This window comes from Lolium rigidum, chromosome 4 (genome assembly GCF_022539505.1).
Source record: "Lolium rigidum isolate FL_2022 chromosome 4, APGP_CSIRO_Lrig_0.1, whole genome shotgun sequence".
NCBI lineage: Eukaryota > Viridiplantae > Streptophyta > Magnoliopsida > Poales > Poaceae > Lolium > Lolium rigidum.
The window spans coordinates 49,496,708-49,556,868 of NC_061511.1; the positions used below are offsets into that span (position 1 = coordinate 49,496,708).

The window sequence follows — 60,161 nt, forward strand, 5'->3', positions numbered from 1 at the left end:
ACACATGCCTCCACCTGAAGCTGCTCCACCGTCTCCACTACGCCACTGATGAATCCTGGCCGCGTTGGGTCTGGTCCTGCCTCGCAGGCATGCATGTCGGCTCCGTCGGACGCTCCCACTGGTCCTTGTTGCTACTTCTGCTCCCTCTGTACCAGAGTATCTCCAGGGTCCTGCTCGGCAATGGGCACCGTGTGGCTTTCTGGCTCAATAGCTAGCTCCCTACTGGTGCTATGTCTGTCCGGTGGCCGCAGCTTTTCTCCCACTTCACCGCTCCCCACGCGACAGTGTGTCGGGTGCTTGATGTCGGCCTGGACTCCTTCCTGGTTCCGCGTCTGTCCACCTCCGCCGCGGCGCAGCGGGCGCAGCTCCTCCAGGTCGTTGCAGCCACCGCGCTCTCCGCCCACCCCGACAAACACTCGATGCCGCTATGTGCTAGGCCCGACGGCGGCCTCGAAACCTCCGCCTTGTACAAGCTGTGCACCCTCGGTGGCGAGGCTAACACCCACGCCAACTTCATCTGGCAGTCGAAAGTAAAAGTTTTCGCCTGGCTGCTCATCCACGGACGCATCCAAAGCCGCTCCAACCTCCTCCGCAAGGGGATCCTGGTTACTGCAGGCAGCGGGTGCCCCATCTGCTCCGCCTCCCTCGAGACCCCGAGACACATCTTGTTTGCCTGCGAGTTTGCTCACTGCTTCTGGAGCTCGATGGCACCACCGGTCGACGCTGATCTCGACGTCTCCAACTCCGCTGGCTGCACCCTCCCGGCCGTCGTCTCTAATTCCACCTCAACCACGCTTCGCCACCTCTATCTTTGGCAACTTTGGAAACACATGAAAGAGGTTGTCTTCCAGGGCCTCCCCCCATCGCTCTCCCGTCTGCGCAAAAACTACAGAGACGATGCGGTCCTTTGGCGTGCTCGGCTGCCCCTGGCTCAGCATTGCGACGTGGACATCTGGCTTACCGTCTTCCTTCATGAACGACCGTAGTTTGTTTCTTCAGTTTTCTGTTCTCTGAGCTCGCCCCCTTCGCGTTGGGTGTAGTCTCCCCTAAACCCCATGTACTGCTGCTGCATGACAAAAACGGGGATTTCACCCCGATCTTATGATGAAATGAAAAAATTCAGGCGAGAGCTTTGCTCTCCCCGGTGAACACTCAAAAAAAATACATGCATAAGTTTGAAAGATAGTATAGCATTGATCTTAACTTCCATAAGGTTGTGTTGTCAAAACATTGGTGACCACACACTATGGACTTGTTTCATGTTCACATAGAGTTTGATCTTCATCTTCTATGTCATCATCTTCAATTGTTATATCCGTTAGGACTAGTGCCTCATACTCTCCTTCATTCATTGTCCTTCTTGCATTCAAAGTATTTGTGACCTTGAGCTCCACACTTGAAGAAAGTGACATTGCAATTGCCGGTTGATGCCTTGGAGGATGCCATGGAAGCCGTCGGTTGCTTCGCGCGGCTTTAGTGAAGGTGTTTGAGGAAATGGCCGCAAGAACATTCTTTTCGAATTTTTGAATGAAATTTGGTGAGTTGCAATCATATATTATTTTCAGTAGATTGGTGGTGATGGTGGTCAAATTTGAATGGTTTTGCAAAAATCCAAATTGCACATGATCTTACATATGCTTCAATGTCTCTACTTTGCATGATCACCATTTGAATTTGAAAGAGACTTTGCATGGGTGGTTTTGGGCAAATTTGTTCACCTTGATGTTGTCTTGGATGAGGTGCAAAGAATTGGCAATGTTTAGTTTAGAAATCTTCCAAAACAGGGGCTCAAAGAGGGCATCAGGTTAAGATTTGCCAAATCGACCATTAGTGCATGTGAGTTGTTTTTGATTTCAAATTTGATTCAATTTGAGTTTCTTTGATTCCAAAGGTGCTAATAAGTGTTTAGTATCCATTTACAACTAATGGTGCAAGCCAAAATGGTCTAGGTTTAGTATTTGCAAAAATGGCCTAACCCATATGTGAGTGTGTGTTGGATTTTCTCATTTTTTTCTTCTTTTATTTTTCTTATATTTGATTGATCAAGTGATCATTGGTTAGGGTTTTAGCACACTTGCAAACACACAAGCAATCATCATGGAAAAATGCACACTTAACACAAAAGTAAATATGAGTTTTATGCATAGCACTATATGGAGATAAAAGTTTTTGTTGGTTCTCAAATTTGCAGTTTGGAAACTCTCTTTATTACTTTATTGAATTTTTGGGATGTTACAAGGTTCCTCGTATACCATCTCGTAATATCCTTCTGGTGCTCCGTCGGTGGCCTCCACTTCATTGTCATAGTCTAGCAAGGGTGTCGAAACAAAGTGAGTACATAGGTACTCAGCAAGTTCAAAAGAGAAAATGTGTTCGATGCACTAGCTACGACCATTGACCACACAATCTCAGGTCAATGCATGTTTCGTAAACATTTCTTCAAAAAGGTTTATTTTATTTTTAAAACTATGCCCGCCAGTCTTCACAGGTTGAACAGAACTTCACGGAGTTCCTTTCCTGCCGTGTTCGTAGTTCCTTTCCCGGAACAAGGAGTGACAGCCATAATTTGATACACTCTGCAGAGGTGCGTTACTTTTCCCATAAGAGAACTTATCCTTGATACCAACCGAGACGCGTTTCTCGTCCGCACTTTCTTGGTGTGGGGCCAGGTGTAAGATCCAAGCCAATCACTGCCTTCTCCGCGACCCTGCATACCCACCCTTTTGTCCATCCGTACATCCCCGGTAGACATATACCGATCATACGGCTTTACCCCCTATGTACTATGGATTATCCCTCATAGACGGTAGAGCCTCTCATCCACACATGTGGGGTTTTAAAAGGATTTCCCAACCTACGGCGGTGTTATCCCAACACCCAACCATGCCCTATCAAGTCTGTTGATATGCAAGAGGGAAAAGATACATCTAACTTCCCCAGAGCCATTATAGATCTCATGGTTAACGCGAATTGTACGGCACTAGAATCCCTAAACGACATTGGTGATTAGTCCCAGATTAATAGAACCCTTGCAATGGAACCTCCACCATATCAACACATACCATGGTTCCATTGCCCACCATATAGTCATATTCATAATTGGAAAAGTAACATTTGATTTTCAATGCAGGAATGATAAGTATAGTACTTTTGCGGGTAAATTGATATAAAATAATCAAGATGACATGAGCAAGCGTTAACTTGCCTGGTGACTGCGAGATAGTGCAGTTCGATGTGTTGGATGGAACCTGGACCTCGGGTTCTGTAAAGAAGCATCATTGTCCATTAAGGACAATGTTATAAAATCCAAATGATGCATGCATGGGTGTATTATTTCATGTTGAAACCCTTACCCCAGATTTAAGATTTTAGGGTTGAGTTAAGTATTTGTGCTTTTGGCAGTAATTTATAAATTCTTTAAATCCTTTAACATTGTTTTCTTTTCTAAAAAGAAAAGGATTTAAGAGTAATAGAAGTTTTCCTTTGGAAAATATTTATTTCAAATAAAGGATTTGAAATAATAAAGTTTTCCTTTTTTGGAAATAAAAGGAAATTTGGAATATTGAGATATTTCCTTTTTGGAAAATCTTAAATCTTTAAAAGAAAAGACTTGGAATAATAGAATTTATTTTGAAAACATTTTAATAACAAATATTTGAATCCATTTGGAATTTCCTTGATTTTTAAATCCAAGGAAAATTGCAAATTTAAAATTCTAAGTTCATTATTAAATTCAAAAATTTCAAAATTTGAACTTTTGTTGTAAATTCTATTTCTTATTTTATTCTTGCTAAGAATAATTTTAGTTCATCGATCCCATTTTCTTGGATTTTTAGAGGTATTTTTTCATTATTTAGAATTTGGTAGAATTCACAGGTTATTTAAAAAAAAGACTAAAATGCCCCTCTGGCCCAATTGGGCCAGACCATTAAGGCAGCCCGTTTGGCCAGCCACCTAGGCCTGCCCAAAACGGTTTGGTGGGAACCGAACACGTCGGCCCACCCTCACTCGCCTCTCTCTCTCTCACTCGCTCGCAAACCCTAGCCCTCCCGCAACACCGAGGCGATGTCGCCGCCGCCATGGCCGCCACCTTGCTCCGGCCAACTCTGGCGGTGCTAGGGCTCGCTGTGGGTCTCAATAGACACAGCGCGCGATGGCGCACCTTCTCATCTGCGTCGATCTGACTCCTTCTTCCTCCTCTGCGATCTCCGTCGATCTGCATCACATGGGCGGTCGTCGCCTCCCACACTGGCGGTGTGTGGTCTGGCACTGGCCTGGCCGCGGTTTGGTGCCGTCGTGGCCGGCCATGCCACCGTGCCGCCATGATTGCCTCCATGATCTTTGCCAGGTAACCTCCTCCTCTGCTTCTGCTACCTCCTCTACTCCATCCTCCTCTTCTACTCGAGCTGTGCATATTGCTCCCTATGTGTATGATGCCGATGCGGTGCTGCTGTGCTTGCTGCCTAAGTCTACTGATGCCCTGATCTAGCCTATCCTTGCTTACTGTTGCTATGCTATTGCCTAAGTAGTTCTTGCTGGTTCCCTGCCCTAGGCTTATCCTATTGGTTCATGTCCATGTGCTGTTTAATGGCTTACTAGTCCTTGTTCATCTGCTTACAGGTACTTGTTCATCCTATTCTGTCCAGTGAGACTTCTATGCTATGCCATTGCTTGCTAATGGTCTTGCTGTTGACCCTGGTTAGCACTGCTGACACTTGTGGTGTCAGTGATGCTCACCTATGTCTTGTGTATGATTCAGTTGATCCAATTCTTGGATCACTGCATGCTTGTGATGCTCTGCTATGCCTAGGGCTTGATCTAATTGATCCATTTGCTCAATCAGATGCTAGTGGCTAGCTACTGGTTTAATCCTTGGCTATGTAAGTGGCTTACTAGCTACTGATGTGACATGTGCTTGCTCTAGCTGATGTTGTTCAAGTGTGTGTGCTGCTGTTGCCTATCAGTGATACTATTGCATTGTTCATGCATGGATTACTTTGTATGTGTGCTTGGGTGGATTATTTATGGATGAACTGCTTATGCAGTGTTGATTAAATACATTGTTGTGCATGATTTGATATCTCCATGATCAATTTGGAGTTATATGAAGTCTGAATCCATTTCTGGATGATGATGACTTATAGTTTTGGCTTAAATGGATGGATTAGTGGTTGATGTGACCACAATAGCTTTGTTACTGCTTGGTTGCTCACACAGCTTGCCTAGTTCTTGTTGGCTACTCATCTCTGCTTGCACGGTATCATACATGATATGAATGCCACTCTGCTTTCCTGTGAATAAATATAGGGTTAACTGATGGTTTGCTTGGCTAGGATCTCACTAGGTAGTTCTTGGTAGCTTCTAGTACCTGTAGATCCTCTACTGGTGCTATCTGTGCATCTATGCTTGTTTATTTGCACTGGAATAGTATCTAGATGATCTAGGGCTACTAACTGCTCCAATTCTGCCAGTGATCCTTGGTCAACACCAAGTGATGACAACCCCATGAGCATCTGCTCATCTCATGCCTTGTGTCATGCAATAATATGGATTGGATCCACTGGATCTTCTCCAGGTACTTGCTATACCTTGTTCCAGCTCCTAGATGGTTATGCTCAGCTACTGTTGAGCTGTTGCTTGATGTTTCTAGTTACTTGTCCTGCTCCTCCTAGCTCCTGATGATCTTGCGTAAGTTCCCATGCCTCTGTTGGGTTTTGGTTGGTTGATTTGGATGAATAGATGGTTTTAGTGGTTGGTTTTGCTTTTCTTGAGCAAGAACAGGGATGAACTATGCACTGTTCATTGCTTGTGCTGGGTGAATGTTTATCTGGTCGACTGGTGAGTTGTTTCTGGTGGTTCTACTCCTTTTATACCATCAGATGGTTCTTCTCTGGCTGTGACACACAAGCCTGTCAAGGCTTGGTGACTAAGACATAGTCTTGGCTTGCTGTTGGGTGCACATCAGCTATGTGAGCTATGTGTTCCTTTGATGAAACTTGAGCCCATCATTGGCTCAGGTTTGGTCTGCTGGTGCCTATCTTGGTTCTGGCCAAGTTTTGGAAATTGACAAGTGTCCTGGACACTTGGTTTTAACACCCTGCCTAGTTCTTTTCTTATTTGCAGGTTGGAATGCTCAAGATGATCCAAGGACAATTCCTTTTCAAGACATTTAGTTTAGGTTTTAGTATATGATTAAATTCTTATAATCTTATTTTTATTTTATTTATTATTCATCCAATTCTTGTATGATGAATATTGTAAAGACAATGTATGTGTGTGTATGATCAATAAAGCTCAAGTATTCCTTATGAGCTTATTTGTAAATGTATCATTTACTTATGAATTATTTGTGTATAAATATTGTGATTTGAATTATGTAAATATATATGATATGATTTGAATTATGATGTGATTTGAACTATGAATTCATCATTCATTTATATTCTTGTTTATCTATTACTTTTTTTTAATCCAAATATGAATTGTCAATTCAAATCATCTCCCAAAATCAACAAGTTACAAAAGAGATCATGTCAAAATTCTTAACCTCACATTGCCTAACCCTAATTGCAATGAGAGAGAACCTCGATCCCTCTTAGGTTTTTATGCAATAAGGCGCGAAAATTTCCCTCGTTTTGCAATAAAATGCGCATCCCAATTTTAAATCTACCCTTCGTTGTTCCTATGTTATGGGTTATTACATCTTTGATCTTTGGGGTGGCAAGCTCCATTTTTCCTATCGGTATTTACGCTTCTCACTATCCCCTTGTCAGAAGAATCTTGATCGGAAGTAATCCAATGGTTTTAAGACTCCTCTAGAAAGTTGGAACCTCATGTACAACAACATATTACTTAGTACTGAATTGATAAAGACTAATCTTCCTATTTGGCACAGTAATCTGCCTTTCTAGCTACTTAATCTAACTTTTAATCATTCCTCCACCATTTTCCAATCGACTCTAGAAAGTCTCGGATAATGAATCGGAATTCCCAAATATCTAATTGGATTTTCCCGCAGCTAAATAATTCAGCATATTGGGTTGTGAAGCCGCAACTTGCGACGAGATCTGGAAGTCTCCAATGCAAACAAGGGCTTGGTTAAAGTCATCAATGAAGGAGTCCTAAACATATCGTAGTACAGAGAAGGTGAAACTACTTGGTAACAAAGTTATGGCTAATGTGTATAATAGAAACAAGATGAACATCCTGCTAAATCAGACAAGCAATACACATCAAATGTGGGCATCACAAAACCCTAGCAAGATCATGCTAAATCGGCCCATTTGGGACAAACAAGTATGGAAAAAGTGGCCAACACAAACCCTACCAACATCATGATAAATCGCCATATTTAGGACTAACCCTACCACAAATATCAAACCCTAGGCAGATCTGACAACTCCTAAACAAGATCTAACCATAACCGAGCAACCGGGGCGAGGGATTCCTTACAGTCATCACCGAAAGTGAAGAAGTGTTGCAGGAGAAAGAAGATGAAGCCGAGATGCAGTCGCCGACTGGAGATCTGTGCGCCGATTACCTTCCTGCCGACGGGAGATGGACCATGAAACTGGGGGTGGGGAGTGGAGGATTCGAACTGGTGGTGAGGGAGGTGGTAGGAATAGAGAAGGGGGCGCGCCAGGAGGTGATGAAATCCTTCCCGCCCCCATCACCGCTGCGCGCCACAGCTCGCGCCATCTCCCTTCCTATCTCTGCTCGTGCAGCGAAAGATTCGCTTTTGCATCAGCTTCGTGCGAGTTGTGAGTAGCTTGCTGGGAAAATCCGATTCGTATGTCTTCCAAGTGCAACAACGACGCGGGAAGCTGAGAAAACCAAACGGCCCAAAGATTGCAGCCAGGCTACCAAACGTGGCCTTGAGCTTTCTCTGTCCCGGTCCTCCGACTGCTCCCTTTCGCCCCGCCCTCGCCCAATCCGGCGAGGCTCCGCCCCCCGTCGCCGTCGCCGTCGCCGTCGCTTTCACACTCCGCAGCCGCCTGCTCACCGGTTGGCGTCCTCCCGCGCCTCCGCCCCTCTCCCCGCCTGCCGCTGGGCAGAGTGCGGCGGCCATCGGGCTCCTCCGGCCACGCGCTGAGTGGCCCGAGTCCTAGCTACGGTGGCGCCAAACTCCCGGCCGACGCTCCCCTGTCGCGCCCAGATTGATCCGGTTGTTCTGTCCGAGCTACGTACGGATCTCCGATCAATTTGCCCCCCTATCCGTGATTTCCATATCACATAGTTGCGCCCTGGCAAGTCGATCAAGATTCTGCTGATCCTAGCGCAACCGATTCAGTCTGACCGGGTTGCTCCCAAGATCTAATCCAGAGTCGCTGCTATTCTAGATTTTCTTCAACTGCTGAGCCGACGCGACGGAGACGGAGACGGCGGTGGAGACACCGATCCAGGCGACGACTTCTCGATCCATCTGTTCGTAGAGATATTTCGTGTTTCCTCTAAAACAAATCGATTCTTTGCAGAAGCCATAATTGTTTTTGCAAATCCAAGTAATTTCCTAGCGCAAGTTCGACCGATCTACGAATTCCTCGAGCTATGTCTGAGCTGGCTCTCTCTCACGAGGAGGACAAGGAAGAGGAAGAGGGGGAAGACGGTGATCTGGAGGACACCCCCCTAGACCCCTCTGATGGTACGAATTCTCTCAAACTCATATCTATTTTACTTTTCTCATCTTCTAACAACAACAAGTACTATCAGCCTGTACATGCTCAACTCGTTAACTAATCTAATATTCATATCAGTGCTACGATTTGTTCAAAGTGTCTGCAACGTTGAACCTGCCAAGAGGTTAAACTTGATGAGAGATGCCTTAGGTGTTCCACCCAAACCCCGCGACTGGCCCAACATCAGCGTGCTCCCTGAGTCGTCTAGACATCGAAGACATGTGGGTGACCTTTACTGGCACCAGACTTACCAAATGAACCAACTCTCCGAGAGTAAGTTCGCTACGTTTTAATATGCTTCTGTCTACATGCTTGTTATACTAATCGTGCTGCTCATTTCCTTTGAATTAATAGCTTGTTTGCCGCCTATGAGGTATACTCAATGTTGTGACCAATCCACAGTTGGGCAGCAACGGTGCTTTCACAAGCCGTGCCCTATGCTCCAAATCTTCTCTACCAGGGTGCAGCTGGCAGATTACCCTGGTCCAACCGAGGTGTACGGTTGCATCGCGGTCCGAGACTCCGAGGATTATCGCCGCATTTATCTTTTCAACCGATCCCGAGATGACCCGCTCACCATCAATTCGGTAAGTACGTACTTTCTATGCTCTTCAAGCATTTGTCTGCAACTGTTAAGCTGTGTTTATATCAAGGCAGCTATATGACACAACCTTTCTGTCTAAGTTGCTCAGTCACCCCACCATTACACTACATCATGGGATTCAAAAACGAATTGTGGTCATTTGTTGCTGGACACCACACTGACTGATATTAATTTTAAGAGATAGAGAAGTTGGGGTCAGGAGAAGGATTAGTGGCAGGATGGACATCTCGTTACCTCGTTTATGGTTTTGAACTAATGAGCTTGCTCTTTTCCATGATGAATACCACATATACATATGTAGTGTCATGTAGGTAATTTTGCCTTAAATGCTGGATGAAGAAGTTCTATCAATAAATGTTGGTATGTTGAGTGCTAACTCTGGAATCAAATAAGTTTCAGGCTAGCGATTATCTGCGACTTTTGAGCCCGAAAAGAGGCATGTCCATGCAATTTGACTGCCTTGTTGAAGTCGATATCAGAACAAAGGCATTGTCGGGTGATGCAGATGACAAAATTTTAGTTGACGGGTGTTTTGACCTAATCGAGGGACGGGCTACTTTCGACGTGCTCTCTAGAAGCGTGCTGGAAGGTGAACATGGTGCTATTGTTTTTGATCTGATCATGTTTCGGAGAAGCGTCGAGGCAACCATTCATATGAACTTCTTGGAAGTGCCCGGAGATGGGTTTGATATAAAGATGTGCGGGTTCACTGCCATTTGGAAGAATCTGTATGCTTTCATAGACTGCGAACAATGCGAGTGTGATAGCTTCGTCTCCTCGACCGGGAAATTCACACAGTATTTTGTAGCGGCTGTGCAGATGGATGATACACTGTTTATCGATTTTATGGAGGGGAATATGCCAATCTCATTTGAAGCAGCTATTCATGGCACCGAGGAAAAAGTATATTACTTTCGTAATGGTGCTGTGGTGTCTGTGAAGGTGTCTTGGTCGACAGCCCACTATTAAGGAATATAATTAGAGTTTAATTAAAGTACACTTTGTAGTAAAAAGTGCCGGGGAGGGAGCACTATTTTACAACGTGTTGAATGAAGTTTCCGTTTTTAGAAGACTTGTTGCCAAGTAATTTATCAGTGTTTTACCTTTTTTTTTTCTGCCATACTGTAAGTGGTAAAAAAATCTAGTTCCCACTAAGAAGTGGAGGTACAGAACCATTCTGAAACATCTTTAGTGAAAACAACTCAAATATAAGTTTACGATTCACCGTTGGTTCTAACATGGGGAAAGTTAAGTCATCCGCTTAAACATCTATAAAAACCTTGAGAAATCCGAGGGCCGGACTCTTGATTCCAACATGTTTCCGAGTATTTTGTTTATGACTTTTGAATTTTTTATTTGTTACACATGAATTGCAAATTGTTATTTCTGATTTTATATACTATGCAAAGTTAAACAAAATGTGGGTCCCACCAAGACACAGTTCACGTTCAGCCGCTCACCACCAAGAGAGGGAACCTGAAGTATGGTTTTTATTTACTTTATTTCTTCAAGTTTATTCCCTTCAATCCAAATTAATCAAAGTTCTAGGCTTTCCCCCCAGTCTTGAAAGATACAGTAGTATAATACAATGCACTCATAGAGAAGGAAAAAAAAAGAAACATTTTGCATCCATATATAGAAGCAACTCGCCAAGAAAGGGCAAGGATGTTAATATATACTGTTCATATATACATAATCCATGTTGGCACATGGAACTGATAAAAAGTACACTTTGCAGGCAGGTAACTATAGGAACTTGGACAACAGAAATTGTGCTTATTGATGTACTCCCTCCCATCCATGCATTTTGCATCCATATATTTTTCTCGATAGAGATTTTCCTTCGGTGTGCCCAGCTTCTTCTCCAGGTCCCCCCGAGATGCCATTGCAGCTCCACGCCACCGTCCGTCATCGCTGCCGCCATCACGGGAGGTCGCCGCCGCCTTCTCCTCCCCCTCTCTCGATTTGGAACTTGGAGACGGAGCATCCTTGGTTGATTGGCTTTCTCCTTGACACTCCTCCTGATCTCCGCCCCTCTCTCAACCAGGTACTCCGCCGTGCCTTCTATGGCACACTCCATCAAAATTGAGGCACCCTCCTCTCAGCAGGAAGCCATGCTGCTCCTTGGCGGACGGGCCAAATCCCCATCGAGTTCATCGAGAAGCTCCTCGACCGTGCGCTGGTTCGCTACGCCCCGTGGTCGGCCTCCTCGAGGATATCCTCACCATGGCGTGCACCTGTGAGGGTGTGCCGTTTCATGACGACGATGGCGAGCTGCTCAATGGCGGATCCCTCAAGACGTGCCGTTCTCGACGGGCCTCCTGGACAACTGCACCATCAAATCTCCTGGGCGGACGCTTGGGGATTCGACTGCGCCGGTGATGGAGATGGGACAGGACCCGACGCGGATGGAGGTCCCTGATGTCGCGCTTGATGTCCACCATGGAGCGGCTGCAGGAGAGCACGGCGGGGGAGCAGCGGAGTTCATGCTCACGGGTTGGTTCGCCCTTACCTGGTGGTTGTGATGCTTTCCGTCAGCGATTGGTGCAGGTTCCATGTGGTGGATTGGTGGCACTAGACAGTCGCCGTCCACAGCGACAGGTACCTCCACGAGCTGTAACCTCTCTCTCTCTCTCTCTTTCCTCATATGTGTGTGTATGGTCTTAATGCTTCCGTTCGATTTACTTATCCATACATTTTAGTCAATGTGGAGGTCGCCCAATTAAATGGTTGTTCTTGCAGAAGCCAGGTTCTAGCAAGTAGTATATGGTATTTTGTTATTTCCAAGTATATAGTTACAAGTTACAACTAGGCGGTGTATTGCACTTTTCTTTCTGAAATCTGCGCTTTACTGTTCATCTGCCACTGGACATGATATGTTTGAACGTTAAGTTTTTGCCTCTTGCATGTTCTTTGACAAGTAATAGAGTATACCTGACCTGTCACTCTACATTTGCATTGCAGTGTACTGAGAGTCGGCAGTTTGGATGGTATGCATTGTCAGCTATGAACGTATAGCCTAATAGCTGCAGCATGGTTATGAAATTTAAGTACTCTACCAAAAAGGGGACTACGGGCTTCAACATCAGTAAATTAATTAGGAAATAACACTTCCAAGATCATCTACTGCCACCAAGTTCATGTAGATCAAATGTTCATAGCCATCAGCAGGTAAACACCGTGAACATCAAACATATTTGATTTCAATACTAATTACGAATATTTATGACAAATATTGCTTCCAAAAACTTCAAGGTGCATGAATTTAGAGGCTGGAGGTGATGGAAAATCACAGCTGAGATTTATAGTGTTGCGATGCTAATTTAGAGATCTTGGCAAGCAAGATGTATGCAAATTATTCCGTCGTCTCCTCAACAGCTTCTGGATGTTCAAAAATACAAAGCTACTGGCTGGCTTTGAATACTACTTCCGAACCTAGCCAAAGAGAAGCAGGAGGTGTGTTCTAATATCAAGTATTATTTAGACGACATATCTCTGATTCCATAAAAGAAATTTCTGTGTCGTAGCTGAAATCAGATGGTTGCTCTTAGCTATAAGATCTATAATTTGTGCAGGCATAATTAGATGGATTTTCCTGAAACCAAGCATGTCTGGAACTTTCAAATTGGTTGCTAATTTCTACAGAAATTACACCTTTAAGAAGTTTCCATGATTTTGGGCTAGCAAAAAGGGCCTGTTATAGTGATTTTCCTAATATGGAGGATGTATCGCTAGATTATATGGGAGCTTGAGGGGGAGTACACACACATTTCGTGGTTTTGGTTTCCGTTATCTCATTTTTTTTCATTCTTTCGCTTTCATTTGCTTGGGTGGCAGAATAATTCATTGAATAACATAAACAAATCCAAACCCTGTGAGTGCTAATAGATTGTTCTATTTTCAGGTTGTCTTGCTGTTAACACTAATTGCTGCAAGAAAATGGCAACTTATTTTTGCCTCTAATTTAGTGTGATCGGTTCACCGACACCACTCATGACGCCACTCCTAAGTTGAGAATATACGAGAGCTCATTGTGTCTTCAGCTGATCAGAACAACAATCAACTAAAGCATTGTTTTCTTCCAGAGAACTCCATGGTTTGTTTTGCTATTATTTCTTAGATCATGTTCAGCTCTTTCCATGGTTCCAAGGCGATGCATATCAGTTGAAGAACAAGCGTGTTGCTCAAGTTTAATGTTGCACGCAAGGTAATGATATGCGCTCACTTCTTAGGAATGCCTACCGGAGATTTTACATTTTTAGAGCAGGTGTGGTATTTACCGATTAAACCTTATTGTTTTTTCGGTAATATGTTTCACCGCTATTATAGAACTCTATGAACAGATACCTTTTTAATGATAGAGTGTAGAGAAGTACTTCTAATGATCATATTGGAAAACAAGTTAACTGATTATTCATTGTTCTGGTTTATAACAGAGTCACGTGTTAATTGATTTGTTACTGCTTTAATTGGTATCTCATAATCATATACTCTATTGCAGAGCCATGTGAACTAACACCTGGATGAAACTCTTGCAGGCAAGGGGTCACGAAGACTTGAATCTTCTAGGTTCACTTAATGGCTAGAACAAAATCGTCATCTGATGCCTTCACCACCATCCGAGTCATGACTAGAATCTTAGAAACCCTCTTCACCGCCTCATTGGGCTATCTATGGATTGTGTGTCAGTGGAGCAATTGGTCTAATGCACATCTATGGATAGCCACTATTGTCTGTCAAGATAAACACAATGGCCAAGTAAGTGAACAGTGACAGTTCTAGATGATTCATTAGTTTATGTATGTACGAAGATATCGAAAACAGTGAGTTGACGTTCCGTATTGTTATATCTCATTTTTCTCTATTCTAACAAAGGGTACTTAAAATGTAGCTATCCATCAACAATTTAGAGCCTATCCAGTGAAATTATTTATGTGTCAATATATCATGATTTACCAGTAGCTTGAATGCCAATATTCGCGACTGTAGACTGAGCATGACATATCATGTTTATTTTTTTATTTCATTCTATCCATCTCCTTGCAACTTTCGATGATATTGTTGTCGAGGTTTTGAAGGCAGGTGAAAGTGAGGTGGCTTAGCAGGTACCACAAGCGTTTGCCTATTTTTTGTTGCTATTGCACTATAATTGACGTACATATCTTGGTTACTGAGGTTAGATCTCTTGACAGTTATTTTCTTAACTTCTCTTGCTGGTACTATTGCCCCATAGTTGTATTTATACCAGATTCATATGAGTAGTATGAATATGTTCTTTGGTTTGTTGTTAAATTCTCTTACCTTTTGTTGTATCTCCCTGCTTACTCTATAAATATGAAAGGATGCGCAACTTCTGGTTTACACAACGACTATAAAGAAGCAAATGACTGAATATCAGGCCCTGTAATTTTGATTTTGAGAACTTATATGTGTTTGTGCTCTGGTCCAGGTCTCCTTAAATAAATACAATACATCATTACTGTCCAATTTCCTTAATTGAATTTAATGTTCAACGAGTTATGTTGAATGTACCCTTTATCTGATCTTAGGACTCAACATTTCGGTTTTCTAATCCCTTTCAAAATAGTCATTAGTAAGAGAAGTCAATATGACCACTGTTACACTACTACCGCTGAAAACAAAAATATTCATCTTTGCACATTAGCAATAACATAGGCAGTCCACCTACCATGGAAATGTTTGGCTTACTTTTTTTCTCTCCTATTTTATGCGAATTGTTCTCTTGCAGTGGGAGTCAGTTGTATTTGGTACGTAGTATATGTTTCAGCTATGTTCATGTTGGGTTTCTTTCAAAATTTCAGTTATGCCCTTTGTCCATACGAAATCATTTTTTGAAATGTAACCGCCTTCATGCAGGATGTGGAAAATGGCAATGCCCTTTGAGACCAGAGGAAAACAATGGAATCAATAGTAATACCCTTGCTATCAACTAATATTGGCCTGTTAATTCTTCGTGGACGTAGGGCATTTATGTAGCCATATGAAAGATAACAGTTGCAAACAATGCATACTTTTTTTGTAGTAGGTTCATATATGTTGCGCTCTTCGTGGCTTGGTACACATTAAGCTGCATGCCTATAAGCAAATATGCTATATTTTTTTTTTCTTTGGAATGTGCACTACCGTTTGTTTGCATCTACTCATGTTATCTTTAAGAAAACAAAAGAAAACATATATAATAGTCCATCCATATGGTGTTGTATAACTTTTACATTTGTACTGAATAATAGATATCCATATCTGCAATGATAACTGGAATGTATACTAATTTTTTTATCAGTGCGAACCGAGTTAAATTATTTTGCTCTGTTCTGTCTACAAGAACTATCTTCTATTTTGTGTCACCACTATCGATGCCACAAACTTCCGCCTCCCAGTTACAATATAAAGCTATTTACCATATACATGCTAAATTGTTAGCAAAGGCTAGCATACATCTACGGGCGCGGCGGGCCGACGCGCCTATGCTTCCTAGTACGTCAGATACAGATAGGGAGAGGAATTCCCTTCAATAAAATAGAGAGGTAGACGATGTACCGTCCTTGAGGGTAAGCATGTCAGCTAAATTGTCCTCAAGAGGGAGAAAGTCATCGTATTTGGTCATATTTGATAACGGCCGTGCCAAAAATCTGCAATTTTCATGACGGCAACTTCGATTAGTCTCCACAGCAAGACATAGATAGATGGGCGAAGACAAAATCGGGAAGAGTAATCAAGAACACGTAAGCTCGAGGATAACTTATAAGTAGACTGCCGTACCAAGTAATAGCGCATGCTGTGGCCCCGTCATCCCTAGTAAAGATAAATTTCGGAATGATGTTCGAAAATGATACAAGACTAGCGCAGGAAATGAGTTTGGCGAAGGAGTTAGAGAAAGCTAGGTTCCATTGGGCCGAAGTGATCAAATCTTTTCTAGGAGCGGGCTGCCCTGACATGTTGCTCCAGGTCAAGGCCTAATGCATTTATATGACGACCATGCATTTGGTTAGATCGTTGTCATGGGCACAACTTCTTAGGTGATTTTTTTCCTTTTGAGGGGAGGCTTCTTAGGTGATTGGATACATTCTTATCTTCGTTAGAATCTCTACGCTGAACTGTTGCTCGGAGCCAATATTGCCGTACCTCTGCCTGACAAAAGAAAGATTTAACAAAGTCCCTAGCATGTTGAGTTATACTTTTTTTTCTGAACTACCGATATGGCTTAATACAATACAGAGGATGGATACGCATCTAACTAATATGTTCAATCGAATGGGACTTCTCCAAAAGCGTACCTACTATGCAATTGGTTGGTAAAAACAAAATATTTGTGTATTCGTACTGCAAACATGTACTATCCAAGTAATTCATAGCCATTTAAACCACTGGAGATAATTTTCTTTGTTCACGATTACATCACTCGCCCTCGCTGATTTTTGGCAGCTCTCTCTATGCGTCCTCGGCTAAGAATAGAATCAATGCAACAGTTGACTAACTCAAAGTTCACTTACATTGCAGTCAAGTCATCGGGGGAGCTCCAACCGGGTGAGCTTGTAAGGAGTCAGTGATTTTATTTTGCAAATGGGCCTATCTTCTATATATAAGGCCAACTTACTTTTGTTTAACAATTCGGGTCAGTGAACTGCCATAACATAGGCATGAGGTTAGACTTGAATAGTTCCTAACAGTACCGTTCGGTCCACTATTGAGGGAAGATTGATACTTCCCCAGGATATGTTTGAACAATGGAATCGAATATGGTCTTTGAAAGTAGAAACCATTTCATTTTCTACCATCACTACAACTGCAAAACTATCATTACATGTTTAGAATACTTTGAACGAAAAAAGGCCCTCGTGAGTCTTCTACTCGAGGACCCCAACCGCCACCTCTTCCCATTCTCTAAATCTCCGTGCCGCTTCCTAGGGCCCTATTTGATGAGGATGCGTGGATGCCCATAACGTGGGTCAGTAATGCTACATCTACGGAATGATTTCTATGTAATTGTTGTTACGGGCAGAGGTGGCTATCAGCCGGATGGGTCACGATCCACAATCACAGAGGGTCAGGGGAATTACACAAATCAGTATTCTCCACGCCTGCTCGTAAGGATCATCAGTAAGATCAATTCCGTAAGTTCAGCATTTCCGAAAGTGGGTGGTACGGATCTTCGCGGCAACTCCACCTTAGCACGTCATGGCGTTCTGGAACTTTGTGCCATTCTCACCCCTATGCAAAATGCTTTCTAGCAAAACTTTGAGAATCAAATGAGGAGGGTCTGATCTACCTATCTACTCAAGAAAATCGAAAACCTCCAACCTTCTGTGGATTTGGAAACCCAAGATCTCGTCTTGTGGGGATCGTTGTATGGAGTTCATCTATTTGCTAGATTTGGTTCATGCTATCTCTTGATAGTATTGGGAGCCTCCACTTTTTTCTGGAGTTGTGCCACAACCTTTTGTGAAGGTTAGCCGTCTCGACCGGCCTTACTTAGTGGATATGTGGATACGCCTTTGCGGTGTGCTCACCGAGTAATAGGATGATGCCTTTATGGTGATTGGCACCTTTGTGGTGCCACAACCCCTCAATGTAGACATACTTCTCTTGGGAAGGAACTACGGGAAACATCTCGCGCGCCTTCTCCACCGACTCCGGTTCTCTCGTTAACTTTACCTCGTTCCGCTTTTACTTGTTGTTTTCTTATCTCTGTCTGCATCGAATTGTATAGGTTCACTTCTACTTTCAAGTTATTACCTTTACTTTACAAGCACCGCCATAAAATTGAAAAAAATCCTAGAATTTGTGTATCTCCTATTCATCCCTCCTCTAATCACTTATTTGCCCACCGCTCCCTCCTCCCGTGTCGACCGCGTGGCGGTGGGTAAGGAGGGCAACCGCCCCAACACAAGACCTCCCTCCCGTGTCACCCCTAGCAGCTGCCACCGCCAACGCTGGCGGTGAAGGTGGCACCGGTCGCCAAAGGAGGAGGGCTAGGAGGCGCATCAGGTGGATCCTCTTCGCACGGAGGTGAAGCTTCGTGGGTGCATGGTGGTGGCGCTCTCAGCGACGTATGCGTGCGTTGGGAAGGCAACGGTATGCGGTGGCCTGGACCGTGGATATGTCGTGGATATGCGTGGGTTGGGCAGGCAACGATATGCGCGCGCGCTGATCATCGGTGACCGGTCGGGCGAGCCCAATCTGGGAAGCATGCTGGCTTGATCTAGGTCTCAAGACACGTAGCTCGTCGGCCCCAGGGGTGATAGCTTCTGTGTAGTGATGGTGGGCACCGCGTTGCTCATATGTCGCTGGTGCGCATGTCGTTTCCTACCGCGGTGGAGGTTCTGAACCTCTTGTGTCATCGCTAGGCGGCGGATGGTGGTGTGGGGGCTATTCATCCGTATCAACGAATATAGGTGGTTGTTCTAGGGTTCCTCTCGCGTCAAGATGAAGATCTAATGGATGCTTGTTCTCCTTGATCTGGTGAGAGTTTCAAGTTCCGGAAGGGTCCGCTAGCGAACTCCCTTGGGCAACTCATGCCTGGAGATTGCTTGATTGGATGGGATTTAGTCGTGCATTCCTATGTTTTTTCCGACTGTTTGGTTTCGGGAGGTATCGACGTGAAGCTTTACTACCTATTGCAATTATGGGACACGTCTTTTTGTTTCAATGGTGAAGTCATAAGAGGAGAATGAAAGGACACATATATGTCGCCTAGAGGGGGTGAATAGCCGGTTTAAAACTTTTACGAGATGGGCTTAACAAATGCGGAATAAAACTAGTGTTTACTTTGTCAAGCCCAAAGCCTATAAACTATGGTTCACGTATGTGCACAACAACTTATGCTAAGAAATATAAGCAAATATGTGATAACAAGATATATAACTTCAAGCACGATAGCTATCACAAAGTAAAGTGCATAAGTAAAGAGCTCGGGTATAGAGATAACCGAGGCATGCGGGAGACGATGATTTATCCCGAAGTTCACACTCTTGCGAGTACTAATCTCCGTTGGAGAGGGGCGGTGGCTTAATGCTCCCGAACGCCACAAATGACCTCACCTTGAGGTGTGGTTGCTCGATGCACACCAACGCCACAAAGGCCTCACCCCAAGATGTGGTAGTCACACCACACACCGAGCGCCACGAAGGCGCCTTGCTGGCGTAGAGTTGACGTGGGAGATAGAAATCTTTGTGGTGTAACTTCTCTTCAGATCCCCGGCAACGGCGCCAGAAAACGGTCTTGATGCGCGTAGATGTACACGTCCGTTGGGAACCCCAAGAGGAAGGTATGATGCGCACAGTGACAAGTTTTCCCTCAGAAGGAAACCAAGGTTATCGAACCAGTAGGAGCCAAGAAGCACGTGAAGGTAGTTGGTGGAGGAATGTAGTGCGGCGCAACACCAATGAAACCGGCGCCAACGTGGAACCTGCACAACACAATCAAAGTACTTTGTCCCAACATAACAGTGAGGTTGTCAATCTCACCGGCTTGCTGAAAACAAAGGATTAAGCGTATCGAGTGGAAGATGGTGTTTGTTTGCAAAGAACAGTAAAAGCAGTAGAATGTATTCAGATGTAAAAGAATGGACCGGGGTCCACAGTTCACTAGTGGTGTCTCTCCAATAAGATAACTAACATGCTGGGTGAACAAATTACAGGCGAGCAATTGACAAATAAAGATTCAATACATATCAACGATGATTACTATGTGATTTAATCAGGGCATTACGACAAAGTATATAGACCGCTATCCGAGCATGCATCTATGCCTAAATAATCCACCTTCGGAGTTATCATCCGAACCCCTTCCAGTATTAAGTTGCGAACAACAGATAATTGCATTAAGTATGGTGCGTAATGTAATCAACACAAATATCCTTAGACAAAGCATCAATGTTTTATTCCTAGTAGCAACAGCACATCCACAACCTTAGAACTTTACGTCACTGTCCCAGATTTAATGGAGGCATGAACCCACTATCGAGCATAATTACTCCCTCTTGGAGTTACAAGTATCAACTTGGCCAGAGCCTCTACTAGCAACGGAGAGCATGCAACAACATAAACAACACATGATAGATTGATAATCAACTTAACATAGTATTCTCTATTCATCGGATCTCACCAAACACAACATGTAGCATTACAAATAGATGATCTTGATCATGTTAGACAGCTCACAAGATCTAATACAATGAAATCACAAGCGGAGAAGACAACCATCTAGCTACTGCTATGGACCCATAGTCCAAGGATGAACTACTCACGCATCAATCCGGAGGCGGGCATGATGATGTAGAGCCCCTCCGGTGATGATTCCCCTCTCCGGCAGGGTGCCGGAGGCGATCTCCTGAATCCCCCGAGATGGGATTGGCGGCGGCGGCCTCTCGGTAATGTTTTCCGTATCGTGGCTCTCGGTACAGGGGGTTTCGCTACGGAGGCTTTAAGTAGGCGGAAGGGTAGGTCTAAGGGCGTCACGAGGCGCCGACACCACAGGGCCGCGCGGCCCAGGCCCAGGCCGCGCCGCCCTGGTGTCTGGCCACCTCGTGGCCCCACTTCGTCTCCTCTTCGGACTTCTGGAAGCTTCGTGCAAAAATAGGACCCTGGGCGTTGATTTCGTCCAATTCCGAGAATATTTCCTTACTAGGATTTCGGAAACCAAAAACAGCAGAAAAACAGCAACTGGCGCTTCGGCATCTTGTTAATAGGTTAGTGCCGGAAAATGTAAAATAACGCTGTAAAGTATGTGTAAAACACTCAAGTATTGTAATAAAAGTAGCATGGAACATAAGAAATTATAGATACGTTTGCGACGTATCAAGCATCCCCAAGCTTAGTTCCTACTCGTCCTCGAGTAGGTAAACGATAACACAAATAATTTCTGAAGTGACATGCTACCAACATAATCTTGATCAACATTATTGTAAAGCATATGAGATGAATGGAGTGATCTGAACAAAAGATTGCTAACAAAGATAATGACTAAGCAAATGAATCATATAGCAAAACTTTTCATGAATAATACTTTCAAGACAAGTATCAATAAGACTTGCATAAGAGCTAACTCATAAGCAATAAATTCATAGTAGAATGCATTGAAGCAACACAAAGGATGATTAAGTTTCAGCAATTGCTTTCAACTTGTAACATGTATATCTCATGGATATTTGTCAACATAGAGTAATATAACGAGTGCAATAAGTAAACATGTAAGAATCAACGCACACAGTTAACACAAGTGTTTGCTTCTAAGATAGAAGGAAGTGGGTAAACTGACTCAACAATAAAGTAAAAGATTGGCCCTTCGCAGAGGTGTTGGCGTCAGAAACCCACCGGCGGGCAGCGACTGGCCAACACGGTAGAGCCGGGAACGACTAGGGCTGCGGCTGGCCCCAGTCCCTCAGAGCGACGGCCCGCAAAGCCTCCTGGTCGCGCGCCGATGCTCGGGTCGCAAGGGCGTGCCACCTGACCTATACCTGGTCAGGAAGGTGTGGATGATGCCTCGCTTAGTTTCCTGCAGGGCACACACGTACACGTTAAATACGAGCCTCGATCGGCTCTCGGGTTGTCCCGTGAATCGGCTCGGGGAGCCGATTCACCCATGATTCGTCCAAGGTGGCCGAATATATGGTGGTCCTGCTTGATCAATGTAAAGCGTATGAGATCCACGACGATCTAGGGTTTTCACCGCATAATCGGATCATCCTACTCACGATTGGGCCTCGCGCTCACGCACGGTAAACGTAAGCCAGCCCTAGACAAGGCCTAAAAACCAACACTAGGTTGATCCTCGGAACATCCTGTCTAGGGGCAGCAAACTACACCCTCGCATGCCGCTGGATCCTCCAACCCTTTGTAAGGCCTAACTATTGCGGATATTAAACTAATCCTTGATGAATCAAGGATCGACCATAACGGATCAGATCTACTAAATAAAGACCAAGCGGGTGCCGCCCTGCACCCATGATGAGGCACAAGGACGGCTAGACGCGCAAGGGTTGCACTACGCGAGCATATGATGCTAAGAACGATGCTAACCCTAACGCGTCTACGATAACTACGTTGCTCGCCATCAAAAGCGCTTCGATACGAGCAACGCATGAACAACTAGGCAGGCTTGTGCTGCCTAGATCGCGAGATGCGATCTAGGCAGCATGATGCTTACCGGAGGAACCCTCGAGACGAAGGAGTTGGCGATGCGCCGAGATTGGTTTGTGTTGAACGTTGGTTGTTGTTTATTCCATAAACCCTAGATACATATTTATAGTCCAGGGGACTTTCTAATTGAGGCGTGCACCTAACCGTGCACGGGTAAAACTCTAACTTCTAAATTAAGATTCGATCTACTATAATACAGATACAGGGGCAATTTAGCCCAAACTTGGTACACAAGGCCGATTCACGTATTTCTTCCATGTATATTCTTCAAACCCATCTTGATCGCGGCCCACCTCTGATCCGGTCAAATTCGGCGATAACACATGCCCCCCTGGTTTTGGAAATGACATTTCCAAAATCATTATGCTTTTCCTTCGTCGGGTCATGTCGTGGCAGAGCAGAAACTGCCGATTGTTAGCTGGACCGACGCCCAATGAGCCGATAGCAACGCATTGGTCTCTCATAATCTGTCCTTCATCTTCTTCGACTGATGACTCTGAGACCTGGTGACACTCCTCTGCAAAATTCACCATCCTCGAAGAAGGTTGCTACACGGGACCAGCCGATGATACTCCAATTGGCTTCTAGAAACAGAACATTTACCGAGTCGGTTGCCCCTCGAGTCTCGGTCAAGGCGAAACGAGACGAGGATACACAAATTAGCCGAATGGACCCGGGCTTGATCATGTCCGAGGGCACTATCATGCGAGCCAGCCGATTTGAACGAAATCGGCTCTCCGGAGGAGAGGACCTTCGGGGTGAGCTGCCCCCGAGTTTCTTCGAGTCCAAATGTCATGACTACATATTCAAACAAGCCCATTGAACCTGGTACTCTGAATGCAGTCTTGTGTATATCTTCGGATATTGTCAACATAAAGTAATATAACAAGTGCAATATGCAAGTATGTAGGAATCAATGCACAGTTAACACAAGTGTTTGCTTTTTAGATAGAAGGAAATGGGTAAACTGACTCAACAGTAGAAGAAAGGCCCTTCGCAGAGGGAAGCATGGATTGCTATATTTGTGCTAGAGCTTTTATTTTGAAAACATGAAACAATTTTGTCAACGGTAGTAATAAAGCATATGAGTTATGAAAGTTATATCTTACAAGTTGCAAGCCTCATGCATAGTATACTAATAGTGCCCGCACCTTGCCCTAATTAGCATGGACTACCGGATCTTTGCAATGCACATGTTTCAACCAAGTGTCACAATGGGGTACCTCCATGCCGCCTGTACAAAGGTCTAAGGAGAAAGCTCGCATTTTGGATTTCTCGCTTTTGATTATTCTCAACTTAGACATCCATACCGGGACAACATGGACAACAGATAATGGACTTCTCTTTAATGCATAAGCATGTGGCAACAATTATTATTCTCATATGAGATTGAGGATATATGTCCAAAACTGAAACTTCCACCATGATTCATGGCTTTAGTTAGCGGCCCAATGTTCTTCTCTAACAAATGCATGCTCCAACCATTAAGGTGGTAGATCTCTCTTACTTCGGACAAGACGGACATGCATAGCAACTCACATGATATTCAACAAGGAAAAGTTGATGGCGTCCCCGAAACATGGTTATCGCACAACAAGCAACTTAATAAGAGATAAAGTGCATAAGTACATATTCAATACCACAATAGTTTTTAAGCTATTTGTCCCATGAGCTATATATTGCAAAGGTGAATGATGGAATTTTAAAGGTAGCACTCAAGCAATTTACTTTGGAATGGCGGATAAATACCATGTAGTAGGTAGGTATGGTGGACACAAATGACATAGTGGTTGGCTCAAGGATTTTGGATGCATGAGAATTATTCCCTCTCGATACAAGGTTTAGGCTAGCAAGGTGTTTAAAGCAAACACAAGTATGAACCGGTACAGAAAAACTCACATAAAAGACATATTGAAAGCATTATAAGACTCTATACCGTCTTCATTGTCGTACCTTTATCATCATATCGAAGCCGATCGCTTGAAACGGCCTCCTCTTTGCCCTTGCCATGGCGGTAAACAGAATGAGCTACCATGTAGTTAACTTCCTGGCGCAGAGCTCTGGTCCGTTCTTCTGAAAGGGTGGATAGGTCCACTCCATCAAGCGCGCCTTCAGGTGAGAACCCCTTCCATCTAATGCCATGGGAGCGGGTCCTGTGGAAAGAGCCGATGAGGTCGGCTTCGAGGAAGGCCTTGATCTCGTCATGCTTCTTCTTGAGCTCGCCAGTGAGGTCCTCGTAAGTGACCGGAGTCTCTTCCGCCATCTCGGATGTAGATGGCGATGTGGTGGATGTCGAAGATGTAGATGCTGTCCCACCGGGCGTGCCAGAATGTGTTGGCGTCAGAAACCCACCGGCGGGCAGCGACTGGCCAACACGGTAGAGCCGGGAACGACTAGGGCTGCGGCTGGCCCCAGTCCCTCAGAGCGACGGCCCGCAAAGCCTCCTGGTCGCGCGCCGATGCTGGGTCGCAAGGGCGTGCCACCTGACCTATACCTGGTCAGGAAGGTGTGGATGATGCCTCGCTTAGTTTCCTGCGGGGCACACACATACACGTTAAATACGAGCCTCGATCGGCTCTCAGGTTGTCCTGTGAATCGGCTCAGGGAGCCGATTCACCCATGATTCGTCCAAGGTGGCCGAATATATGGTGGTCCTGCTTGATCAATGTAAAGCGTATGAGATCCACGACGATCTAGGGTTTTCACCGCATAATCGGATCATCCTACTCACGATTGGGCCTCGCGCTCACGCACGGTAAACGTAAGCCAGCCCTAGACAAGGCCTAAAAACCAACACTAGGTTGATCCTCGGAACGTCCTTGTCTAGGGGCAGCAAACTACACCCCGCATGCCGCTTGGATCCTCCAACCCTTTGTAAGGCCTAACTATTGCAGATATTAAACTAATCCTTGATGAATCAAGGATCGACCATAACGGATCAGATCTACTAAATAAAGACCAAGCGGGGTGCCGCCCCTGCACCCATGATGAGGCACAAGGACGGCTAGACGCGCAAGGGTTGCACTACGCGAGCATATGATGCTAAGAACGATGCTAACCCTAACGCGTCTACGATAACTACGTTGCTCGCCATCAAAAGCGCTTCGATACGAGCAACGCATGAACAACTAGGCGAGGCTTGTGCTGCCTAGATCGCGAGATGCGATCTAGGCAGCATGATGCTTACCGGAGGAACCCTCGAGACGAAGGAGTTGGCGATGCGCCGAGATTGGTTTGTGTTGAACGTTGGTTGTTGTTTATTCCATAAACCCTAGATACATATTTATAGTCCAGGGGACTTTCTAATTGAGGCGTGCACCTAACCGTGCACGGGTAAAACTCTAACTTCTAAATTAAGATTCGATCTACTATAATACAGATACAGGGGCAATTTAGCCCAAACTTGGTACACAAGGCCGATTCACGTATTTCTTCCATGTATATTCTTCAAACCCATCTTGATCGCGGCCCACCTCTGATCCGGTCAAATTCGGCGATAACAAGAGGGAAGCATTGATTACTATTTTTGTGCTAGAGCTTTTGTTTTGAAAACATAGAAACAATTTTGTCAACGGTAGTAATAATTCATATGTGCTATGCATAATACTTCCTACAAGTTGCATGTCTCATGCATAGAGTACTAATAGTGCACGCACCTTGTCCTACTTAGCTCGGAAACACGGATTCTCATCGCATAACATATGCTTCAACCAAGTGTCACAAAGGGGTACCTCTATGCCGCCTGTACAAGTGTCTAAGGAGAAAGCACGCATTGGATTTCTCGCTTTTGATTATTCTCAACTTAGACATCCATACCGGGACAACATAGACAACAGATAATGGACTCCTCTTTTTCATGCTTAAGCATTCAACAATAGTTAATATTCTCATAAGATATTGAGGTTGTATGTCCAAACTAAAACTTCCACCATGATACATGGCTTTAGTTAGCGGCCCAATGTTCTTCTCTAACATATGCATACTCAAACCATTTGATCATGAAGTCCACTTACTTCGGACAAGACGAACATGCATAGCATCTCACATGATATCCAACAAAGGTAAAGTTGATGGCGTCCCGAGAAAACATGGTTACCGCTCAACAAGCAACTTATAAGAATTAAGACACATAACTACATATTCATTACCACAATAGTTTTTAAGCTATTTGTCCCATGAGCTATATATTGTAAAGGTAGAGGAATGAAATTTAAAGGTAGCACTCAAGTAATTTACTTTGGAATGGCAAGAAATACCACATAATAGGTAGATATGGTGGACACAAATGGCATGGAGTTTGGCTCAAGGTGTTTGGATGCACGAGAAGCATTTCCTCTCAGTACAAGGTTTGGGCTAGCAAGGTTGTTTGAAGCAAACACAAGTATGAACAGGTACAACAAAACTCACACAAGAACATATTGCAAGCATTATAAGGCTCTACACTCGTCTTCCTTGTTGTTCAAACACTTTACCCGAAAATATCTAGACTTAGAGAGATCAATCATGCAAACCAAGTTAAACAAGCTCTACAGTAGTTCTTCATTAATAGATTAAACTACATGATGCAAGAGCTTAAACATGATATATGAGAGCTCAAAAAATTGCCAAATTGCCAAACCATATGCAGCACTTTCCAATTCCAACCAAATAACAATTTAACGAAGCAATAAGCTTTCGCCATGAACATTAAAGCATAATTAAGAACACAAGTGTTCCATAAGAAAAAGAGGAGCGTAATATCTCCAATATAAGAATGGCGAGATCCAACTTTATTCAAAAAAAAACAAAAAAAAGCAAACGGACGCTCCAAGTAAAGAACATAAGAATGTGACGGAATAAAAATATAGTTTCACTAGAAGTGACCTGATAATGTTGTCGATGAAGAAGGGGATGCCTTGGGCATCCCCAAGCTTAGATGCTTGAGTCTTCTTAAAATATGCAGGGATGAACCACCGGGGCATCCCCAAGCTTAGACCTTTCACTCTTCTTGATCATAGTATATCATCCTCTTCTCTTGACCCTTGAAAACTTCCTTCACACAAACTTCAAGCAAACTCATGAGAGGGTTAGTGCATAACCATAAATTCACATATTCAGAGGTGACACAATTATTCTTAACACTTCTGGACATTGGAAAAATCTTCCGAAAGTTAATGGAACAAAGAAACTCATTCAACATAGCAAAAGCGGCAATGCGAAATAAAAGACAGAATCTGTCAAAACAGAACAGTCTGTAAAGATGCATCTGGACTGGGCACTTAACTTGCTCAAATGGAAAAACTCAAAACTAATGAAAGTTGCGTACATATCTGAGGATCACGCTCGTAAATTTGCAGATTTTTTCGAATTTTTTACAGAGACTTGTGCCAGAATTCATGACAGACAGCAATGCTGTTTCTGCGCAGCGATCCCAAATATAACATCAAATTTAACATAGAAACTTTACTTGGCACAAAAACATGATAAGGAGAGGTTGCTACAGTAGTAAACAACTTCCAAGACTCAACAAAACAAAAATTGCTGTAGTAAAATAAACACATGGGTTATCTCCCAAGAAGTGCTTTTCTTTAACGCCTTTCAGCTAGGCGCAGAAAGTGCAAATCAAGTAACATCAAGAGACGAAGCATCAACATCATAGCTTGTTCTAATAATAGCATCAAAAGGCAACTTCATTCTCTTTCTAGGGAGGTGTTCCATACCTTTCTTGAGAGGAAATTGATATTTAATATTACCTTCCTTCATATCAATAACGACACCAACGGTTCGAAGAAAAGGTCTTCCCAACACAATAGGACAAGATGCATTGCATTCGATATCCAAGACAACAAAATCAACGGGGACAAGGTTATTGTTAATCGTAATGCGCACATTATCAATCCTCCCCAAAGGTTTCTTTTTAACATTATCGGCAAGATTAACATCCAAATAACAATTCTTCAATGGTGGCAAGTCAAGCATATCATAAATCTTTTTAGGCATAATAGAAATACTTGCACCAAGATCACATAAAGCATTACACTCAAAATCATTGAATTTCATTTTAATGATGGGCTCCCAACCATCTTCTAACTTCCTAGGAATAGAAGCTTCAAGTTTTAATTTCTCTTCCCTAGCTTTAATGAGAGCATTTGTAATATGTTTTGTAAAGGCTAAATTTATAGCACTAGCATTGGGACTTCTAGCAAGTTTTTGTAAGAACTTTATAACTTCAATAATATGACAATCATCAAAGTCTAAACCATTATGTTCTACAGCAATGGAATTATTGTCACCAATATTTTGAAAAATTTCAGCAGTTTTATCACAAACAGCTGTTTCAGCAGTTTCAGGCAATTTTGTGCGCTTTGCACTAGGAGTAGAAACATTGCCAACACCAATTATTTTACCATTAATAGTAGGAGGTGCAGCAACATGTGAAGAATCAACATTACTAGTGGTGGTAATAGTCCATACTTTAGCTACATTATTTTCTTTAGCAAGTTTTTCTTTTTCTTCTCTATCCCACTGACAAAGGATTAATTTGTCAATGCCTACAGATTGTAGACTAGGGTTTTGCTAGAAGTAGAGGGCAAGTAGATCTCGAAGGTTTAGGCGAAAAGTACTCGGCGATTATGAAAACTAGGGTTATGTTGACAGTAGATTCGATCCCTTTCTTTGTCCCTCGACTCCCCCTTATATAGGAGGTGGAGCCGAGGGTTTCGTATTGCACAAGTTACAGAGTCCGGGATGGTTTCTAACTCATCCCGCCAGATTACAAATAACTCTTCCTATTACAACTCTATGTTTCCTTAGTATATCTTGGGCTCCCGAATCTTCTTATTCTTCGGATGATGGGCCTTCATTAAATCCCGGGTACCATCTATGGCAGGCCCATTTGGGATGCCTATGTCAGTAGCCCCCGAGATTTTGCTTGAATCGTAGAATCAAGGGAAATCTCATCTGTTTATATTTTTTCGAGAACTTTTATTTATGCTTCTTCACATAAAATTCTATATTGTACAGGGATAACGGTATTTGGGGCTAGTTCATCTGACGGATCAGGTACTAGTTAACTGCTCTAGTGGCAATCCGCAAAAACCTACTTCAAGATCACGTCCCCGGACATGATCCCGGGATACTGGTGTAAACTTCGACAGGTGCCGCTTAAGGTCTTACCATTCTGTCGAGTCCCAGTCAAATTTATCGGGTACCTAACGCGTCCGTTAGGATTTTTCTTCGTATCTGTTGATACGGATAAAAGTAGCAGAGCGCAGTCTTTGGCGATGCCACGCCCGGCGAACGGATCCGGGGTCTTACCTTCGCAAATTTGCGGCATTCGGAAATTGATCGCAACTTTGGCGTTCTGAGAATATATTGTCGAGTGCTTTTCGCCTTTGGAATAGCACATTTTATTGAGTCATATTTGATGACTTTATTTTGTCTTCCCGATGGGAGTATATGTAGAGTTATTTGGATAACTCGAAATATACTCACTTCTGTTTCTCTATTGTATGAAAAAATTTCATCGGGCACGCGAACAGCGTTCCCGATGGGAGTAGCCCCCGAGGCTACAGCCAAGAACTTGTGCTTGGGTGTAGGCTCCACAGATTAGTATCCTTTGCCACTATATTTTCAATCCTTCTCGATAGTTTTCATATTTATCGGGTGCGCGACCAGCGCTCCCGATGGGAGTAGCCCCCGAGGCTATGAACAAATTCTTGGATTTGGTCATAGGCTCTCGCCATTTCTATATTGTCATACTCGAAATTTTCTATTTTTTCAAAGTAGCCCCCGAGCATTTGGGCAAAAACTTTGTATTTGATCAAAAGCTCCAGTAGCAGTCAAATGATTTACCCTGTCGCCGTTCTCTTTTTATTTTTCTTGCCGACATATTCTCCTTTGTCAAATTTTCTTCATCTCTATCAATAATTGGGATTTTTCCTGCCTTGTGGGTCCATTGTGCTCACCACGTTGACACGTCGTGCAAGTGGGGGACACACGTCCTCCGCTTTTCCTGGCGCACGTACGGTAACGCCTGTTTCATTCTTTCAGTAAAAATACCTTTTTACCCTTGTATCTGCAAGATCCTTTTTTCACCACACGATTTTTTCATCCAACGGTGCACTGCTTCGTCCGAACCCTATATAAACCTGTCTTCAACCTTGGTCCAGTCCTTCACTTGCGCCGCACCTCTGTTCCCCTCTGCGAATTTTCTTTCTGCGCTCCTCATCCTCTCAAGCTCTTCGCTTCGTAACTGCTCCTCCGCGCCATTGTTGATGCCACCGCGTCGATTGACCAAGCACAGCACTCCTGACTCATCGATGGCTGCCGCGGATCTAGGAGCGGCGGAGTGGGAGAGGTCCAAGATCACAAACCAAGACCTGAACCTCCTGAAGAAACTGGGAATCACCGCGAAACCCAAAGCGGTTTGCTTCCCCGACGAAGAAAGCTACCCAGCCCCCCCAATGGGGTACCGGGTAAGTTTTGTCGACCATCTCATCCGTGGTTTATCCACCCCCATCCATCCTTTTCTCCGTGGGTTACTCTTTGTCTACGGACTCCAGCTTCACCACCTCACGCCAAACTCAATCCTCCACATTTCGATTTTCATCACACTTTGTGAAGCCTTCCTTGGCGTCTCACCGAATTGGGCGCTGTGGAAGCGCATTTTCTTCTGTCGCCGCAATGGCTCCCCCAATGTCGCCTATAATATAGGCGGCGTTGTTATTTCTATTCGTTCTACTGCTGATTACTTCGACGTCAAGCTCCCTGACTCCGTTCAAGGTTGGCGCAAGAGGTGGCTATACATTCGGGAAGAAAACAATGGCTGCCTCGAGGATAATATTCCTCCTTTTGACGGTGCCGAAAAAATTCTTCGTCGCCGTTCCTGGGATGCAGAGGCTACCGAAGAAGAAAGAACTTCGACTGAAGCCCTGATGACTCGCATCCATGAGTTGCAAAATACTCGTGGCAAAGAATTGTCAGGTATCCAGATTATAGTGTATTTCCTTAAGAGTAGAGTTCAGCCTCTTCAAGCTCGCAAATTTCCTCTCTGGAAATATACTGGCAACGAGGACGTGGATCGGCTGTCGGTGGATTTGGAAATCAAGGACCTGGAGAAGCTTGTCCGAAAAATCACCTCCCTCAGCAAAAAAGATTCCATCCCTTCTTCTTGTCGCGTAAAGCCATACAGCGCCACCCACGCACTTCCTAAGGTAAACATTGTCGCGCAATTTTTACTGCCTTGCTTTTTTTGCATTGTTCGCTTCGTTCTGATATCCTTCCCTCTTTTTGGACAGAATCATCCAAATCTTGTTTCACTTCCTCCTCTTCCTGAAGGTGGGGAAGTCGAAGAAAGGGCCGTTATCTCTAATGATAACCAAGAGGCCTCCTCTTTTGTGAATGAACCCGTGATTCTCAAAAATCTGCGGGATCTGCTGAAAAAGATGCTGCTTCTGAAGACACTATATCGGCCCAATCTCCTCCTCCTGCTGATTCTCCAAAGAACAAAAGGAAGAGGGGTGATGTCGAAGATTCCGGGACTTCTAAACCCGAAGAAGTTGCTCCTTTACCGCAAAAGGCAGCTTATGACCCATATCTTGCGAGTATCATCAGTTCGTAAGTTCCCTCTTTTATTTTCCTATTCGAAGAATTTTTGCTTGCCTTGCTTTTTACACTGCCACCCTTTTGCAATAGTGATGATGACGAGGAAACGCCAACTGCGGATGTGGCTGCTCGAACGAGTACGTCACATACCCTGGTTATTTCAGAGCCACGAGTTGAAGGAGAGGAATCCTCGCCTCCTCAACAAAACATCGGCGCTTCTACTCCTCCTTCTAGCCCCCGAGCCCCTTCACCGAAAAAGGCAAGGAAGGAGATTGTCTCGGAGCCTACTCTCCAATTGAGTAGTTCTTCGAACCTTCTCATGGAAGATGTAAGTTCTTTACTTTCTTTCTCAGTGTTTATGTTTTTCTTTGTTTGCTTCTGCGTATCTCTATATTTTTATCGTAACCCCATTCTCTCTTTTGTCCTCTTGCTTTTTTAGCCTGTGATCAAGGATCTTCTTCGCATCGGTGCTCAATTTGTTGGGTACCGTGAATATGCAAATAAGGCTGAAGGTAATGCTCTGCTCCTTCTTTTTGCCTCTGTTCTATTGTTCCCTCTTTGTTGTCGAGATTTGTAACTATATTTATTTTCCATTGTAGAAAAACTGGCGGAAGCCAATGATCGTGCCAATACACTTGCTCAACAATTAGAGCAAAGTGAAAACGCTCGCAGAAAGGCGGAGTCAGATGCTATTGATGCACGAGCAGAGGCTGATAAAGCCAAGGCTGACGCTGCTGGTGTCGAAGATCTCAGAAAGAGGCTTCACACCGCTGAGACTTCCCTAAGTGATCACATAGCCGCCCAATCTGCTCGCGAGGAGGCGATCCGTAAGCGTTTAACGACGCAGAGTCGCCGCTTCGTAGGTAAGTACCACTCATTATTCTTTTGTATTTTTTCCTCTGCACTCGTTTGTTGCTCAATTTTTCTTTCTTGACAGCTAGAACAGCTCAAGAATTTCAACTTGATGAACCCGCCAATGATTCTCTTCTCGACGCCCTTTCACTCCTTGAAGTTCATGGATCAGAGGCACGCGAAGGCATTGATCAGGCTAAAGCGGGGTTGTCGCGGCTTTTCCCTTATTTCTTCCCCAAGAAAGAGGAGCCCGCAACTTTCGTTGACCTCGCCAGGTGCTTCAATCCATCAGAAGATCTTGGGCTAAGGGTGCGTCATGAAAATATGAAGGTTGCCGTGGAGAATACCGTCGCCTTGGTTGCTCACAGCCAGCAGTCTATCGATTGGTCGAAAGTTGGCGACACTGATCAGATAGAACAGTCAAGGTGGAGGTCTTTGATCAAGGCAGCTAAGCCCAACACGAGGAAAATCCTGGCTTATATCGGGATCAGGCCATCGTCGACTCCTAGCTCATCAAAGCCGGAGGTCTAGTTAAATGCCTCTTTTCTTTTTCTTTTTAGCATACCTCTTTCTTTTGGCCTTGTCGCCGTAGTGTTATTGGCGAGAACTTCTTCGATACCCTCTAGAAGGTCCTTCTTTTGTAATAGATATGTATATATTATGAAGATGAATGGAAATCTATCTTTGCTCAGTGATTGATGTCGAAATATTTCTTTTTCCAGTTAATTTTTGACAATTATGCGCCAGCTCCTGGTTCTTCCAATATTTTGCCTTCTTCTCCAAGGAGAACTCCTGCTGATGCTTCGACTGTCGAGGATTCCTTGCCGCAAGAATTAGACGAACTTCGACATCAACTTCAATTCGTGAAGAAGCAATCCCTTGTGCTGATGGAGAAAGCTCGTAAGTCATCTGAAGCCGAGGAAATTGCACTCCAACGAGCAGAAACCGCTATTGCTGAAAAGGAATCGGCTGTTGCTGAAACCACTGCAGCTACGTCTCGAGAAAATTCCATGCTCCAGCTGTTAATAGATGCTAGCTTGGATATGGCGGGTATGTTTGATTATCTTTTGTCGCGCTTCATTTTTCTTTGCTGCTTGCCTCGTTGTCTACTGACCTGTTGCGAGAAACAATAGGTGCTTTTTTGGATACTGCTGCTGAAGATGAACGTGTCGAGGCTCGTTCCAATGTGCTTCTTCGGCTTGCGCGTGATCATGGGTCGACTTTTTGGGGCACGCCTGAACGGACTCGCCAAATCGTGAGATTTCGGGATCGCGCGCTTCGATTCGCGGGTACCTTGACTTCTGTACCAACACCCTTTCTATGGTGTATAATTCTATGTTTCCTCGGAACGTTCAACCAAAAACTCTTCCCGAGTTAATGGAGAAGTTTAAGGATGCTCATAGGATTCACCACTTTGTCAGAGCTCAACTGGTAGCTGGCGCCAGATTTGCCCTTATAATGCTTCAGATTTGCCACTCAAAGCTTGATTTGAACCAAGTTGTCGCAAGAGTTCATGAGAAAGTGCGGCGCCGAAGAGTTGGTATCGACCGTATCAACACGAAGGTTTCACCTGTAGCCGAGGAAATGATTGAAGACCTTCTTCGGATGGATGCCGACTTTTTTGCAGACGGTCATTATGCTGATTTTCTTGGCGCTGCTCCTGAAGAAAACAGAGTTACTCTTGATGATATATTGCATCAGAGCTGATTATTTTCCTTCTGTAAATAATTCTCCTTTGTAAATCATGATTATGTTTCTATTGTGAAGCAAACAGCATATGTCTATATTTGTCTAGCCCCCGAGTATTTTCGGTGGCTATTCGCTGTATTTGTATAATGCGAGGTTTTTAAACCAAGGCAAGATAATATACACTGTACTATTTTTGTTGGTGCAAGCCCCCGAGCTTTTTTTTTTTTTTTTTTTTTTGTTGATCACTATTTTGTCGATATCTCTTTTTATTTTTGCGAGGTATATATTTTTTTTTTTTTTTTTTTTTTACCAAGGCAAGGTGTTTCTTTTGTCGATACTATGTTTATATATATATTGTATCATGTAGGGGAGAAACCCCTGGTCTTGTCGAGAAACAGATGTATAATTCCACTATCTTTATTATATTGCAGCACCGCGAGCCCGCCTCATTAAAAACCTTCTCCGGCCCCACTCGGTGCCCCGAAAAAGGAAAAGAGTGCGTCTGAAAACTCGCGGGCGTTTCAGTACATTGAAGGTTTTACAAAGGACTATATTTTCGACGCCTAGGCGTAGAAACGCCTGAGCTGTGCCACATTCCAGGGATTTGGCTCGTCAATCCCTGACTTCTTGTCTTTGATTCTGTATGCTCCTCCTTCGATTACTTCTGTGACGATGTAGGGTCCAAGCCATGGTGATTCGAGTTTTTCGTGACTTTTCTGGTTGAGCCGCAGAACTAAGTCACCAACTTGAAAAGACCTTGGCCGCAATCGTCGACTATGATAGTTTTTCAGGTCCTGCTGATATTTGGCGACTCTTGACAGGACCTCGTCTCGAGCTTCATCGAGTGCGTCGACATCATCCTCCAAAGCTTTTCTCGAAGTTTCTTCGTCATATTCTGCGACTCGTGGAGAGTCATGCTCTATTTCTATCGGCAAGACTGCTTCAGCTCCGTGGACCAAAAAGAACGGCGTTTCTTGCGTCGCTGTATTTGGTGTTGTTCGAATACTCCACAAAACACTTTGTAGTTCCTCTGGCCAAGTATGTCTAGCTTTTTCCAAAGGTCCTAGCAAGCGCTTCTTGATGCCATTGCGAGATGATGCCATTGGCCTTCTCGACTTGTCCATTGGTCCGAGGATGCGCAACGGACGCAAAACTCAATTTAATGCCCACTACTACGCGGTATGCTTTGAACTCCTTGGACGTAAAATTGCTGCCGTTGTCCGTCACAATGCTGTGAGGAACTCCAAATCGAAGACTATGCTTTTTACGAATTTGATTGCCGACGCGCCGTCTGGTGAATTTATCGGCTTTGCTTCTATCCACTTAGTAAATTTGTCGACAGCCACCAGCAGGTATTCATATCCTCCTGGCGAAGCTTTGTGCAATTTACCCACCATGTCGAGACCCCATTGAGCAAAGGGCCAAGATAGTGGGATTGGCATAAGTTCCGCTGCTGGTGAGTGAGGTCTTGCCGCAAATCTTTGACATGCGTCACAAGTGCGCACTATTTCCTTCGCATCCTCGATTGCTGTGAGCCAATAAAATCCTGCTCTGAAAACCTTAGCCACGATAGCTCTGCTACTCGCGTGGTGCCCACATATTCCTTCATGCACGTCCTTTAGGATGATCCTTCCTTCTTCGGGTGTGACACACCGTTGTAGCACACCCGAGATGCTTCGTTTGTATAGCTCTCCTTTTACCACAGTAAAAGCTTTTGATCGCCTAATTATTCGCCTTGCTTCGACTGGATCGTCGGGTATGACTTTCCTTAGGATGTATGATATGTAGGCCTGCATCCATGGAACTTGTACCATCATGACTAGTTCTTGCTCTTCTTCTTCTCCTTCCGCTGTGTCCTTGGTGATAGTCGAGGTTTTCTCTTTCTTCTCCTTTTGTGTTTTTGCTGGCTTTGTTGATCTCTCGCTAATCTCTTCCCAGAACACTCCTGGAGGGATCGCGAGGCATTGTGATCCGATATTTGCGAGAACGTCGGCTTCATCGTTGCTCATCCTGCTGATGTGGTTTACTTCACAACCATCAAATAGCTTCTCCAGCTCATTGTACACCTCCTTGTATGCTATCATACTTTCGTTGACTGCGTCGCATTGGTTCATGACTTGCTGTGCTACCAATTGTGAGTCGCCGAAAATTTTCAGTCGGGTTGCACCGCAGGCTTTCGCCATCTTCATCCCGTGTATGAGAGCTTCATATTCTGCTTCGTTGTTAGATGCGTTTGGGAACGTCATCCGCAGAACATACTTCAACTTGTCGCCTTCAGGTGAAACTAATATCACGCCTGCTCCAGCACCTTCCAATCTCTTGGACCCGTCAAAGTTCATGGTCCAAGTCCTCGATAAATCTGGGGGTCCCGTGTTTTGTAGCTCCATCCACTCTGCAATGAAATCTGGTAAGACCTGTGACTTTATTGCTTTTCTTTTTTCATACGTGATGTCCCGAGGGGAAAGTTCTATTCCCCAAAGGGAGACACGACCCGTAGCTTCTGGGTTGTTTAGTATATTTGATAAGGGAGCCTCGTTGACCACTATTATCGGGTGTGCCGAAAAATAGTGTCGCAATTTTCTTGCTGTCGTGAATACTCCATATGCTAGCTTTTGATATTGCGGGTACCGCTGTTTTGACGGCGACAGTACTTCGCTGATGAAATATACTGGCCTTTGAACTCCATGAAGCTTGCCTTCTTCTTCCCTTTCGACTACTAGGGCCGTGCTGACCACCTGAGGTGTGGCTGCAATGTATAAGAGGAGAGGTTCTTTCTCTTTTGGCGCCACCAATATCGGTGGTGTCGAGATTGCTCGCTTGAGATTCTCGAAGGCTCTGTCCGCTTCCTCATTCCATTGAAATTTTTCCCCTTGCTTGATCAACGCGTAAAACGGCAACGCCTTTTCTCCTAGCCTGGCGACGAATCTGCTTAAAGCTGCGACTCGCCCCGTTAGCTGTTGTATTTCTTTCAACTTTGTTGGCTTTCTCATAGTAACGATGGCCTGTATTTTTTCGGGATTAGCTTCAATTCCCCTTGCTGATACTAAGAACCCGAGAAGTTCTCCTGCGGGTACTCCAAAAGAGCACTTTGTCGGGTTCAGCTTGAGGCAGAACTTGTCGAGGTTGTCAAAAGTTTCCTTCAAATCTTCAATCAACGTTGACCCTTTCTTTGATGTTATTACGACATCGTCGATGTAGACTTGTACATTTTTCCCGATCTGTGTTGCTAGGCACTTCTGCATCATCCGCTGATATGTTGCTCCCGCGTTTTTCAGACCAAAGGGCATTGTTTTGTAGCAAAACACGCCATAAGGTGTGATGAACGCTGTTTTGGCTTCATCTTCTTCTTTTAATCTGATCTGGTTATAACCAGAGTATGCGTCCAGGAAGGAAAGACGTTCACATCCTGCCGTGGAATCGATGATTTGATCGATCCTTGGGAGGGGAAAGTGATCCTTGGGACAATGTTTATTGAGACACGTGAAGTCGACGCACATGCGAAGGACTATTGTGTGTTTCTTCGGCACCATCACTTGGGTTAGCTACCCATGTGGCTTCTGTAGATATTTCTCTGATGAACCCGGCATCTTTGAGTCGATCTATTTCTGATAACATGGCTTTGCGGCTAGGTTCCGAAAAACGCCGCAAAGGTTGCTTTACTGGTCGTGCGAGAGGATCCAAATTTAGGTGGTGCTCGGCAAGTTCCCTGGGTACTCCTGGCATGTCGGCTGGACACCATGCGAAGATTTTCCAGTGCTCACGGAGGAACTCGACGAGCGCGCTTTCCTATGCGACATCCATGTTTGCGGCAATGGACGTCGTTTTCTTTGGATCCGTCGGGTGGATCTGTACCTCCTTTGAATCCTTGGCTGTGTTGAAAGTTGGCTCCTTAGAAGATCTTCCTACTTCTGGCAGTACGTCATAATCGGTGAACCGTGGCGCCGCGTATTCTGCTTGCATCCCGAAAGTTTCTGATAGTCGATGAAAATCCCTGTCGCACTTATCAGATAACGCGAAACTTCCTTTGACTGTGATAGGTCCGTTAGGCCCAGGCAACCTCCACAACAGGTATGTATAATGCGGCACTGCCATGAACCTGGCGTACGCTGGTCGTCCCAACAAAGCGTGATATTGCGACGGGAAATCCACCACTTCAAACTCTAAATTTTCTATCCTGTAGTTTTCTCGGGTTCCAAACTGAACGTCGAGGTTGATCTTGCCCAATGGGTAACTTGGCTTCTCTGGTGTAATCCCGTGGAAGCGTGTGTCAGTAGGTTTCAAGTTTCCCAGGGATATGTTCATCTTCCTCAATGTGTCCGCATACATGAGGTTTAGACTGCTACCGCCATCTATGAAAACTCGCGACACGTCGAACCCAGCAATTACTGCGGGTAGAATAAGTGCTGATTGTCCTGGTCGAGGAACTTGCTGCGGATGATCCGCGATTGTGAAGCCTATGTCTTGCCCTGACCAATTTAGATACTCGACTGTTGGTGGAGGCATCTTCTCTGCCATAAACACTTGTCGAGATATGACCTTCTGCGCCCTGTTGGACGGCCTGGCTTTCTGAATCATCAGAACTGCGCCATTGGAATTGGGGTCAACGTATGGGGGTGGTTGTGGTGCTGCCGCTATTCTGAGCTGATGTCGATTTTCCTCGGTAATTGCGGGAGGAGGTGGGAGGTGAATCTCGCTCCTTGGCTCCCGAGGATTTCTGTTATTTGCCTGAGCGTTTGCGATTCTGCGGCTCGCAGCATTGCCTGAAAATTGCGGCAGTCTTTCTGTAGATGTCCTGACTGCCTCTTTCCATTGTTGTCGAGGTAAAAATGCATTTGACACGGACCGTTCATCATCTCCTCGGGAGACACGTAAGGTCTTTGAATCCTTGGTCCACTATTTTGTCTGTTGCCGCGAAAATCACCTCTATTGTCGCCTTGTTGCTCATTGCTCCTTTGATAATCATCTCGACCAGGGTTTCCTCGAAAACCAGCTGATATGTGGCCGGGAGCATCATTGTTGTAGAACTGGCGAGAAAATCGCCTTCTATTTTGATAGTTTCGACTACGATCCTCTTCTGGCGACCTGTGTCGTTTGTTGTATATTGCGTCTTCTCCATCTGCCCATTTGTTAGCGATTTCCATCAACGCTGAGATTGTCTTGGGATTAGTTCTCCCCAAGTCCTCGACGAAGTCTGCTCGCCGGATTCCTGCCACGAACGCATCTATTGCCCTCTCGTCAGATATGTCTTCTGCCGAGTTTTTGATAATGTTCCACCGCTGTATATATTTTCTCATCGACTCGTCATGTTTTTGTCGACACGCTCGTAATTCTTCCAATGACGCGGGTTTTTTGCAGGTGGATCGGAAGTTCTTCACGAAGATGTCCTCAAAGGTTTCCCAGCTGTCGATGGAGTTCAAGGGGAGTTTCTTTATCCAAGATCTTGCGGCTCCACTCAGGTGAACTTGGATACTTTGCATTGCTGTTGCTCTGGTTCCCCCTACCAGTTTCACCATCTCGAGATAATCCACGAGCCAATCCTCGGGATCTTGCAGGCCGTCGAACTTCTTGAAATTCTCGGGTAACTTGAACCCTTTTGGGACTCGAGTTTTTCGCACTCTTCTCGTAAAGCACGGGAGCCCACACATATCTTCGTCGGCAAGCTCTGGCGAGTACTGACGGTCCCTCCTTTCTTGTCGCGCTCTGTCCACCCTTACTTGGACTGCTGTGTCTCTTGCTCCACTTGCTCTTGGTGGGTCTTGAACTGCTGCGGTGTGTCGTGGACTATTTTGTCTGGGATTTTCTTCGGGAGGCGTTGTTGCAAACGCTGTTCCCATAACCCCTACTCCAGCCATTGCCATATTGAACAATGGTTCTCTCGGGTCCCCAGGAGGTGGTCTGGACGCCAAGATGTATGCTTGTGTTGCCATGTAACCTGCCTCTGGCGTTTTTGGGATGATATTTCCCCTTTCATCGATCGTCATGAAAGACATGTCGAGATTTTGGATTAGGTTTCCTCTTTCTCCTTCTGGTATATTTTGTAGCCGAGATCTTGCTCTCCTTCGAGCCTCTCTGTGACTATCTCCCGATGTTCCTGAAAGGCGACTTAGCTCTGCTCGGCGTCTGCTTGATGCAGAAGCTGCTTCTTTCCTCCCTGTTCAGGGATGCTGCCTGTTTTTCCAACTCTGCTTACTCGAGCAAGTCTATATTGATATGCTTGTAACTCTTGTACGGTGGCAGTAGTATTCATTGGTTCTGATCCATCCATGGCTCTCGCAGCCCTATCCCACGCAGCTTGCGGGAGTTGGACTTTTGCACGAGTTGAAGATCCGGCATATTTAGTGCCTAGACCATGTCGAAGATCAGCGGGATCAACGTATGGGTTTCCCAATTCGTCGAAAGCCTCTGATGTTTGCGGTTCTGATGTACCCGTTTCTTCTATTGCACAGATCTGGTGGTATCTTGCGTATTGATTTTTGTCAAGGTTGGTGACACCATCATACAGAGTGGTGAAGACCTTCCCGATGGCGACAGATTTGTCGACGAAGTTGAAGTTGTCGATGCTGTCGGAGTCGCTGCTTATAAAGGAGTCCGCAGACGACTCGAAGGATGTGTTGCTGAAGATCTTGGCGAGCTTTCCCTTCGCTTTGGTGTCGATGAAGTATGGCGACGAAAACTCCTCGTCACTCGACGAAAAGCTAGAATCGACCGCTGAAAATTCCGACGAGATCGGATCTTCGAGACGGTACGATCCTTCCTTGTTGACGCCAAATCGGAATTCTCCGAACGTCATGATGATAGGCTCCTCCAGATAGGCACATGCATCCATACGGGAGGGCGGGTGAGGAATAAAATTGAATAGGTCAGTTTTTCCCGTGTTACCTCGATCCATCGCGTTGCTTGCTGTTGATGAAGTCGAAGATTTTGAACGTGCCATCGAGATCAGATCCTTGCAGCCTCTAATTCCCACAGACGGCGCCAATTGACAAAGGATTAATTTGTCAATGCCTACAGATTGTAGACTAGGGTTTTGCTAGAAGTAGAGGGCAAGTAGATCTCGAAGGTTTAGGCGAAAAGTACTCGGCGATTATGAAAACTAGGGTTATGTTGACAGTAGATTCGATCCTTTCTTTGTCCCTCGACTCCCCTTATATAGGAGGTGGAGCCGAGGGTTTCAGTATTGTACAAGTTACGAGTCCGGGATGGTTTCTAACTCATCCCGCCAGATTACAAATAACTCTTCCTATTACAACTCTATGTTTCCTTAGTATATCTTGGGCTCCCGAATCTTCTTATTCTTCGGATGATGGGCCTTCATTAAATCCCGGGTACCATCTATGGCAGGCCCATTTGGGATGCCTATGTCACCCACCTAGCATGCAATTCAGCCAACAATCTAATATTATCATTAATTCTAACTTGGATGGCATTTGTTTTAGCAAACCTAGCATCTTCAACTATTTCAGGCATAACTTTCAATTTTAAAAGATCAACATCGAGAGCAAGACTATCAACCTTAGAAGCAAGAATATCAATTTTATCAAGCTTTTCTTCAACAGTTTTATTGAAAGCAGTTTGTGTATTAATAAATTCTTTAAGCATGGCTTCAAGACCAGAGGGTACACTCTTATTATTGTTGTAAGAATTACCATAAAAATTACCATAACCATTAGTATTAGAAGGATATGGCCTAAAGTTGTTGTTACCATAATTATTCCTATAAGCATTGTTGTTGAAATTATTACTTTTAATGAAATTCACATCAACATTTTCTTCTTGAGCAACCAATGAAGCTAAAGGAACATTATTAGGATCAATATGAGATCTACCATTTGCAAGCATAGACATAATAGCATCAATCTTATCACCCAAAGAAGAGGTTTCTTCGAAAGAATTTACCTTCTTACCTTGAGGAGTTCTTTCAGTGTGCCATTCAGAGTAATTGATCATCATATCATCAAGTAATTTAGTCGCGGCGCCCAGGGTGATGGACATAAAAGTACCTCCAGCAGCTGAATCCAATAGGTTCCTTGAGGAAAAATTCAATCCTGCATAAAAGGTTTGGATGATCATCCAAGTAGTCGATCCATGGGTTGGGCAATTCTTTACCAAAGATTTCATTCTCTCCCATGCTTGAGCAACATGTTCATTATCAAATTGTTTAAAATTCATAATGGTACTTCTCAAAGATATGATCTTAGCGAGGAGGATAATATTTACTAATAAAAGCATCTTTACATTTAGTCCATGAATCAATACTATTCTTAGGCAAAGATAGCAACCAATCTTTAGCTCTTCCTCTTAATGAGAAAGGAAACAATTTCAGTTTTATAATATCACCATGTATATCCTTATACTTTTGCATTTCACAAAGTTCAACAAAATTATTAAGATGGGCAGCAGCATCATCAGTACTAACACCAGAAAATTTCTCTCTCATAACAAGATTCAGTAAAGCAGGTTTAATTTCATAGAATTCTGCTGTAGTAGCAGGTGGAGCAATAGGAGTACATATAAAATCATTATTATTTGTGCTAGTGAAGTCACACAACTTAGTATTTTCAGGAGTACCCATTATAACAGTAGTAAAGTAAACTAGGCAAATAAAGTAAAGACAAGTAACTAATTTTTTTTGTGTTTTTGATATAGAGAACAAGACAGTAAATAAAGTAAAGCTAGCAACTAATTTTTTGTGTGTTTTGTTTAAGTGCAGCAAACAAAGTAATAAATAAAATAAAGCAAGACAAAAACAAAGTAAAGAGATTGGAAGTGGAGACTCCCCTTGCAGCTGATACGTCTCCAACGTATCGATAATTTCTTATGTTCCATGCTACTTTATTAATGATACCTACATGTTTTATGCACATTATATGTCGTATTTACGCATTTTCTGGAACTAACCTATTAACAAGATGCCGAAGAGCCAGTTGCTGTTTTCTGCTGTTTTTGGTTTCAGAAATCCTAGTAACGAAATATTCTCGGAATCGGACGAAATCAACGCCCAGGTTCCTATTTTTCCCGGAAGCATCCAGAACACACGAGAACCGCCAGAGAGGGGGCACAGGCCCACCAAACCACAGGCCGGCGCGGCCAGGGGGGCCCGCGCCACCCTATGGTGTGGGCACCCCTTCGACCCTCCTGCGCCGCCTCTTCGCCTATTTAAAGCCTCCGTCGCGAAAACCCTGATGCGGAGGACGAAACCCACAGAAACCTTCCAGAGCCGCCGCCATCGCGAAGCCAAGATCTGGGGGACAGGAGTCTCTGTTCCGGCACCCTGCCGGACGGGGAAGTGCCCCCGGAAGGCTTCTCCATCGACACCGCTGCCATCTCCACCGCCATCTTCATCACCGCTGCTGCTCCCATGAGGAGGGAGTAGTTCTCCATCGAGGCTCGGGGCTGTACCGGTAGCTATGTGGTTCATCTCTCTCCTATGTACTTCAATACAATAATCTCATGAGCTGCCTTACATGATTGAGATTCATATGATGATGCTTGTAATCTAGATGTCATTATGCTAGTCAAGTGAGTTTTACTTATGTGATCTCCGGAGACTCCTTGTCCCATGTGTGTAAAGGTGACAAGTGTGTGCACCGTGTGGGTCTCTTAGGCTATATTTCACGAATACTTATTCACTGTTATGAATGGCGTAGTGAAGTGCTTATTCATATCTCTTTATGATTGCAATGTATTTTGTATCATAATTTATCTATGTGCTACTCTAGCAATGTTATTAAAGTAGTTTTATTCCTCCTACACGGTGTAATGGTGACAGTGTGTGCACTCGTGTTAGTACTTGGTTTATGCTATGATCATGATCTCTTGTAGATTGCGAAGTTAACTATTGCTATGATAGTATTGATGTGTATTATGCCTCCTACATAAGCATGAAGGTGACGAGTGTGCATGCTATGTTAGTACTTGGTTTAGTCGTTTCGATCTTTCATGCACTCTAAGGTTATTTAAATATGAACATTGAATTGTGGAGCTTGTTAACTCCGGCATTGAGGATTCGTGTAATCCTACGCAATGTGTTCATCATCCAACAAGAGAGTGTAGAGTATGCATTTATCTATTCTGTTATGTGATCAATGTTGAGAGTGTCCACTAGTGAAAGTCTAATCCCTAGGCCTTGTTCCTAAATACGCTATCACTGCTTGTTACTTGTTTCTATGCGTTACTATTCTGCTGCGTTACTACTGCATGTTTACTTCCCATAATATTACTACCATCAATTGCACGCCAGCAAGCACTTTTCTGGCGCCATACTACTGCTCATATTCATTCATACCACTTGTATTTCACTATCTCTTCGCCGAACTAGTACACCTATTAGGTGTGTTGGGGACACAAGAGACTTCTTGCTTTGTGGATGCAGGGTTGCATGAGAGGGATATCTTTGACCTCTTCCTCCCTGAGTTCGATAAACCTTGGGTAATCCACTTAAGGGAAACTTGCTGCTGTTCTACAAACCTCTGCTCTTGGAGGCCCAACACTGTCTACAAGAATAGAAGCACCCGTAGACATCAACTACTTTTCTGGCGCCGTTGCCGGGGAGGAAAGGTAAAAGGTACTCACACTCCGGATCTCGGCTACTAAGCTATTTTCCGGCGCCATTGTAAGTACTCGAAGCTATTTCCATTAGACTCTGCAATTGCGACATTTGGTTTCTTGTTTACACTAGTTAGGCATAATGGACAACAATGACCTTTTTATTCTATTTCCTGATTTAAGACATGGATGGTTTGATGCGAAAATTAAAAAACCCATGGAACATATTAATATGAATGCTTTGAACACTATTGTTGCTAATGCTATGGAAAATTCTAAGCTTGGGGAAGCTGGCTTTGATGAGCATGATATTTTTAGTCCCCGAGCATTAAGGAGAAAATTTACTTTGATGATACTATGCCTCCTATATTTGATGATGAGAATAATAATGATAGCTACTTTGTTGAATTTGCTCCCACTACAACTAATAAAATTGATTATGCCTATGTGGAGAGTAATAATTTTATGCATGAGACTCATGATAAGAATGCTTTATGTGATAGTTATATTGTTGAGTTTGCTCATGATGCTACTGAAAGTTATTATGAGAGAGGAAAATATGGTTGTAGAAATTTTCATGTTACTAAAACACCTCTCTATGTGCTGAAATTTTTGAAGCTACACTTGTTTTATCTTCCTATGCTTGTTACTTTGCTCTTCGTGAACTTGTTTATTTACAAGATTCCTATGCATAGGAAGCATGTTAGACTTAAACGTGTTTTGAATTTGCCTCTTGATGCTCTCTTTTGCTTCAACTTCTATTTCTTGCAAGTGCATCATTAAAACTGCTGAGCCCATCTTAATGGCTATAAAAAAAGAACTTCTTGGGAGATAACCCATGTGTTTTTTTTACTACAGCACTTTGTTTAATATTTGAGTCTTGGAAGTGGTTTACTACTGTAGCAACCCCTCCTTATCATGTTTTTGTTCCAAGTAAAGTTTCTATGTTAAAGTTGATGTTATATTTGGGATCGCTGCGCAGAAACAGCATTGCAGTCTGTCACGAATTCTGGCACAAGTCTCTGTAGAAAATTCGAAAAAATCTGCAAATTTACGAGCGTGATCCTCAGATATGTACGCAACTTTCATTAGTTTTGAGTTTTTCCGTTTGAACAAGTCTGGTGCCATTTTAAAATTCGTCTTTACGGACTGTTCTGTTTTTGACAGATTCTGCCTTTTGTTTCGCATTGCCGCTTTTGTTAAGTTGAATGAGTTTCTTTGTTCCATTAACTTTCAGAAGTTTTGTGCAATGTCCAGAAGTGTTAAGAATGATTGTGTCACCTCTGAACATGTGAATTTTGATTATGCACTAACCCTCTAATGAGTTTGCTTGAAGTTTGGTGTGGCAGAAGTTTTCAAGGGTCAATAGAAGAGGGTGATATAATGTGATCGAGAAGAGTGAAAGGTCTAAGCTTGGGGATGCCCCGGTGGTTCATCCCTGCATATTTCAAGAAGACTCAAGCATCTAAGCTTGGGGATGCCCAAGGCATCCCCTTCTTCATCGACAACTTATCAGGTTTCTTCTAGTGAAACTATATTTTTATTCGGTCACATCTTATGTACTTTACTTGGAGCGTCTGTGTGTGCTTTTATTTTCGTTTTGTTATTTTCATTCTCTGAATAAGTTCATCCTTGTGTGGGAGAGAGACACGCTCCGCTGGTTCGTATGAACACATGTGTTCTTAGCTCATAATATTCATGGCGAAGTTTCCTCTTCGTTAAATTGTTATATGGTTGGAATTGGAAAATGCTACATGTAGTAATTCTAAAATGTCTTGGATAATGTGATACTTGGCAATTGTTGTGCTCATGTTTAAGCTCTTGCATCATATACTTTGCACCCATTAATGAAGAAATACATAGAGCTTGCTAAAATTTGATTTGCATATTTGGTCTCTCTAAGGTCTAGATAATATCTAGTATTGAGTTTTGAACAACAAGGAAGACGGTGTAGAGTCTTATAATGTTTACAATATGTTTTTTATGTGAGTTTTGCTGCACCGGTTCATCCTTGAGTTTGCTTCAAATAACCTTGCTAGCCTAAACCTTGTATCGAGAGGGAATACCTCTCATGCATCCAAAATCCTTGAGCCAACTACTATGCCATTTGTGTCCACCATACCTACCTACTACATGGTATTTCTCCGCCATTCCAAAGTAAATTGCTTGAGTGCTACCTTTAAAATTCCATCATTTACCTTTGCAATATATAGCTCATGGGACAAAATAGCCTTAAAAACTATTGTAGTATTGAATATGTACTTATGCATTTTATCTCTTATTAAGTTGCTTGTTGTGCGATAACAATGCTTCTGGGGAACGCCATCAATTACTCTTTATTGAATATCATGTGAGTTGCTATGCATGTCCGTCTTGTCTGAAGGATCTATCACACTTAGTGGTTGGAGCATGCAAAATTGTTAGAGAAGAACATTGGGCCGCTAACTAAAGCCATGAATCATGGTTGAAGTTTCAGTTTTGGACATATATCCTCAATCTCATATGAGAATAATCATTGCTACATGCTTATGCATTTAAGAGGAGTCCATTATCTGTTGTCCATGTTGTCCCGGTATGGATGTCTAAGTTGAGAATAATCAAAAGCGAGAAATCCAAAATGCGAGCATTCTCCTTAGACCTTTGTACGAGGCGGCATGGAGGTACCCCTTTGTGACACTTGGTTGAAACATGGCATGCAAAGATCCGGTAGTCCAAGCTAAGTAGGACAAGGTGCGGGCACTATTAGTACACTATGCATGAGGCTTGCAACTTGTAAGATATAATTTACATAACTCATATGCTTTATTACTACCGTTGACAAAATTGTTTCATGTTTTCAAAATAAAAGCTCTAGCACAAATACAACAATCGATGCTTTCCTCTTTGAAGGACCATTCTTTTACTTTTATTGTTGAGTCGGTTTACCTATCTCTCTCCACCTTAAGAAGCAAACACTTATGTGAGCTGTGCATTGATTCCTACATACTTGCATATTGCACTTGTTATATTACTTTATGTTGACAATATCCATGAGATATACATGTTATAAGTTGAAAGCAACCGCTGAAACTTAATCTTCCTTTGTGTTGCTTCAATACCTTTACTTTGATTTATTGCTTTATGAGTTAACTCTTATGCAAGACTTATTGATGCTTGTCTTGAAAGTACTATTCATGAAAAGTCTTTGCTTTATGATTCAGTTGTTTACTCATGTCATTACCTTTGTTTTGATCGTTGCATTCATTACATATGTTTACAAATAGTATGATCAAGATTATGATGGCATGTCACTTAGAAATTATCTTTGTTATCGTTTTACCTGCTCGGGATGAGCAGAACTAAGCTTGGGGATGCTGATACGTCTCCAACGTATCGATAATTTCTTATGTTCCATGCTACTTTATTGATGATACCTACATGTTTTATGCACATTATATGTCGTATTTACGCATTTTCTGGAACTAACCTATTAACAAGATGCCGAAGAGCCGATTCTTCGTTTTCTGCTGTTTTTGGTTTCAGAAATCCTAGTAACGAAATATTCTCGGAATCGGACGAAATCAACGCCCAGTTTCCTATTTTTCCAGGAAGCATCCAGAACACACGAGAACCGCCAGAGAGGGGGCACAGGCCCACCAAACCACAGGCCGGCGCGGCCAGGGGGGCCCGCGCCACCCTATGGTGTGGGCACCCCTTCGACCCTCCTGCGCCGCCTCTTCGCCTATTTAAAGCCTCCGTCGCGAAAACCCTGAGGCGGAGGACGAAACCCACAGAAACCTTCCAGAGCCGCCGCCATTGCGAAGCCAAGATCTGGGGGATAGGAGTCTCTGTTCCGGCACCCTTCCGGACGGGGAAGTGCCCCCGGAAGGCTTCTCCATCGACACCGTTGCCATCTCCACCGCCATCTTCATCACCGCTGCTGCTCCCATGAGGAGGGAGTAGTTCTCCATCGAGGCTCGGGGCTGTACCGGTAGCTATGTGGTTCATCTCTCTCCTATGTACTTCAATACAATAATCTCATGAGCTGCCTTACATGATTGAGATTCATATGATGATGCTTGTAATCTAGATGTCATTATGCTAGTCAAGTGAGTTTTACTTATGTGATCTCCGGAGACTCCTTGTCCCACGTGTGTAAAGGTGACGAGTGTGTGCACCGTGTGGGTCTCTTAGGCTATATTTCACAGAATACTTATTCACTGTTATGAATGGCGTAGTGAAGTGCTTATTCATATCTCTTTATGATTGCAATGTATTTTGTATCACAATTTATCTATGTGCTACTCTAGCAATGTTATTAAAGAGGATTCGTGTAATCCTACGCAATGTGTAATCCTACGCAATGTGTTCATCATCCAACAAGAGAGTGTAGAGTATGCATTTATCTATTCTGTTATGTGATCAATGTTGAGAGTGTCCACTAGTGAAAGTCTAATCCCTAGGCCTTATTCCTAAATACTGCTATCACTGCTTGTTACTGTTTTACTGCGTTACTACTCGCTGCGTTACTACTGCATGTTTACTTCCCGCAATATTACTACCATCAAGCGCACGCCAGACAAGCACTTTTACGGCGCCATACTACTGCTCATATTCATTCATACCACTTGTATTTCACTATCTCTTCGCCGAACTAGTACACCTATTAGGTGTGTTGGGGACACAAGAGACTTCTTGCTTTGTGGTTGCAGGGTTGCATGAGAGGGATATCTTTGACCTCTTCCTCCCTGAGTTCGATAAACCTTGGGTAATCCACTTAAGGGAAACTTGCTGCTGTTCTACAAACCTCTGCTCTTGGAGGCCCAACACTGTCTACAAGAATAGAAGCACCCGTAGACATCAGCAGCGTGTCTTGATCTCCCCGGCAACGGCGCCAGAAAACGGTTGCTGGCGTAGAGTTGACGTGGGAGATAGAAATCTTTGTGGTGTAACTTTTCTTCAGATCCCCGGCAACGGCGCCAGAAAACAGTCTTGATGTGCGTAGATGTACACGTCCGTTGGGAACCCCAAGAGGAAGGTATGATGCGCACAGTGACAAGTTTTCCCTCAGAAAGAAACCAAGGTTATCGAACCGAGTAGGGAGCCAAGAAGCACGTGAAGGTTGTTGGTGGAGGAATGTAGTGCGGCGCAACACCAGTGAAACCGGCGCCAACGTGGAACCTGCACAACACAATCAAAGTACTTTGTTCCAATGTAACAGTGAGGTTGTCAATCTCACCGGCTTGCTGAAAAAAAGGATTAAGCGTATCGAGTGGAAGATGGTGTTTGTTTGCAAAGAACAGTAAAAGTAGTAGAATGTATTCAGATCTAAAAGAATGGACCGGGGTCCACAGTTCACTAGTGGTGTCTCTCCAATAAGATAACTAACATGATGGGTGAACAAATTACAGGCGAGCAATTGACAAATAAAGATTCAATTCATATCAACGATGATTACTATGTGATTTAATCAGGGCATTACGACAAAGTACATAGACCGCTATCCGAGCATGCATCTATGCCTAAATAATCCACCTTCGAGGTTATCATCCGAACCCCTTCCAGTATTAAGTTGCGAACAACGGATAATTGCATTAAGTATGGTGCGTAATGTAATCAACACAAATATCCTTAGACAAAGCATCAATGTTTTATCCCTAGTAGCAACGAGCACATCCACAACCTTAGAACTTTCATCGTCACTGGCCCAGATTTAATGGAGGCATGAACCCACTATCGAGCATAATTACTCCCTCTTGGAGTTACAAGTATCAACTTGGCCAGAGCCTCTACTAGCAACGGAGATCATGCAAGAACATAAACAACACATGATAGATTGATAATCAACTTAACATAGTATTCTCTATTCATCGGATCTCACCAAACACAACATGTAGCATTACAAATAGATGATCTTGATCATGTTAGGCAGCTCACAAGATCTAATACAATGAAAGCACAAGCGGAGAAGACAACCATCTAGCTACTGCTATGGACCCATAGTCCAAGGATGAACTACTCACGCATCAATCCGGAGGCGGGCATGATGATGTAGAGCCCCTCCGGTGATGATTCCCCTCTCCGTCAGGGTGCCAGAGGCGATCTCCTGAATCCCCCGAGATGGGATTGGCGGCGGCGTCTCTGGAAGGTTTTCCGTATCGTGGCTCTCGGTACAGGGGGTTTCGCGACGGAGTCTTTAAGTAGGCGGAAGGGTAGGTCAAGGGCGTCACGAGGCGCCGACACCACGAGGCCGCGCGGCCCAGGCCCGAGCCGCGCCGCCCGGTGTCCGGCCACCTCGTGGCCCCTCTTCGTCTCCTCTTCGGACTTCGGAAGCTTCGTGCAAAAATAGGACCCCGGGCGTTGATTTCGTCCAATTCGAGAATATTTCCTTACTAGGATTTCTGAAACCAAAAACAGCGGAAAAACGAGCAAGCTGGCGCTTCGGCATCTTGTTAATAGGTTAGTGCCGGAAAATGTAAAATAACGCTGTAAAGTATGTGTAAAACACTCAAGTATTGTAATAAAAGTAGCATGGAACATAAGAAATTATAGATACGTTTGCGACGTATCACGCCTCACCTTATTCTCCGGTGATCCTCGTCACAAAGGCCTAGGTCACAGTTCCACTAAGGGATTTTCTTCGAGGCGGAAACCGGGCCTTACACAAAGGTTGGGACACACATCCACAACTTAATTGGAGGCTCCAAACAAATCGCCACAAAGGCCTCGAATCCGTCTAGGGTTCCAAGAACCCAAGAGTAACAACTTTCTTGCTTTCATCTCCACGAATCACCGTGGAGAACTCAAACCGCTGCACCAAATGCAATTGCAAATCCTTCACTCCCAAATTCCACCAAAGCAAAAAAAAAAACTTGTGGGGGAAGAAGAGAGGAAGAACAAAGGAAATTCACAAAGAACTTCAAGATCAAGATCTAGAGGATTCCACTCACAGAGAGAGGGATTTGATTGGTAGAAATGTAGATCTAGATCTCCTCTTCCTTTTCCCTTAAAAAGATTCAAAAAACATAGAAGGAGTAGAGGGATATGGAAAACTCTCAAGGTCAACAATGGTGGAGAGCAAATGGGAAAGAGATGGTCGCCCAAGGAAGAAGAAGGGGTATTTATACCCTCCACCCCCCCCCCCCCCCGTCCCCTGATGTCTACGCACGCTTCTATTCCTGTAGACAGTGTTGGACCTCCAAGAGCAGAGGTATATAGAACAGCAGCAAGTTTCCCTTAAGTGAATCACCCAAGGTTTATCGAACTCAGGGAGGTAGAGGTCAAAGATATTCCTCTCAAGCAACCCTGCAATTAAGATACAAGAAGTCTCTTTTGTCCCCAACACACCTAATACACTTGTCAGATGTATAGGTGCACTAGTTCGGCGAAGAGATAGTGAAATACAAGTAATACGGATGATTATAAGTAGTAATTGCAATCTGAAATAAAAATGGCGGCAAGCAAACATGTAGCAGAACTTGTTGGAAACGGTGTTTCAATGCTTAGAAACAAGGCCTAGGGATCATACTTTCACTAGTAGACACTCTCAACAATGATCACATAATTGGATAATTAGATAACTTCTCTTCACTTGTGCTACACCGAATTACTCTCCTATTGGAATCACTAATCATCACGTAGTGGCTACAAAAGCTCCACTCAAAGTTCATCAAGTACTTGACAAACACCACTCATAGAGATATCCTCATCAAATCATAATCCAAGATAATACCGTTGCAATTTAGACCGAGTACTAACATAGCATACACACTGTCAACAATAGCTATGAGAGGGGGAATAGATCACATCAATACTATCATAGTAATAGTTAACTTCATAATCCACAAGAGATTACAATCATAGCCTACGCCAAGTACTACATGATGCACACACTATCCTCTTTACATCATGGAGGAGGAATAGACTACTTTAATAACATCACTAGAGTAGCACATAGATTAATAGTGATACAAAGTTTATGATCACATAAAGATCACACCATGGGAGAGAGAGATGAACCACATAGCTACCGGTAGAGCCCTTAGCCTCGGGGGAGAACTACTCCCTCCTCATCATGGGAGACAGCAACGGCGATGAAGATGGCGGTGGTGTCGATGGAGATGACTTCGGGGGCAATTCCCCGCCCCGGCGGCGTGCCGGAACAAAGACTTCTGTCCCCCAAAACTTGTCTTCGCGATGGCGGCGGCTACGGAACTCTTCGTGGAATATGACTGGATATTTTAGGGTTTTCTCGACTGGAAGGATATATAGGCGGAAGGGCAGCCTCGGAGGGGTCCCAAGGGGCCCACACCATAGTGCCCGCCCCCCCTTGGCCGCGCCGCCAGGTGGGGTGGCCACCTCGTGGCCCCTCTCCGTCTCTCCTTCGGTGTCCTGGAACCCTCCGTGGAAAATAAGGCCTTGGGCTTTTGTTTCGTCCAATTCCGAGAATATTTCCTGTATAGGATTTCTGAAACCAAAAACAGCAGAAAACAGGAACTGGCACTTCGGCATCTTGTTAATAGGTTAGTTCCAGAAAATGCATAAAAACATTATAAAGTGTGAACAAAACATGTAGGTATTTTCATAAAACTAGCATGAAACATAAGAAATTATAGATACGTTGGAGACGTATCATCCCCCCCGAAATTTCCGGCCAAATTTCCAAGGGGGATCCAGTAGACCATTTTCCGGCCCGGAAATTCTGGCCTGGATAAAACTGGCAGCAACAAGCTCTACAAGATGCCCGTGCAAACTCCGATTTTGATGATCTTGGGCTCGTTTCGAAGCTAGTAACAAGCTCTACAAGATCATGCAGGGAACCATCATAGTACATTAAGGGAGGATAGAAATAAATGAGGAAAGGTTTGACCTATCTAAAAAAGACATACCGGTAAAACCTACAACCTCGAAAATGCAACAAGTTGCCCGTGCAAAAAACCTTTCTTGATGAACTAGAGCTTGTCATGAGAATAAGAACAAACTCTAAAACATCACATGGATAAGATCCAAATAAAAACCAAGAAAGATGATGCAAGGATGCAAATGTTTGAGCTCTCTCTGAACGATACGATCGAGTTACTCACTCGAGAGCCCTCTTGATAGTACGGCAGCTAAACTACAAACCGGTCTCCAACTACACCATGAGACCGGTCAGAAAGAAACCCTATCAAGAGCAAACCTTAAACTTGCGCATTCCACTTGAGCTCGATGATGACGGTCTTGACCGCAACAAGATGGAACACCTTTCTTGATTGTTCTTTCTTGACGAAGTCTTGTGGATTGCTCCCACATAATCCATCATGGGAGAGCTTCTTCTTCAACGCATCTTCTCATATCCATGATCACCATATGGATGGCAAGATTCAAGCAAATGACCTCTTCGAGATGGCTCGTCTGAACTTGCACTTTATTTCTTCATTCTTCATCATTGATGTCTTGAAGTTAAACTTGAGGGCTCACTTCATCTTCATCTTCAAGACATACTTGACACTTGATCTTCTTCATTTGCTTCTTATTGCAATCTTGAAGCCAACATATGGTTCAAGCATTGCCTATGGATAATTCCTACAAATATTAGTCCATAGGGATTGTCATTAATTACCAAAACCACACATGTGGGCTCCATGCACTTTCAGAGAATCGCATGAAAGCCGAGTTTTGAGGACTAGTGCTGATGGTTTGAGGCTTTGCGTCGACGGTGAACTTGCTTGGTCTTTTGCGCTTCATAGCAGCGGCATGCGAGTGGGGGCGTCAACAAGGAGAAGTTCAATGTCCCACCTTGATGGGTGAAAATCCTAGGTCTGACCTTAATTGGCCTTGCTTGTTGAAGGCATTGTTTTGGGAGGGGAGACTTTCTTCAGGGTGAAAACCTAAAATCGATGGTCAGGCGATGACGATGCTTCTGCAATGCTTCCTTAGACGTTGCTTTTGGAGAACTTAAACTTCAAATGTCGTAATGGTGGTGTTTGTGCTGGCGTTGTAGGACTGGAATACTATAGCGGAACTTTTTTTTAGCTTTTTTGTGTGTGCATCTATATCATTATTAGATGATGATGATGTTGCAGAGGTTGAATATAATTGATATCTTCGCGATATTAATATATTCTCTTTAAATAAGTCTACACTACGAAAGTTTTGGTCAGAGCGACACTTCAATTTCTCATTCTGACAAAAGAAATATTTAAACACGTTGGTAAGAATACATGTACGGCTGAGATTAGACTAGGATTAGATCTTCTTGTAGTGCAATTCTTCTCCCCCATTGTACCTCTATATATACCTCACTGTGGGGTCCCCACATGGTTATTTCAATACAACACACAAATTTTAGGGTTCTACAATTTCTATAATGTTCCCTGTAAGTCTCTAGCGGCGTTGACTTTGTAATTACGAGTTAACGGAAATTTAAATTTTACTTCAAAAATGCAAGAGCGGATCCCAATTGGCCATTCTTTATAATCTATTTAACTAGTTGGCAACATGCATGGTATAAAAAATCAACATGTAATATAAACCTTAATTACGTACAAATCAACTTGAGTATTATTTTTCTCAACTAGCGACACGATCGTTTATAGCCATCACAAATAAGGAATGAATATGGATTGATGCAATAGCGAGGACGGGGGAACCATCTAGATAATATTTTGAATTCACAGAACTTCTCGAAAAGTGTGCCTACTAGGCAATTGGTTGCAACTAATATTTTTGTATTCGTACTGAAAAAACGTACACCCAAGTAATGTATAGCCACTTGAGGTATTGAAGATGATTTTCTATCACCACCATAACATCGCTCGCCCTCGCTGCTTTTGATACTTGTCAACGCCTCCGGTTTTATGGAATTAATGCACTCGTTGTCTAACTCATAGTTTACTTACATGGCAGACAAGTCATCGGGCGAGCTCCTACCGGGTGAGCTTGTAAGGAGCAAGTAACTGTAGTTTGCAAATTGACCTACCTATACATAAGGCCAACTTACTACTACTATAGTTTAACAATGGATGTACTCATTATGTTTTCCGGTTCCGGGTTAAGGGTCAATGAACCTATAGAGCATAGGCCCAATGTTAGACTTGTATAATACTTCCTAACAGCACTTGTGGTGCACTACCAAGGGAAAGATCAGTACTTCCCGAGGATATATTTGAACAATGGAGTCAAGTGTGGTTTGTGTAAGTTTTGTTTTTAGAAATGGGCTTGCCCTGGCCTCTACATACCTTTTAAAAGTTGAAAGCGCATTTAATTTTCTACGTACCATCGGTAAAACTGCGAGCCCTGTAGTACTTGTTTTGAATAGATCTAGTATACCTTAAAAAAGCTCCCGTGAGTCAACGTTTACTCCAGGACGACTACGGAGGCCAAATCCAGCCGCCACCTCCACATATTCTGCGAATCTCCGTGCCGACCCCTCACGTCCCTTTTGGACGAGCGTACTAGAGATCTGGTTGGTACCATATGAGATGGTGCCGGTCAAGCATTCTGATGAGCGCGCTGTGGCGGTGGATGATGGCCGTGGCAGACTATTTGCGTCGCGGGCCAGCCTTATCCGGACGGAGCAGTAGTGGTGGAGGAAGTCGAGGTATCCCGTATCCGGGCCCCAAGACGGTTAACCAATGCTCCACCAACGGGAGTGATGGAGGTGTGATAATGTGAGAAATATGGGGTGGCAGCCACAACCCGCTTCAGAAATCTTCTATAGGATCCTGCTACGAGAATTTGCATTCAATAGGGAGGTTGCCCATCTTATAAACGCGGCAAGCAAAAAGCATAGTACCAAAAAACCAAACATGTTGGATACAAGAATTTTAATGTGCAAAACCCTCAAATAAGGAAAGGAAAAAAAAACACGGATGTCGACCAGCCAATCTTCACTATACCAAAAGTGTTTATACAATATCATGGGGTTTTTCGTAGGACTATGGAGATATTGTCACGAGGAGCAAGATGGCCTCTGGAAGGGCACACATGCCGCCTGTACGAGGGGTGAATACACGGTTTGAAACATTTACGATACTGGCTTGAAAAAATGCGGAATAAAACTAGCGTTTAATATTTCAAGCACAAAACCTATATATACTATGATTTACTTATGTGCATCAACAACTTATGCTAAGCAAGATAAACAATTATGTGATAGCAAGATATATAATATCACGCATGAATATTATCACATAGTAAAGTGCATAATTAAAGAGCACGGGTATAAAAATAATCAAGGGGATGCTGAGATGACGATGTATCTCGCTTACCAAAGGAAGCTCCTCTCCATTGGAACGGTCTGGAAGCACAATGCTCTTCCAAGCACCAAACTGACTCGACATAATCTCCTAGCGCTCTTGCACAATGCAAGATGGCACGGTCCACTAGGGAACCCTAGAGGGCAGTCGCCGAACACGTACAAGCTCGGAGCAATCTCCAGAATTTAATTAAAGTCTCCCAAGAAAATTACTACGAGCTTTACACCAAAATGATTGAGCTATGCGACAGAATTCCAAGAACCCAATAGGAACAAGCTCCGGCAGAAGCACCTAGAGTAATTAACACACAAATTAACCTAATTGAAACCAATGCACCAAATGCAATGGCAAAAACATACAAGGTGCATAAATCCTTCACACCCAAATTCCAGCAAAGCTGCAAACGCCATTGGGGGAAGAAGGGAGGAATAAGAAAGGAGTAGAATACCAAATTATTCCAAGATCAAGATCCAATATATTTCATTTACTAAATAGAGGTTTTGATCGGTGGAAATGTAGATTTAGATCTCCTCTCTCTTACCCCTCAAAAAGGTGCAAGAATCATAAGTGAAATTAAGAGTTAGGGAAAGCCATTCAAACTTAAGAATGGAGAGGAGAGAGTGTGGAAAAAAGTAACCAGAATATCGGGAAGAAGGGGCCCTTTAATAGGCCTCCCAAAAATTACCCATCACAGGAACCACTAACCAAGGAATCTCCGGCCTGGAGGTCCAGAGATTCCATCCTAGAGGGCCAGAGATTCTGGCTTAGGGGTGTAGAAACAGCTAGATGCCTTAAGGAGACCTTCCTAAAGATTTCAGCCTCCCAAAAACTGCAACAACACCAGCACGAAAATATCATAACAACAACATCTAGACTCCGATTCGATTAACTTGGACTCATTTCAAGGATAATAACAACCTCCAAAAGCTAATGAAGAGAACAATGATAGTCTAGAAAAGGAGGATAAAACTAATGATAAAAAGATCGAACTATCAATAAAATCCAAACCTATAAAATCTCCAATATTGAAAATGCAATAGAGAATGTAAATGAAATCCGTTTCGACAAACTTGAGCTTGGCATGGAAATAAACACAAGATCTAAATCCTCACATGGTAAGAACCAAATAACAACGAAGAAATATGATGCCAAGGATGTAAAGTTTTGAGCTCACTCTGAACGATACGATCAATTTACTGACTTGAGAAGCCCTCTAGTTAGTGGGGTCATCTATCTTATAAATCATTCTCCCAACTAAGACGGTCAAAATGGTAAGAAAGAAACCATATCAATAAAAAATATTGCTTTGAGCATTCCAGTTGAGCTTGATGATGACGATCTTATTCACCTCAAGATGTAATGCCTTTATTTATTGTGCTTTCTTGGCGAAGTCTTGTGAATTTCTCCCCCATACTCCACTATTGGATAGACTCCTGTTAGGCATATCTTCCCATAACCATGATCAGCATATAGACGAAAATCTTCAACCATATGATCTCTTCGACCATGCTCATCTTGAACTTGCACTTTTTTCTTCTTTCTTCATTATATTGATATCTTGAAGGTACGCATGAGATCTCACTCCATCTTCTTGTTCAATATACTTGTCATAGGCTTGACTCTCCCATGATCAATATTTGGATCGCACCTAGCGTAACACATTGGTAATCACTTTATCTTCTTCACCTTGTTCTTCTTTCAACCTTGAAGCCAACAAATGGTACAAGACTAGCATCTGGAAAAAATCCTTCAACTATAACTCAGTACAAACATTAGTCCATCAGGATTTCCATTAATTATCAAAATCACAGATAGGGGATCCATGCACTTTCAATATCCCCAATTTTAGTAATTGATGAAAATTTGGTGAGAGGATTTATATAAAGAATTTAAAGAAGAAAAGCATTGAATGCATCGACTACCCCCCCCCCCCCCATAATATATGCATGTGTGAATGAACTTAAATTTTATTGCATATGTTGGCAAACAACGCCTATTGGAGCATCCTCTATATATTCAACCATGCAAAGCAATAAGCAAGGAAGTAAAGCATGAAGGCAAAATTCTTAAGCACAAAACCAAAATCTTAAGAACTAATGGGTGGAAAAATTTAGAAGACCAATATAATGAGAGTTCCTCCATAAAATGTCTATTTCTCATGATATGAGTGGAATCAAATGCATGTGTACAATGATGAATACTTGGAGGAAATACTTAGGACCAAATATCACAAAAAGATAACAAGGTGAAGAAGCATCAACAAATGAAACATGCAATCAAAAGATCTAAAGAACCAACTAAAAGAAACAAGATATATAGTATCATAAAGCAAAATAGAATGTTCTAGATAATAGAGGAAGTTCCCCAAGGTTCGTTTGTTCAGATGCAAGACTCTGCAAGGTGGACCCCCATTGATCGCATTCCATGCGGGTCAATCCAGGCGCTGCTAGGATTAGCGTGTCCTCTACGTGGTTTAGACTCGGGTGGTCTACGTGTCGCTTGGGGGTGTTGCTTTAGCACTTCCTTCGGGTTGTGGCAGGGATCGCTTGTCTTAAGGCATCACGTGCATGACATTTGTGGATGTGTCGGCTGGCCGTGGCTTACTATATAGATCCATGTAATAGCTATGTTTGTACCACCGTTAGTTCAAGCAATACAAACCACAGGTGCGACGCACCTGTTGCAATCCAATCGATTCTGAGTACGTGCGAGTATATAGCTAGCTAGATCAATCGCTAGTTTGTGTCTTTGTACGTGTGTAGGTCAACAGGGATTGGCTGGTACGTACATCATCTTGACGGAAGCTCTTCGTCGGGTCGTTGGAAGTTACTCGACG

The 60,161-nt window shown here is 43.6% G+C and overlaps 1 protein-coding gene across 2 annotated transcripts; it reads left to right on the forward strand.

Moving 5' to 3' along the window:
* Window positions 1-8,279: 8,279 nt before the first annotated feature.
* LOC124648970 lies at window positions 8,280-15,404 on the forward strand. Of its 2 annotated transcripts, none has more exons than XR_006986491.1 (10): window positions 8,280-8,641; window positions 8,754-8,948; window positions 9,030-9,262; window positions 9,360-9,590; window positions 9,673-11,211; window positions 11,327-11,880; window positions 12,244-12,450; window positions 12,535-12,735; window positions 13,184-13,486; window positions 13,818-14,806. XR_006986491.1 is itself a non-coding variant. In XM_047188652.1 (10 exons), exons 1-4 carry the CDS (start codon window positions 8,548-8,550, stop codon window positions 10,246-10,248), a joined length of 1,092 nt encoding a protein of 363 aa, XP_047044608.1. In that variant the 5' UTR covers window positions 8,298-8,547; the 3' UTR covers window positions 10,249-11,211; window positions 11,327-11,880; window positions 12,244-12,450; window positions 12,535-12,735; window positions 13,184-13,486; window positions 13,818-14,454; window positions 15,157-15,404. The 2 variants fall into 2 exon arrangements, 1 of the variants encoding a protein (XP_047044608.1); XM_047188652.1 differs by lacking the exon at window positions 9,360-9,590 and adding an exon at window positions 15,157-15,404 and having other exon boundaries at window positions 8,298-8,641; window positions 9,679-11,211; window positions 13,818-14,454.
* Window positions 15,405-60,161: the final 44,757 nt, after the last annotated feature.

Bases quoted from the DNA above. Each gene is read 5' to 3' on its own strand.
- LOC124648970 (XM_047188652.1), top strand. From the start codon at position 8,548: ATGTCTGAGCTGGCTCTCTCTCACGAGGAGGACAAGGAAGAGGAAGAG. The intron at 8,949-9,029 runs GTAAGTTCGCTA...TTGAATTAATAG, and splicing joins AATGAACCAACTCTCCGAGA to CTTGTTTGCCGCCTATGAGG. The intron at 9,263-9,678 runs GTAAGTACGTAC...AATAAGTTTCAG, and splicing joins ACCCGCTCACCATCAATTCG to GCTAGCGATTATCTGCGACT.